Here is a 72,089-nt window from a genome sequence, read left to right as displayed (position 1 = left end):
CTCCTGTAACCTTTTCTTCTACTCCTTCCCCTACAACTGCATTCCAGTCGCCCATCACTATTAGATTTTCGTCCCCCTTTACATACTGCATTACCCTTTCAATATCCTCATACACTTTCTCTATCTGTTCATCTTCAGCTTGCGACGTCAGCATGTATACCTGAACTATCGTTGTCGGTGTTGGTCTGCTGTCGATTCTGATTAGAACAACCCAGTCACTAAACTGTTCGCAGTAACACACCCTCTGCCCTACCTTCCTATTCATAACGAATCCTACACCTGTTATACAATTTTCTGCAGCTGTTGATATTACCGGATACTCATCTGACCAGAAATCCTTGTCTTCCTTCCACTTCACTTCACTGACCCCTACTATATCTAGATTGAGCCTTTGCATTTTCCTCTTCAGATTTTCTAGTTTCCCTACCACGTTCAAGCTTCTGACATTCCACGCCCCGACTCATAGAACGTTATCCTTTCGTTGATTATTCAATCTTTTTCTTATGGTAACCTCCCCCTTGGCAGTCCCCTCCTGGAGATCCGAATGGGGATTCCGGAATCTTTTGCCAATGGAGAGATCATCATGACACTTCTTCAATTACAGGCCACATGTCCTGTGGATACACGTTACGTGTCTTTAATGCAGTGGTTTCCATTGCCTTCTGCACCCTCATGTAGTTGATCATTGCTGATTCTTCCGCCTTTAGGAGCAATTTCCCACCCCCAGAACAAGAGAGTGCCCTGAACCTCTATCCGCTCCTCCGCCGTCTTTGACAAGGCCGTTGGAAGAATGAGGCTGACTTCTTATGCCGGAAGTCTTCGGCCGCCAATGCTGATTATTTATCAAAATTTCGGCAGTGGCGGGGATCGAACCCGGGACTGAAGACGTTTTTGATTATGAATCAAAGACACTACCCCTAGACCACGGGGTACCTATAGCGATGTTAGGACGGACATAGATAGTGGTGCAGGTGATGGTAAGGCCAGGGAAGAAGAGACTAAGGATCAGGTGTTCGGTGGAGTCGGGAAGGAGAGGTTGGAGCCAAACTGGGATCTGGCGGTGGTGACCAATGGCAACTCCACCACGCGCTATCAGGAAGGGATTGTCGGAGCGGTGAAGGAGGTAGGGCGAAGTGTGGAGGGTGTAGTGGGGCTGAAGAAAGGTTTCATTGAGGAGGAAGGCATCCAGGCGGTGGGTGACAAGGGTGTGCATGAAAAGGTTCTTGTTGGCGGGAAGGGAACGGATGTTGTTGAACAGGATATGGTGCTGTCACGCCATGACAGGGATTTAGACATGGGTATCAAGATGGGAAAAGGTGAAATGGGCCTGGTTGTGGGAGTAGGTGGCATACATTTTTAGGTGGAAAACGGAATGGGCAGCAAGGGATATCTGTTGGAGGGTGTGAGGGTGGTGTTAAGGGTGGACATTTTGCAGAACAATGGTGAGGAACCTGATGATGTCCTCAGCGGTGGGGGGGGACGAAGGGAATTGTCAGGAGGGGTGGGGGCGTCCAGAGGGCGGACAGGGACAGTGAGTTCAGGAGTGGTTGGAGGGGGTCGGGCTTTACATTTTTGGGAGTAGGTGGGATGCAGGAGATTGCAGGTATTACAGGAGGGAGGGGCCTGAAGGTTAGGGCACTGCCGGAGAAAGTGCACTTGCTTATAGTGCGGGCAGGTGGGGGCCTCCAGCACTCAGCGGTTGTTTGTGCATTGTAGCGCAGACACCTCTGGCAGCGGAGGGATTGAGGAGGGGAACAGGAGGTGTCGACGTTGTATCTCTGGTTCAAGAGGAGGGCACCCTCCTTCAGGAGGTGGTCAATGGAGGGGGCATCCTCTGAGAAAACTCGCATAAGGCGGGTGGGGCCGGCAGAGTTAAAAATGCCGTGGACCACCCCCACCCCCAGCGAGGGATGCGCCTTGAGCTCCGCCAACACCTCCTCCTCCGTGACCGTCGGACTAAGCTGAGTGATCATGGCGGTGAGGGTCAGCGGGTGACACGGGGGATGGGGTCGGCGGGTAGGAGATGGGGAAGGAGCGGAGGTGAGGGAGGCATTGGGGCCATACCGGGTGATGGGGATGCGGGAGAGGATGTCAGTATGGAGGGTGGGGCTGGGAGAGGAGATGAGAACTGAGTCTCTTCTGGGAGTGAGGAGGGAGATGGGGGCTCCAGGAAAGTGTTGGTGGAGAAGGAGGGAGAGGTTCCGGCCCTGAGGAGGGAAGGATCGGGACGAGAGAGGAGGTATTTGTAGGAAGAGGGAGGGGAGGAGGAGGAGGAGGCGGACGAGGCGGAGGGAGCAGGGCCAGGCGGGGAGACATTCATGCCATCCTGGGTGGGGGGGAGGAAGGGGCAAGGCCTTGTTGGGGGCGGAGAAGGTGGTGGTGCCACTGGGGCATATAAGGGCAGCGGAAGGGTGAGTGGTGACATGAGGGACGGGAGGTACTGGGAGGTGGTGGGAAGTGGCAGGTCACGGCGTGGATGCAGTAGTCGGCGCCGGAGATGGCGATGGTGAAGGTGACGGCGACGGCGATGGCGGTGATGCTGAAGGCGATGGGGAGAGCAGGGCATGGGCAGTGGCCCGTCAGGCCACCACGCTAGCTGGAGCTGCAGTGACAGGCTGGGGGAGTGGGGGAAAGAATGAGAGGTGGAGGAGCGGGAGGAAGAAGCTGGGGAGGTAGCAACAAAGAGCGAGGGCGAAGGGAGAGTTAGAAGACTAGAAATGGAAAAACGGGGGGCGAGTGGGCACACCATGTAAGGGTGGTAGCGAACAACCTAAGAGAACTGCTCAGATTGTCACCCAGGTCATTTATATAGATCAGGAACAGCAGAGGTCCCAGGACGCTTCCCTGGGGAACACCTGATATCACTTCAGTTTTACTCAATGTTTTGCCGTCTATTACTACAAACTGCGACCTTCCTGACAGGAAATCACGAATCCAGTCGCACAACTGAGACGATACCCATGGGCCCACAGCTTGATTACAAGTCGCTTGTGAGGAACGGTGTCAAAAGCTTTCCGGAAATCTAGAGATACGGAATCAACTTGAGATCCCCTGTCGATAGCGGCCATTACTTTGTGTGAATAAAGAGCTAGCTGCGTTGCGCAAGAACGATGTTTTCTGAAACCATGCTGATTACGTATCAATAGATCGTTCCCTTCGAGGTGATTCATAATGTTTGAATACAGTATATGCTCCAAAACCCTACTGCAAACCGATGTCAATGATATAGGTCTGTAGTTAGATGGATTACTCCTACTACCCTTCTTAAACACTGGTGCAACCTGCGCAATTTTCCAGTCTGTAGGTTCAGATCTATCGGTGAGGGAGTGGTTGTATATGAGTGCTAAGTAGGGAGCTATTGTATCAGCGTAATCTGAGAGGAACCTAATCGGTATACAATCTGGACCTGAAGACGTGCCTGTATCAAGCCCTTTTTTGCACTCTTTCGATGTCCTCCATCAATCCCATCTGGTAAGGATCCCACACCACGCAGTAATATTCTAACAGACTCGAATCGAAGGGCGGTACTCATTGCGAGGTACCGCTGGAGATGATTCTTGCTTTATCTGTCTTTTCAGGAGGAACCCTATAAAGTTTCTCTCTCTCTCCTTCACTGGAGAAAGTGTGGCCAAAGGCTGACCAAATTCCGCAACAGCCCCTATATCCAACGAACAACGTAAACACCTTGTCTGCCTTCAAATGTTCGGGAGCTGCCGACAGTAGTGAGCTGTGCAGATGATAGAACGGTCATACTTCCCATGAAACGTGTCGAACTGTCATCTGTCGGAGACACCAAGCAACATTGCATCCCGGGGCTTTGCTATAAGCAATTCGATTTCAATTTGCAATTAGACGCTTTTCAGGAAGATGTTGGGAGTGACAAACATCATCTTTGCACTAACAATCACCTTTTTCTAGTCTGTTGCTATAAAAAGATATATTTCCTAATAATTTAGGAGGAGCATACTTCATATCTAGCATTTATTGTGGTTTGGTGTTCTTCATGTGTGTGTCACTTTCTTTATATGTTATATCTTCCTTCGCCAGAGTTTTCCTGGTGCCCCCATCTCCCTCCTCACTCCTTGCCGTGATTCGGTGCTCATCTCCTCCCCCAGCCCTACCCTCCACACAGACCTCCTTTCCCGCATCCCTGTCACCCGCTTTGGCCCTAATGCCTCCCTCACCCCTGCTCCTTCCCCGCCTCTCTCCCGCCAACCCCAACCCCCACGTCGCCCGCCGACCCTCACTGCCATCATCACTTCGCTTAGTCCGACAATCACGGAGGAGGAGGTGTTGGCAGAGCTTCAGGCATATCCTCATCTGGAGGTGTGTGCGGTTCGTCGCATACACAACACTGCTGGCCCCACCCGCCTTATGCGGGTCTTTTCCGAGCATGCCCCATCCATACACCGTCTCCTGAAGGAGGGTGCCTTCCTTTTTAACCAACGTTATAAAGTTGACCCCTCCCGTTCCCCTCCTCAATCCCTCCGCTGCCAAAGGTGATTGCGGTATAATGCACACCCGACATCTGAGTGCCGCGAGGCCGCCACCTGCCAGCACTGTAGGCAAGCCCACTTTTTACGGCAGTGCCCCAATCTCCAGTCCCCCCCCCCTCCTGTAATACCTGTAACCTCCCTCATCCTACCTACTACCAGAAATGTAAGGCCCGACCCCCTCCTACCACTCCTGAACTCACCGTTCCTGTCCGCCCTCTGGACGCCCCCACCCCTCCCGGCAATTCCCTTCGCCCAGCGCCTACCGCTGAGGACATCATCAGATTCATCACCATCGTCCTTCAGAATGTTCATCCCTTTCAGCGCCCGCACACCCTCCAACAGATGTTCCTCGCCGCCCGTTCCATTTTCCAACTCAAAATGTACGCCACCTACTCCAACAACCAGGCCCATTTCACTTTCTCTCGTCTTGACACCCTCGTTTAAATCCCTGTCATGGAGCGACAGCACTGTATCCTTTTCAACAACATTCACTCCCTTCCCGCCAACAAGAACCTCTTCCTGCACACCCTTGCCACCCACTGCGTGGATGCCTTCCTCCTCAATGAAACCTTCCTCCAACCTCACCACACCATCCACACTTCGCCCTACCTCCTCCACCGCTCCGATAATCCCCTCCCGATTGCGCGTGGCGGAGTTGCCATTGGTCACCACTGCCAGATCCCCGTTCGGCTCCAACCTCTCCTTCCTGACCCCAACGCACAGTCTCCTCTTCCCCGGCCTTACCGTTACCTGCGCCACCATCTATGACTGCCCTAACGCCCCTATTCCCTGCGACTTTCTCTCCTACATTGACTGTACCTTCTCCTCCTATGTGATCGACGCTGACCTCAACATCCATAGTCGTTCCGCCGCCCAGTTACGGCGGTGGAATCGGTTCCTCTCCTCCCTTCAAGGCGGCCTCATCCCCATCCCCCAGCACATCCGTCCCGAATCCAACTCCACTCCTGATGTTATCCTTTCCTCCCCCAACTTCCTTGGCCGCATAACGGTGGATGTCCTGGAGCCTATTGGTAGCGACCATCTCCCTGGCCTCCTCACCATTTCAGATGGTCGTTGCCCCCGCCCTGACCCTCCCCCTAAGTACAGCCATGACTATTCCCGTGCCAACTGGAATGCCTACCGGGATACCCTTTCCACCCAGGTCGATAGCCACTCCTTCACCTACCACCACCCTGACGATGTAACCCATGCCGCCTCCTTTCTCCAGCAGCCCTGTCTGAGGCTGTGGACGCCCACATCCCTTCTGTCGCCGTCCACCCCCACCGTCCTACCTTACCCCCAGAGGCCGTCCTCCTCCTCTGTGAACCCTGTCGTCTCTACCGTGCCTTCCTCCGTACGCATGACCCGGACACACTACGATGCCACCGGCAACTGCAGCGACACATTCGTAATTTGCTCCTGGCTAAGAAACGCTGGGACTGGCAACAGACATGCACCCATTTAAATGCTACCCTACCTATCAACTCGTCCAAGTTCTAGTCAGCCTTCCGTCACCTTACCGGAACTAAACCCTCCCCCTACTATCCTCTTCTCCATGATGATCACCCCTTCCCTGACTCCCTTAGTAAGGCCTCTTACCTCTCCAATGTCTTTTCCATCCTCGATGATCCCCAGTTTGATTACTCCCTCTTACCGGATGTCCGCGATCGAACTGTCACTTCTGACCCTCCCCTCGCTCCTGGTTTCCAGTACTTGGACAACATTGCACACATGGAACTCAATGCCCCTATCACTACACAGGATCTCATTGCTACACTCCACACGAAACGCAACACCGCTCCTGGTCACGATCGTGTCACCTATCGCCACCTTCGTGAAGCTCCTGTCTCTTTCCTCTCCACCCTGGCCAGGCTCTACAATGTAGTCCTGTCCACCGGTTACTACCCCGACCTGTCGAAAACCTCCCGTATCCTAATGTTCCTTAAACCTGGTAAACGGCAGTCCGCCGTCTCCTCCTACCATCCCATCAGCCTTACCTCGGTCTTCAGCAAGGTCCTGGAATCCATCCTCACTCACTTCATCCACCAGCATCTCCGCCAGCACCGCCTCCTTCCCGTTACCCAGTGTGGCTTTCGGCCGTCCTTCTCTTCTGACGATATTCTCCTTCACCTCACTCATCTCCTTTCCGATCAGCTTAATTCCCGTCGCTCCATAATCTTCCTCTCCCTGGACCTCGAACGAGCTTATGACCGCGTTTGGCATTCCGGTCTCCTCTTCAAGCTCCAAACCTTCGCCCTTCCCATTAACTACGTCCGTCTGATCGGCTCCTTTCTCTCCCACCGTCCTTCCTACATCACCACCCATAACACCAACTCCTACACCTTTTTCCCCTCCGCCGGTGTGCCCCAAGGCTCCGTCTTCTCACCCTTTCTGTACCTTTTGTAAACGGCGGACATGCCGCCGCCGTCACCCCCCGTCCACCTCCTCCAGTTTGCCGATGACACCGCCTTCCTTGCCCTTGCCCCCACCCTGCAGTGCTCCCAACACCTTCTCCAATCCCATCTTGACCGGTTCACCGCTTGGTGCAACCAAGGGTTGCTCAAGGTCAATCCCTCCAAAACCCAGGCGATCATTGTTGGCAAAATCACCCCTTCCTTCCGCCTCCTTGATTTCTATCTCACCATCTATGGCCGTCCTATCGCCCTCACTCCCACCCTTATGTACCTTGGCGTCACACTCGACTGTCGCCTCTCCTGGACTCCCCATCTCCGGACAATCCAAGCCAAGCCACGCTCCCGACTCCGTCTCCTCAAGCTCCTTTCCTGCCGTACGTGGGGTCTGGACCCCTCCACCAACCTCCACCCCTATAAATCCCTCATCCGCCCTATCCTTTGTTACGCCCATCCGGCCCCTACCTTTTATAAATCCCTCCAAATCCTTGAACGCCATGCTCTCCACCTTGCCTATCGCTTCCGTCTCCCCTCCGCCACGCGGATCCTGTATGATCTCCCACCTCCTCCTCTTCCTTGAAAGGATACGGATCCTGTACACCTCCCGCAAACTCGATCCTCCTCATCCGCTTGTCTCACCCATCCTCTCCCACCCCTGACCACTGCCGCGCCTGTATTCCCACGTCCCACCCGGTCTCCATCTCTCCACCCTCCTTACCCTCTCCCAAGGTGGCTTCCTCCAGCTCCCCCTCCCTGATGATGTCCTCCTCTCCTCCATCTACCCCTCCTATCAACTTTGATCCTCCCCCCCACTTCCTGTGTCCTTTCCTTTAGGCACCCTCCATCCCTTCTCTTCCCTTTCCTTCTCTTTCCTTTTCCCCCATCCCCTCACTCTTCCCCTCTTCCCCTGGGCTTCCCCTCCCCCTTCCTCCCTTCCCCCTATCTCCCCTGCCCTTGGCAACTCCCACCCCCTCTCCTCCTCTCTTGGCAGGTCCCCGGACTCACACATGCTCAGTGAACATTCGCGCGCCGGAGATCGTTGCCATCAGTGTCTCGTGTGTGTGCCTTTGTTTGTGTTTAGTGTTCTTTCGCCGTCACACCACCACTGTTCACGTGTACCGTCGCCATCATGCATGTTATGTGCACCGTGTCAACTAGTGTTCGTGATGTTTCTCGTCCAGCGTGAACGGCTCCGTGTTTTTTGGTTTTTTAGTATCTACATTTTTTGCCCTCCATTTTGATTGTATTCTCTGTGCCACCTATATGTCTTACTTCTTGTACAAGTCAAGGCTGAAGAGCGGCGTACTCTGCTGCTGATAGCCCGCCTTGTGTAAGGTGATCAAAATCACAATAAAGAAAAAAAAAATTATATGTTATACAGCCACATGAAAAAATTTACATTACTAATTTTCGGAAGGTTCGAGTTAAATAATCCGATCCGATAACTTGTGAGCCATAAGTAGATGTATGTTGATAACACATGTCAGATCATAGTTAGACTTTATTAACTGATTATGCTACAATCGCGACAACAGTCATACATTCGTGCATGTCCTGCCCACATTAATCCGTTTCCGTAACAACTGTGATTATGCCTGCCATTACAGACAAACCAATGTAAGTATTTTCCTGTCTCTCAGACTCTATGCCCATTGCTGTCAAAACAACCCTCAACATTTGAATAGTTTTCGCATTGACATAATTATCAAAATCCGTAATTCAGGTTTTCGCAAATATCCCTTTGGGACAATTCCGAAGTTCAGTGCTGAAAACCCTGTTGAGTTTACAGGAAAACGGCCCAGGCTCGTCTTCTCTTTATTTACTTTCCTGGCCACTCAGTTTCACCTTCAGCTTCTGTAAACATAAAAACTCATTCTTACTAATATGACATTTATTTATATGTTGCTTGTAAGTTTTTTTATTCTTGCTGTATTTGAGTCTGAAGTTTAATTTCAAACTTAGTATTTTAGCATCTTTTATTTTCTTATTCTTGTGTTCTTCAGTTCAAAGACTGGTTTGATGCAGGTCTCCAAGCTATTTTATCCTGGGTCAGCCTCTTCATCTTCAAATAACTGCTGACCTACACTCTGAATCTGCCTAATGTATTAATCTCTTGGTCGCCGTCTACTATTTTTACACTCCACACTTCCTTCCAATACTATATTGGTGATCCCTTGACATCTCAGAAGCTGCCCAATCAACCGATTCCTTCTATTTAGTTTGTGAAAGAAATTTCTTGTCTCCCCCATTCTGTTCAGTACCTCCTCATTTGTTACGTGATCTACCAATCTAATCTTCAGCATTCCTCTGCACCACCACATATCAAAAGTTTCTATTCTCTTCTTGTCTAAACAGTTTGTTGTCCATGTATCACTTCCATACATGACTATACTCTAGACAAATGCCTTCAGAAAAGCTTTCTTCCTATTACCAGTCTACATTTTATATCCTCTCTACTTTAGCCATTATCAGTTATTTTACTGCACAAATAGCAAAACTCAGCAGCTACTTTAAGTGTTTCGTTTCCTAATCTAATCCCCTCTGCATCATCTAATTTAATACGACTGTATCCCAATATCCTTGTCATACTTTTGTTAATGTTCATCTTATATCTTGCTTTCAAGAGACTGTCCATTCTGTTCAGGTGCTGTCGCAAGTCCTTTGTTGTCTCTTACAGGATTACACCGTCATTGACAAACGTCAAAGTTCTTATTTCTTCTGCCTGGACTTTAATTTGTACTCCTAATTTTTCTTTGGTTGCCTTTACTGCTTGCTCAATGTCCAGACTGAATAACATCGGCGATAGGCTACAAACTTGCGTCACTCCTTTCTCAACCATAGCTTCCCTTTCATGCCTTTCGTCTCTTATAACTGCCTTATAGTTTATGCAGAAGTTGTAAATAGCCTTTCATTCCCTGTCTTTCACCCTTAGTTTTAGTTTCAAAGAGAATATTCCAGTCAACATTATCAAAAGCTTTCTGTATGTCTACAAACGCTACAAACATAGGTTTGCCTTTCCTTAATCTATCTTCAAGTATAACTCGTAGGGTCAGTATTGCTTCACATGTTCCTACATTTCTCCGAAATCCAAACCTGACGTTGGATTCAGTTTCACCATATCTCAATGAAATCGACGAGCTCGCCTTATCAGAGTCAGGACGTCTCTTTTAAAGTAATTGAGGTCAACCGTTCTTTAGTAATTGATTCCAGAAAGAGTTCACACACTGCTTATCTTTCAAATTCATTTGATAAAGTGTGATCACAAATCTTGTCTGTTGCTTCCCGTTTTGTTTTGGGGCAGCACCGAGGCTGAGGTCCTTAGGAGGTGTAAGGGTGGACACACCGCACTAGGCCTACTGCATGTAGTGTAGGATAGCGACGCTAGATAGCACCAGCTGCCGAGGGCGACGAGCAGCGCGGCGTTCATAGTATGGATTCCCACCAATAGATGACAGGTGCGGGTTGCTGAATGTGCGTAGAAAAGCAGGCAAGCAAGGAAGCAGGTTCTGAGCAGAAACAGTATTGCGTCTGTGCCGAGGGGAAACGAGTGCGTGTTAAAACACGTTGGTGCAACTTAGTACACGTTTATGTATGTGACACTCTTCCCTTGAAATATACTATTTGGAGTTCATTCTATTGTATAGCCGTTGTAGCTCAATATTCAAGCTCCTTTTATTTTGTTTATTTATTTATTTTCGAGTTCCGTGGATCCTTGACGCGAATGTATCGCTAGGTTGTAGAACTTTTCAGGTAATTACAGTAATAGCCACATGTAGATGACCATGAGGCAACCAATTTAACATATATAAGCAGATACATGACAAAGGATATCCACATGTCAAATAATTACACACAAAAATTCAGATGACAACGCAATAATAGTATAGTAATGACATAGATGATTGCATAAATAATAGTGCAGTAATGATATAGATGATTACATAAACAAATTTAAAGTAATTCATCTAAAAAATATTTTGCCAACAAGTGATACACTAATCTACTTAATCAGTTCTATTAGAAATGCATGAAATTAAACAGAAATTCAAGAAGTATTACACATTATCAAAGAATTCCTGTAAAGAATAGAAATAATTATCCAAAAGATAAAGTTTTAGGTCTGTTTTGAACTTAGTAAGATCCCCAATGACTGATTTGATATGGACAGGAAGTTTATTGGACACTTTTATACTTGAATAATGAACTCCTTTCTGTACCATGCTGAGATTTTTTAATTCATTGTGAAGATCAATTTTTCTTCTTGTATTGTGATCATGGTACACACTATTCATTTTGTAAATTGGATAATTTTTGTTCACGAAGCACATTAGTGACAAGATGTATTGACAAGGCATGGTGAAGATCCCCAACTGTTTGAATAAATTTCTATAAGAAGATCTAGGATGCACTCTACTTATAATCCTGTAACTCTCTTCTGTGCAACAAAGACTTTATTTGCTTGTGGTTTATTTCCCCAGAATATTATGCCATATGTCATAAGTGAATGGATATAACCAACATATGCAGTTTTGATTGTTTCCATGTCACAAACAGATGCAAATGAGCGAATGGCAAATGCTGCTGAATTCAGCCTTTTACATAGGTCAATGATGTAGACAGACCAGTTTAGTTTGTTATCAATATGTAAACCCAGACATTTGGAAGATACAACCTTTACTATTTCTTTGTCTCCACATTTTATTTCAACATTTTCCAATTTTTTGCTTACTGTTTGAAACTGAATGAAATGAGTATTATTAACATTGAGGGACAGACCATTTGCAGTGAACCAGTCTAGAACTTCTTCGAATATAGTGATCACAGTATTCTCTAGACTGCAGTTGGGTACCTTGTCAATCATAATGGTTGAGTCATCTGCAAATAGGGTGAAGTGTGCTTCTTGGGTCACACACCATGGGAGGTCTTTACAAAGATTAAGAAAAGTAAGGAACCACGCACAGAGCCCTGCGGAACACATTTTAATGTACCACAATCAGAGCTGACAGACACCCCTTTGCACAATTGTTTAATAGCACCTTTTGATTTCTGTCATCTAGATACGACTCAAACCACTTCCCTACTTTATCATTTAAGCCATAATGCTCAGTCTTTCTTAGTAGAATCTTGTGATCTACACTGTCAAATGCTTTTGACAGATCAAAAAAGAGTCCAGCTGGTGACATTTTCTTGTTTATTGATTCAAGGAGTTGGTTGACAAATGAGAAAACGGCTTGTTCAGTTGAAACACCCTTTTGGAATCCAAAATGATTTTTACTGAGGATGTTCTATTTATTAAGGTGAGCCATGATTCTATTGTATGTAAGTTTCTCAAGGATTTTTGAAAGACTTGTTCACAATGAAATTTGGTGGTAGTTAGAAACCTCTGCTTTATCACCCTTTTTGAAGAGTCGTTTAACAACTGCAAATTTTAGTCTATTAGAGACAGTACCTTGATTTAGAGATTCATTAAATATGTGAAACAGAACTTTAAGAATATATTTGTGGCAATGTTTCAGTACTTTGATAGATATACAGGGTGTCTGAAAAATCTTTCCCTGATTACATAAATTGATAACTCAGGCTAGAAGTAAGATACAACTATGAAACTGGTGTCTAATTCTTTACAAACTATCAAAGTTTTTTTCACACATCAGTAAACTCCCACATGAGCACCCTTGGTAGCACTTAGCACATATAGGCGATATTCAGTTTCCATGCACACTTTAGCCAACATCACTGGAGAGATCAATTCAATGACTGTGGTTATCCGTTGCTGCAGGATTTCAAGATCTGGTACACGTGTTCGGTAGACCTCGTCCTTGACATAACCCCTTAAAAAGAAGTGTAATGGGGTTATGTCAGGAGAGCATGGAGGCAAAACCGTTGGCCCATCACGACCAATCCATTGCCCAGGAAAGGTCATATCGAGATAGGCACGGATGTCCAAACCTCAATGAGAGCTGCGGAACAGCATACAGTTGCAACATGTCCAGATACACTGCAGATGTGACGGTAGCCTCAGTGAAGACGAATGGCCCGATAATTCGATCGTGCAATAGCGCGCATCAAACATTCACCTTTGGACTGCTCTGGTGCACTCCATGACCTCGCCATGGGGTTGTGAACCCCAAATGCTACTCCACTGACAAGAAAGGTCGCTTCTTCAGAAAAGGCAATTCGTCTGAGATAACCATCACCGTCCTCAATACGATGTAGCATTTCGACCGCAAAGACATATTGATGTGTACTGTCACTGGGCAACAAGGTCTGAACGATTTGCACTTTGTATGCACAAAACAATAAACGTTTGTGTCAAATGTCATGGAGAGAGCTTTTTGGCATCTGTAATTCACGTGGGGCCCTGCGCACCAATTTCTTCGGACTTAATAGAAAAGACTGCCTTACAGCTTCCACCCTGTCTGCTGAGGTTCTTGGTTGACCAGACCTCGGAAGGTCAGCAACTGATCCTGTGTTCGTGTACTTCTCATACCAGGCCTTAATGCTCTTGACATCAGGTGGATTCCTTCCAAATGTTGTCTGGAAGTGTCTCTGCACTGTGGTTGGTGATCGTGTCTCATGGTACCACAGGACACACTGTGCCTCCTCCTGATTGGTTAACATGGCTTCTTGGGCACTGCACCTCATCCACTACTTACGTACTGCGAAGCTGAAACAGAAAAAAAACTTCGATAGTTGTAAACAATTCGACACAAGTTTCATATTTGTATCTTACTTCTAGCCTGAGTTGTCAATTTATGTAATCAGGGAAAGACTTTTCGGACACCCTGTATTGTCCACACCAGTGGAATTTTTGTTTTTCATTTGGCATATCACCTTCTCAATCTCATCTGCTGTGATGTAGGGTACATACATTGGGCCAGTTTTTCTCTGCACTGCTTTTTGTAGAAGGTTCACGGCTTCATCCATAGACCCTTTACATCCAATTTGATCTGCTGCTCTCAGAAAATGATTGTTGAAGATATTGGCAACTATTTGCCCCTCATCTACCATGCTTCCATTATAGCACACTTGGATACTGTCTGTATCATCTGAAAATTTTCCTGTCTCCATTTTTACCACCTTCCACATTGTTTTTATTTTATGATTTTATCTGTCAATTTCGGATTTGATAAACATACCCTCGGATTTTTTAATAACATTCTTTAGGATGTTACAGTACAATCCGTAGTGTTCCCTATCCTGAGGTTTATCAGAATTTCTTAGTGAAACATAAAGCAGTCTTTTTTTTTACATTAAGTTTTTATTCCGTTAGTGGGCCACTGTATCCTACAATCATTCCAGTTTGTGCTTTTGAAATCTTCTTGGGAAATATAGCTTCAAAAAGGGTAAAAATTTCATTTAGGAAAAGGTTGAATTTATCATTTACATTTTTAGCCGGATATACTGCCTCCCAGTCTAACTCCTCCAAATGCCTACTGAAGGTTTCCAGATTCTCACTGTTGATTGACCTGTATGGCCTACTGATAGAACTGCTCTTGTTAGCAAGGCTTACATCATTTATTTCCAACAACTGCCTATCATGGTCAGAGAGACCATTTAAGATTTTTGTTACAAATACATTTTCGATTCTATTATTATCTACTAAAATATTGTCAATCAGACTTGTACAGTTCTTTGTTACCTTAGTGGGAAAGTCACCAACTGCCCTCAGATTGAAAGAACTTATTACATTCTAAAAACTCTGTTCTATCATTGTTATAGGTAAGAAAATGTACATTAAAATCACCAGGCATTACTATTTCTTTGGTTTTTGAATACAAGTAAGTTAAAAGTGATTCTACTTGCTTGAGAAATACACTGACCTTTCCTGAGGGAGCTCTGTAAACAGCAATAACATCGTGTATTTCCAACAGCTGCCTATCATGGTCAGAGAGACCATTTAAGATTTTTGTTACAAATACATTTTCGATTCTATTATTATCTACAAAAATATTGTCAATCAGACTTGAACAGTTCTTTGTTAACTTAGTGGGAAAGTCAACAACTGCCCTCAGTTTGAAAGAATTCATTATATTCTTAAACTCTGTTCTGTCACTGTTTTAGGTAAGAAAATGTACATTAAAATCACCAAGCATTATTATTTCTTTGGTTTTTGAATACATGTAAGTTAAAAATGATTCTACTTGCTTGAGGAATACACTGACCTTTCCTGAGGGAGCTCTGTAAACAGCAGTAACGTAAATAGGCATTATGTTGACAAGGACTTCAATGCAACAAGCCTCAAAATGTTGGTCAACACAGTATTTTTTTTTACATCTACAGAGTTTCAGGGAGAGCATAGGGGAAAAATTGGCAGGAGTGGGGGAAAGAAATACAGAAGAAGAAGAATGGGTAGCTCTGAGGGATGAAGTAGTAAGGCAGCAGAGGATCAAGTAGGTAAAAAGACAAGGGCTAGTAGAAATCCTTGGGTAACAGAAGAAATATTGAATTTAATTGATGAAAGGAGAAAATATAAAAATGCAGTAAATGAAGCATGCAAAAAGGAATACAAACGTCTCAAAAATAAGATCGTCAGGAAGTGCAAAATGGCTAAGCAGGGATGGGTAGAGGACAAATGTAAGGATGTAGAGGCTTATCTCACTAGGGGTAAGATAGATACTGCCTGCAGGAAAATTAGAAAGACCTTTGGAGAAAAGAGAGCCACTTGTATGAATATCAAGAGCTCAGACGGAAAGCCAGTTCTAAGCAAAGAAGAGAAGCAGAAAGGTGGAAGGAGTATTTAGAGGGTCTATACAAGGGTGATGTACTTGAGGACAATATTATGGAAGTGGAAGAGGATGTAGATGAAGATGAAATGGGAGACACGATACTGCGTGAAGAGCTTGACAGAGCACTGAAAGACCTGAGTCGAAACAAGGGCCCCGGAGTAGACTACATTCCATTAGAACTACTGACGGCCTTGGGAGAGCTAGTTCCGACAACTCTACCATCTGGTGAGCAAGGCGTGTGGGACAGGCGAAATACCCTCTAACTTCAAGAAGAATATAATAATTCCAATCCCAAAGAAAGCAGGTGTTGACACACGTGAAAATTACCGAACTATCAGTTTAATAAGCCACAGCTGCAAAATTCTAACACGAATTCTTTAGAGACGAATGGAAAAACTGGTAGAAGCCGACCTCAGGGAAGATCAGTTTGGATTCCGTAAAAATGTTGGAACATGTGAGGCAGCACTGACCCTACGACTTATCTTTATTTTCTAAGATAAGTCGTAGGGTCAGTATTGCGTCACGTGTTCCTCTATGTTTCTAGCATTTGTAGACTTAGAGAAAGCCTTTGACAATGTTGACTGGAATACTCTCTTTCAAATTCTAAAGGTGGCAGGGGTAAATTACAGGGAGCGAAAGGCTATTTACAATTTGTACAGAAACCAGATAGCAGTTATAAGAGTCGAAGGCATGAAAGGGAAGCAGTGATTGGGAAGGGAGAGAGACAGGGTTGTATGCTATCCCCGATGTTATTCAATCTGTATATTGAGCAAGCAGGAAAGGAAACAAATGAAAAAATTGGAGTAGGAATTAAAATCCATGGAGAAGAAATAAAAAGTTTGAGGTTAAAAAAATGGCTCTGAGCACTCTGGGACTTAACAGCTTAGGCCATCAACAAAAGCAAAACGAGGATAATGGAATGTAGTCGAATTAAGTTGGGTGATGCTGAGGGAATTAGATTAGGAAATGAGACACTTAAAGTAGTAAAGGAGTTTTGCTATTTGGGGAGCAAAATAACTGATGATGGTCGAAGTAGAGAGGATATAAAATGTAGACTGGCAATGGCAAGGAAAGGGTTTCTGAAGAAGAGGGATTTGTTAACATCAGGTATAGATTTAAGTGTCAGGAAGTCGTTTCTGAAAGTATTTGTATGGAGTGTAGCTATGTATGGAAGTGAAACATGGACGATAAATAGTTTGGACAAGAAGAGAATAGAAGTGTGGCGGCAGCACCGTCCAGCGCACGAAGGGATGAACTACGGCACTGCCGACACAAGTATGGGCATCTGTACCGTTACGCAGAATTTCGGCAACGGTGCGTCGCACACCGGATCGCACGGGAACAAAGCAGGCGGGCAGTGCGAGCTAGTCGACGCGACGCGACACACGTCTCCCAGTTCTTCCGCCGCGGACCACGTGCGTCGAGTCAACGTGACTCCGCCGTAAATGCGTACGCGCGGTCGTAAACGCAGTCGCCGTTAAAGTGTCTTTCGCTCCTTCGCGGACGTTACGGCGCCTCCGGTCGCGCCAGGAGCAGAACATTCAGTGACGCGGCCTTTTGTCTCGCTCGGGCCACGCGGTCGCGCCACGGCTCGTCACTGGAGTGTATAGCCTCCGGGATCGGTGACCGGGCCGTGCCGCCAGTGCAACGCGCCTGTATGGACGGACATTAGCGAGGAACGTTATTTGTCATTTATTGTAACGGTAGGAAAAATAAATGTGTCCTGTCCCGAAACCGCCTTAGTCGTTTTCGTCATCAAGCCTCTCCCTTGAGCATAGTGCGTGGGCGCGGCGATAAAGCCGGTTTGTGGCCCAGCTTGACAAGAAGAAGGGACCGGTTGATACGACATGTTCTGAGGCATCAAGGGATCACAAATTTAGCATTGGAGGGCAGCGTGGAGGGTAAAAATCGTAGACGGAGGCCAAGAGATGAATAGACTAAGCAGATTCAGAAGGATGTAGGTTGCAGTAAGTACTGGGAGATTAAGAAATTTGCACAGGATAGAGTAGCATGGAGAGCTGCATCAAACCAGTCTCAGGACTGAAGACCACAACAACAACAACATTATTTCTAACATACATTATCACTCCTCCTCTGTCCATTTTACTTCTAATATAAAAAGTTTGCTAAGGTATAGTTGTCTAGTTGCAGGATTTCAATCCTTTCCTTCATATGATGTTCAGTAAAACATAAAATATGGGCATTGTTAATTGCATCACTGTCATAAATGCAAACAGACAACTGGTTCAGTTTGTTCCTTAAACCCATTATATTTTGATGAAATGAGGAAAGTTTGTCACTTCCTAAACTCTTTGATTCAATGGCACTTCTTTGTTGTGAACTGCAAGTAGAGATTATAGGAGGTCTACCTGAAGGTATCTGCCTTAGTCTTGGAACTGAGGCCGGGTACCAAAGATCTTGCAGAGTTGTATGTTTCCTGGTTCTTGTGCTTCTTCTGTTTGCTTTTGTTACTGCTGATGATGATGAAGCTGCTGAAAAGTCTTTCACTGTTAAAAGGTCCTGATGAAAGGTCCTGAGCCACTGATGAAATATCAACAGCAGATGAAACTTTCGATTCTGCTGCCGACGAACATAGGGGGACAGTTGCTGTTTCTGGTGCTAGTGAGGTTGGTCCCATACAAGGAACTGTTTGGTTCATTTTCTCTCTGTTTTCAACAATTTCGTTTACCATTTTACATATAAAGTTCTTTCCTTCATAAGTCAGATGCATCCCGTGCCGGGTATGCTGGCATCTGTCCAATTTGCCTATATCAAGGACGCTGCAGTTTTCGCGAACAAAGAACACATTTCTTTTATTTTCATGATAGTTTTTCGTATTTCTTTGTTGAGACACGAGTGATACGTCAAGTCATATCCGTGTGGTAAAGTCGAGACAATAGTATTGCGTTGTTCATTGCGTTCTAGGAATTTCTTTACCTCCGTTAGGCAGTTATCAGCTTCATTTTTTGCGACATCGTTTGAACCCACAATACACACCACAAAGTCATTTTTTCTTAGTAATTTGTCATGCAGATTGACGCCAATAATATTTTTTGTTCTTGCTCCAGGCTTAACAATACTTGTTGCGTAGCATTTCCTGTGTTCTTCGAAAAGTTTTGTCACGTTTTTGTCGTGGCTGTCGGTTAAAAATAATACACTACTTTCATAAACGCGTTGTTTTACATTTTTGTTGATAGTGTTCATCTCATTCGTTTCATTTTTACGTGCAATGGATGGCCTACACACTTTTTCGCTGTCACTGTTTCCCCTAATGCTGGACTTTGACTTTGTTTCAACTTTCTGTCGACACTCTTGGTTAAAAAGTCCATTTTTACTTTCCGGTATTAATTCAGTTCCTTCATAACAGAAAGAACATGAAATTTGTTTTCAACTGCCAATTGATCGGTGTTTTCACTCGCTGGTGATTTTTTAATGACCGGATCTCTGTTTTTATACGATATTTTCGACCACTCGTTTGAGTTTTTAGGCGCAAAAGAATTACTCTTTTGTTTGGCTAACGGCACACACATTTCCTTTCTAAGTTGCGACATCTCACTACTAAGCGAGCTGTTGATTAACTGCAGACTAGAGATACGCTCATTTAGCTTAACTATTTCGTTCCTACAACTAGCACACACTTTACTTTTACCATCATTATTTTCGTTTTTCGCTGGAACACTTCCGCCATATTGGTCACTGTTTTCTGTGGGAGAGCATTTTAATTGAGCAAGAGTCTTTCCGTATTTGACCGTGTATATGGCACTTTGCGAGGTTTAGTTGTTGGTGTAATATGATGATCAGTGTAAAATAACCACAGAAAGTCTCCAGAAGGAAAAATGGCGGACGGAGCTTCGATACCGGCGGCATCAGTAATTCGGCGAGTGAATTCGATAAGAGCCAATCATAATGCTCGATTCATTCACATCCTTTTGTGCTGGGATATAGGAGCCTCTACATAGCGGTGAGAACATTAGCGCATGTTGAGAGCAGGAGGGGTATCACGTTAAGAGCGCTGGGAAGGGTGCATTCGATGTTATTTTCGTAAACAGGTTCTGTTAGGGCAAGAATTTCCGTGCATACAAGCTGAGACATCAAGAAAGCGAGCGTTAACTATTTCTGGGACACTACACAATTCCCAAGATGTCGACTTGGCTGTTATTTTTTACAAAGCCATGTGACGTAAGAATAACATTGAGAACGTTTTAGATGGTGGGTCGCCACGCGATCGTTTCGCGGCGGCGAGGTGTCAGTGGTGCTGGGGTGGGTACACACGGCTGGATGCAGCTCGTATCTCCCGTTAAGGGGAAAGCAGCCTGTTCTATTCTGTCATCAGCGGAAATGACCAGTTCTGTCCAGAGGTGTCTCGTGGACGTGAGAGCGCTTTGGAATTCTGTGACGTCGGTATAACAGAGATGGTATACTCGAAAATAGAGGCAACTTACACCTACTACCGGGCGCGGCTCGTGGCTGCGACTGTGCATGACCACGAGAAATTTCTTAGGTGTCAAGTATGAATGCAATGCTGCCATCTCATGTGTGCGGTACCCTAACGGGCATCTGTGTGTGGTCTGACAGCTGACAGCTGTGTGACTTTGCTGGGGCGGCCTGTAGCCTCCTGTGCAGTCTAGTGAACAGGGGGTGGTGGATGGTGTTTGTGCGCGTTCATTGCATTATTTTGCGAGTAGGTCTAGGCTGTGCTATGCGTTATTTGGACAGTTTACGATTTCATGTCTGCACATCACTGCACTGCATTATTTAGGAGCAGTTTGAAGATATGTACTGAAACTATTTCGGTGAATTAGGAGTTGTTTGCATGTCTGGAGAGCGTTATTTAGAAGTAGTTTACAGGTCTGCAGACTGTGTATTGTAACCCCAGCATACGTTTTGTGCCAGTGTGATAAATATACTCCAGCCCTAAATAAATTGTTCCAAAATAAATAAAGTACACTCCTTCCTTACTCTTCCCAGCAGCCCAGCGCAGGCTGAGTCATCTTCGCGCCATTTTCCCCTCAAGACCACCATCTGGGATAACATCACAGGAGGGATGACAGTACCCTCTGGTGGCAGTATTGTGTACTAAGTCAGTTGGAGTATAGATCTCGTGGTGGAATCATTACCTGCAAAAAAAGAAAAAAAACTTATGTCCATCACAGGCAGTGTCGTTTTCCCACCATTTCCCCCCAACATCTTGGATTACGTCACTGAACAGATGACAGTGCACTCTGGTGGTGATACTGTGTACTACGTCTAGACCTCATGGTGAACACACTGTTTGCCACCATCTTGGATAACGGTACTTGCTTCATCAGCTGACGTTATGGCTGCAATCTTGGATGACAGCGCCCTCTGCTGGTGGTTGTGTGTACTAGGTCAGTTGGTGTGTGGACCTCATGGCGGACACAGTGGATGGTGGTGCTGTCTCTAATTGTTGAAATAAAGACTGGTGCATGATTTGGATAGCTGACGATTAGCAAGCATGTTTGCAGAGTCTTTTAGATGGATTATTATTTTGTCATTTTAGGACTTGCTTGGCTCTCTGGACGTAAATGCATTGCATTATTTACGTGTGGTTTGCGTGTCTGTAGGCTGTGCACTGCATTATTTTGACAGTTTACAGGTAGCAGACACGTGTATAGAGCATTATACATGAGTTATTTAGGAGTAGTTTGCAGGTCTGTATGCTGTGTGGCATGTCAGAGCGTGTCTTCTGTATCACCGTGATAAATATACTCCGTCCCTAAATAAATTGTTACAAAATAAATAAAGTACACCCCTTCCTCTCTCCACCAGCCCAGTGCAGGCTGATTCCTTTTTCCACAAATCCATAGGAGGATGTGGCGGTCAGGTGAAATAAGTTAGTGGAGGTGAGCTTTGTTTCCAGCAATTTTCTCAGTTTGGTAGAGAAACGCCAAGTGACCTTTCTTTACCATCAAAATTCAATCTTGGTGCCAGTTCCTAGGACGAGGTTGTGGTCAGGTGACTTAGGTTACTGGATGTAGTCCAAGTGTCCTTTCTTTGGCGCCATTTTCTTAACTTAGTATAGATATGTGAATTGACCTTTCTTTACCTCCAAAATTCAAACTTGGCACTAGTTCCTAGGAGAAGGTGGCAGTTGGGTGACTGAGGTTAGTCCAAGTGTAGTTTCTTTCGTGCCATTTTCTTAACGTAGTGCAGATATGCAAACTGATTTTTTTTACCCCCAAAATTCAAACTTGTCGCCAGTTCATGGGATGAAGTGGCAGTTGGGTGACTTAGGTTAGTGTGGGTAGCCAAAGTGACCTATCTTCCCGCCATTTTCTTAGGTTACTAGAGATAACTATGATGCAGTATCCTGTTGGAATTCGAACTTCCCGCCATTTTCTGGGGGAGGGGAGGGGCTAAGGTTAGTGGATGTAGCCCAATTGACCTTCGTCCCGCCAAAATTCAAAATTCCCGTGAAAATCCGCTATCTTGAATGATGTCATGGCCACAGTCTTGGATGACATCATGCACTGTTGAAAGGTCTACACACCTCCATCTGGGATGACGTCATCGCCACCATCTTTGATACATCTGGCAATGATGCAGAGTCACCCAGAACATAAATTGCTCCAATACTCATGGTCTATTGACACACAGTCAACGTGGGTTTAGAAAACATCATTCTTGTGAAACACAAATAGCTCTTTATTCACATGAAGAGTTCAGTGCTATTGACAAGCGATTTCAGATCGTTTCCGAATTTCTGGGTTTCCGGAAGGCTTTTGACACTGTACCACATAAGTGCTTGTAGTGAAATTGCGTGCTTATGGAATATCGTCTCAGTTATGTGACTGGATTTGTGATTTCCTCTCAGAGAAGTCACAGTTCATAGTAATTGGCGGAAAGTCTTCGAGTAAAACAGAAGTGATTTCTGGCGCTCCCCAAGGTAGTATTATAGCCCCTTTGCTGTTCCTTATCTACATAGACGAGTTGGGAGATAATCTGAGCAGCTTTCTTAGGTTGTTAACGGATGATGTTGTCGTTTATCGACTAATAAAGTCATCAGAAGATCAAAAGAAATTGCAAAATGATTTAGAAAAGATATCTGAATGGTGCGAAAATTGGCAGTTGACCCTAATTAATGAAAAGTGTTAGGTCATTCACATGAGTGCTAAGAGGAGTTCGTTGAACTCCAGTTACACGATAAATCAATCAAATCTAAAGGCTGTAAATTCAACTAAATACCTAGGACTTAACAATTATGAACAACTTAAATTGGAAGGAACACACAGAAAATGTTATGGGGAAGGGTAACCAAAGACTACGTTTTATTGGCAGGACACTTAGAAAATGTAACAGACCTACTAAGGAGACTGCCTACACTACATTTGTCCATTCTCTTTTCGAATACTTTTGCATGGTGTGGGATCCTTACCAGATAGGACTGACGAAGTACATTGAAAAAGTTCAAAGAAGGGCAGCACGTTTTCTATAATCGCGAAATATGGGAGAGAGTGTTACAGAAACGATACAGGATTTGGGCTGGACATCATTAAGAGACTGTTGTTTTTTGCTGCGATGGAATCTTCTCACAAAATTCCAATCAGCAACTTGCTCCTCCAAATGCGAAAGTATTTTGTTGACACCGACCTACATAGGGAGAAACGATCAGCACGATAAAATAAGGGAAATCAGAGCTCGTACGGGAAGATATATGTGTTCGCTCTTTCCACACACTATACGAGATTGGAATAATAGAGAATTGTGAAGGTGGTTCGATGAACCCTCTGCCAGGCACTTAAATGTAATTTGCAGAGTATCCATGTAGATGTAGATTGAGATGTAGATTCAATTTTCGTGAAGAGATGGGGCCTGTTACCTGTACCAGCACTGGTAAACGCCACGAGAGTCTTTTGTGCATCAACATAATTACAACCTTTCAACAGTGTCGTTAGGATTATTTTTCTGCAAGATGACACTCCTCTGCACATTGCACAGCCAGTGACGCAGCTGTTGCAGAGGAATTGCAGAATCTAAAATTACCAGTCGTCATTTGCCCACAGCCTAGCCATACAGATCACATGATTTTTATCTGTATGACTTCTGGCTGTACGATTATCTGAAAGATGTCGTGTCCAGTGCTCCAGCTGTGAATGTAGCTGAATCGAAGGCATACATTGCACAATGCATTCTGAACATTACTTCCAAGACACTTCAACTTAAACTTCAACTTCTGGCAGAAAGCAGTGAAGAGCATGTCATATATGTCTTGCGGCAGGGTCACGCCAGTTAGAAGGTGGAGTGTTTTTGCTTCTTATGCAGTTTTTGGGCCTTTGGACAATTAAAAACCAAAGTCATTTTGCTTTTAATGCGGTTTTGGCCCCTAGAGCAATTCAAAACCAATTTCATTTAGCTATTCACGCGGTTTTCGCCTCATGACAGTTAAAAACCGATTTTTCCCAACCGTTGCGGTACGACCTTGTGTAGTGGATGGGCTTACCTAACTAACATCTGTTGACTGCTGAACTTGAGCAGTCACGCACATGGTTCAGAATGGTTGGGTTAACGTGCAAGACAAACCACAACCATAGTCTTAGGTTTCATGTCATTCATAATCGACCCCATTTGTGTTAAGACGCTTACAGGGCCAACTGTAGAAAAACTCTCGTTACCCCTCTTTGTTCATGACGTTTTCCTTGTCTCAATAACATGCTGTTCAGATTTGACGTCATTCTGAGCAGATCTCCGACATCGCTGTGTCGAAAATAAGATCCTGCAAGAACAGGACCAATTACGACTGAAGAGAACCGTCCAGCGTGACAGAAGTGCAACCCTCCCGCAAATTGCTGCAGATTTCAATGCTGGGATATCAACAAGTGTCAGCGTGAGAACCATTCAACGAAACATCATCGATACGGGCTTTCGGAGCCGATGGCCCTCTAATGTGTCCTTGATGATGCACGGCACAAAGATTTACGCCTCGCATGGGCCCGTCAACACCGACATTGGACTGTTGATGACTGGAAAGACGTTACCTGGTCGGTCGAGTTTCAAATGGTATAGAGAGGATGGAAGTCTGCCTGTATGGAGACAACTTCATGAATGCATGGATCTGGCATGTAAACAGGGGACTGGTCAAGCCGATAGAGGATGTGTAATGGTATGGGGCTTAGGCAGTTGCAGTGATATGGGAGCCCTGTTACGCCTATATTTGACTCCGACAGGTGACATGTATGTAAGCAACCTGTCTGATCATCTGCCTCCATTCATGTCCATTGTGCATTCCGACGAATTTGGGCAACTCCAGCAGGACAATGCGACACCACACACGTCCAGAATTGCTCCAGAGTGGCTCCAGGAACACTCTTCTGGGTGTAAACACTTCCACTGGCCACCAAACCCCCCCAGACAGAACACTGTTGAGCATATCTATGATGCCTTGCAACGTGCTGTTTAGAAGAGTTCTCCACTTCCTCGTAATCTTGCGGATTTATTGACAGCCCTGCAGGATTCATTGTGTCAATTTCCTCCAGCACTACTTCAGACATTAGTCGAGTCTGCGCCACATCGTGTTGTGGCAATTCTGCGAGCTTGCGGGAGCCCTACACGATATTGCACAGGTGTGACAGTTCCTTTGGCTCTTCAGTGTATAATGACTCATTTCATGAGCTAAGTGCCCTCTGATTCTCAGCTCCCCTCGCTGTTCCATTTCTCAAAGGTACCCATTCCTCTCATATTTTATTCGCTTCCTGTGTTTCAGTGGATTATTTCCTTTCAATTTTTTGAGGTCTCATATCGTTAATTTCCTACTTCACAATTTCTTTAGTTTTAGTCTGTAGTTTATTAACAACAAACTAAGTTAAGGCCACATGCGCCCCTGGAACTGGACTGCCCAGTCATATCAATTTTGTCAGCTTTCAAAAGCCTGAATGAGCACCTTTCGCAGTCGAGACCGCTGTGAAATGCGCAGGAAGCGAGTCAGTAAGGTTCTGGAAGTTAGCGACGGCTATGTGGAGCCACGCCCACCCCACTCCCATGGCCAGCTGCGCTACATTTTTCCGCTGAGGATCCAAGGTGGTCCCACAGAGTCTCAATTGGGTTTAAACCGCGGAGTTTGGTGGCCAGGGGACTGGGGTAAACCCACGCTGGTGCTCTCTGAACAAAGCATGTACACTGCGATCTGTGTGACATATTTCATTGTCCTGCTGGTAGATGCCATCGTGCCAGGGAAAAACGAACTGTATGTAGAGTTGGTCGTAGTCCCCAAGAATAGCTGCACACTTGTGTTGTCCATTGTGCCTTCCATAATGACTATATCTCCCAGGGAGTGCCACAGAAACCTTCTCCAGACCGCGAGTCACCCTCGGCCAGCCTCGTCGCTTCGGCCTAGCTATTCTGGAAATGCGTCCACCTTTGTTCTGAAAGCCCTTTTAGATGTCAGATAAATCGTTCCGTTTCCTCATTACGACACCTGGCTGAAAACGACTTACAAGTTCGTGGCGCCTTCCATCGGTAATGCTGCATTTCAAAATGGTGTTGGCCCACCCTTAGCCTTGATCATAGCTTCCACTCTCGCAGGCATACGTTCAATCTGGTGCTGGAAGGAGCGCTCCAATGAGAAGAGGTATCGATGTCGGTCGGTGAGGCCGGACACGATGTCGGCGTTCCAAAACATCCCAAAGGTCTTCTATAGGATTCAGGTCAGGACTCTGTGCAGGCCATTCCATTACAAGGATATTTTGTCGTGTAACCACTCCGCCACAGGCCGTGCAATATGAACAGGTGCTCGATGTTATTGAAAGATGCAATCGCCATCCCTGAATTGCTCTTCAACAATGGGAAGCAAGAAGGTGCTTAAAAGATCAGTGTAGGCCTGTGCTGTGATAGAGCCATGCAAAACAACAAGGGGTGCAAGCCCCCTCCATGAAAAACATGACCACACCATAAGACCACCACCTCCGAGTTTTACTGTTTGCACTACACACGCTAGCAGATGACGTTCACCAAGCATTCGCCATACCCACACGCTGCCATCGGATCGCCACATTATGTACCTTGCTCCACTGCTCAATCGTCCAAAGTTTACGCTCCTTACACCGAGCGAGGCGTCGTTTGGCATTTACCGCCGTGACGTGGTTTATGAGCAGCCGCTCGACTATGAAATCCAAGTTTTCTCACCTCCCGCCTGTCATTGGACTTGCAGTGGATCCTGATGTAGTTTGCAATTCCTGTGTGTTGGTCAGGATAGATGTCTGCCTATTACACATTACAACCCTCGTCAACAGTCGGCGGTCTCTTGTCAGTCAACAGACGAGGTCGGCCTGTACGCTTTTGTGCTATACGCGTCCGTTCACGTTTCCACTTCACTATCACATCGGAAACAGTGGACCTAGGGATGTTTATGAGTCTGGAAATCTCGCGGACAGACGTATGACACAAGTGACACCCAATCACCTGACCACGTTCGAAGTCCGTGAGTTCCGCAGATCGGCCATTCTGCTCTCTGACGATGTCTAATGACTACTAATGTCGCTGATATGGAGTACCTGGCAGTAGGTGCCAGCACAATGAACCTAATATGAAGAACGTACGTTTTTAGGGGTGTCCTGATGCTTTCGATCAGATAGTGTATGTACACTGCACTTCTACTGCTGCCATCTACCGTCTGTGTGAGTGCTTATTGCACGTTGACGACGAACATAGGCTATGAACACACTATTGTGACTGGACCACTTATTTTGCAGTTGAAAATCTTGTATCAAATCCGTCGTAGCATCACGGAATTATCTAAAATCTCCTAGTGCAGGCGGGTGTCTTCCACGTGTACAACCTTGCACTGTTCTTGAAACAAGTGTTAGGGATGACTAAATTCAAAAGTCTACTATGCGACTTTACTTTTCATTGTAGCACCCAAGTGAGATACATAATTTTACTTAACGTGCCCAACTTTCAGTTCTCGACAACGAGAATCTTCATGGCACACTACTATGCCATTTCATAAAAGGAGCAGTCAAATGAAAATGTGACGAATGGAAAAAAGTAAGTACACTGTTTACTGTTTCACAAGCAATTGATATAACTGTTAATACATTTATCCCACTGTGGGACAAGATGGTCAATGCGTTCATGGAAAATGTTTGCAATTGCCTTCAGACGCATGATTGAACCAGACAAGCACCTCTTCATCTGAATCCAATCAGTGTGGACAAATGACTTTATTCAGGGCTCCAAAAATAAGGCAATCACACGGGGAGAGATCAGGACTGTTTTGAGGATGTGTGAGGGTTTCCCAGAAAAACTTCTGCAATGTAGTCGAAATAACCTTGGCAGATTGTAGGAGGGCATTATCCTGCAACTGAATGGTGCCATCCACAACATTCCTAGGTGTTTGGAGTCAATGGCACACTTCAATTTTTGCAAAGCGTCCACGTACACTGTGCGTTAACTGTGATGCCATGTTCCAGAAAGTCAATGAACAGCAGAGAAAAAGGTAATCATATCTTTCAGACATGTGGCCTTCACGGCTTTGGGTTTTTTCATCAGGGGATAATTCAAGTGCTTCCAACGTTGGGTCTTACGTTTGTTCTCTAGCTCAGAATGATGACACCATGTTTCATCTCTCATTACAATAAGGGACAGGTAACAATAGTCTCCACCATGACATTGCGGCAGGCGCTGCAGTGTTGTCGAGATTCTGTTCAACTTCTGCTACTCCATCTGTCTGTGGAAATCCCACTGTGCACAGGTTCTCCCATGGTGGTGTGAGCAGCACCATGACTAATCCCCAACAGGAGCCAAATGGTTTCTACCATCCGGTGTTGGTTATTACTGATGGCAGTGTCCACCACACCAATGGGAAGTAATGACACAATGAGGCTGTCCTGGCCGAATTCTGTCTTCCAGTGATACACAACCTTCTCGAAATCGTTTATTCCACACACACTCACATGTAATGATAATGATGATGATGGTGATGATGATGATGATGATGATGATGATGGTGATGATGATGATGTTGGTTTGTGGGGCACTAAACATTGAAGTCATTAGCACCCATACAAGTTCCCAATCCTTCAAGTTCCAATCTCACTGCTTCCCAAATGATGATGAGATGATGAGGACAACACAAACACCCAGTCCCCAGGCGGAGAAAATCCCCAATCCGGCCAGGAATCGAACCCAGAACCCTGTGATCCAGAGGTAGTAACACTTGCCACTAGACCACGAGCTCAAGACAAACTCTCATGTACATGATGTACTGCGCTCGCCAGGCACAGCAGACATTTCGGCATGAATTTCATTTCCTGAGACACCTTTGACAGTGTGTCACTGCACTGCACATTACTGTGCCTCTTTCACAGTCTTCGTAGTGAATGCAGGCGCACACACGAGTCGCCCAACTGACGTAGAGCATGTCTGATGAACAGATGGTACAGTGGTGAATGTTCGCGCTGTTCCTGATTTCCAACTATGATACACACACCTACCTGCATTACCAACGTCAACGCCACGCCCATTATACAATCTGTCTTGTTTTAGTTTTATTTTCCCTTATACTTATCACAGAAGTGTCCTAGCTACACTGTATAGTCAAATGGTCGTAACAACAGCGTATAACAACTAAAGTGCACCATATGCTTCCGTAAATATATTGGAAAATTCAAGTTCATTTGAAACTGTTTTAGCTAATAATATACACTGTACTTCTACCCAATATGTAGAACAGACCTACAATAGATCAAGAGTACACATAACGCAATTTAAGGACAACAATATTTCAGTCATTTTTCCCACAATTTCAGTTGACTGAGTTACACTGCTCATCGCACTAGACCAGGGATCGGATTTGTAGCGCGTACAGAGTTCACTGAACTCACGAATAGGAAGCTTAAGCCAGCCCATTGTTCCCTGTGTTAGAATCCACAGGTTTCACATGATCGTATCATTCCAGTTGCTTCCTTTCTATCCACTGTAGCATTATTCGTTTGTGTGTTCATTTCCTTAACCTGGCCAATATTGCAGTTTTCCAACACCTTCTCGGACATGTAACTTCCACTGTGAGGGGGTCTTTCTGTTCTTTGTCAACGCCCATACGTCTGCACCATATGACACAGTCACTACTTTGTAACTTCGGAGACATTGTGACTTCCTACCTTTCATATTTTCACAGTAATTGTCAACATTATGACAATATTATACATGCAAGGCTATTTCAGATTTTGGGTATAGCTGTATCGAAATATGAAGTATAAAAAAGCTACATTGATGCCCTTTTTCTAAAATGCATCTAAAGTCAGAGACACTGTAGGATTATCATCAATAAGGGAATCGACGAATTAAATAACTTAACAGTAAGACCTATTTCGTTTGTAAGACATGCACTATAGTTATTTAATTGATTTACAAGACAAAGGCAATACAATTTTACACCTGTATTTTCGTGACTTGTACAACCACCTCACCTGTGTAATTCTTTCTGATGAGTGTCAAGTTACATCAACATTGTGAAACCTATGTTGCTACTCATGTTCAAAGTTGGCAATCAGTTTTCTGCCCCAAATTCAACCACAATTATTTTGATTGTTTCAATTTATGTGAAGTAAAATGACGTTACTACAAAGATAGAATTTTTCTTACTTTTTTGTATGTGCCTTCGTTAGCTTCTAACTTCAGTACTGCATTTAGGTACAGGTTTCTGTTCTAATTAAAACGTATGGTTGGCGTTGTCAAAAACCAAGCAGTCTACAATGAGCCACCTGTAAATTTAACAGCTAATTTTACTCAGTTTGGAACAGTTTATATTACATTGCCACCATATCACAGCGTCGTTGCTACTTATATTCTGCTGTAACAACCTATTTGACGAATGAGACGGCTGAGCGCATTGTTTTCGTATTTATTTTCGCAAATTTGCATAGTCATTTCATAAAAAGTTAGAAACACTATCGGTTTTTGTTATTTTGCCATGGAACTGAATGTAGAACTCGTGTTAAATGTTCAATTTTATGATCCAATTGCCAACACAAATACGTCACGCTCCGCCATCAGTTGTAGAGTTCATGAGAGCCATAGTTCAGGAGACTGGCAATGGGGCAGTGAGGGCGCTGTCATCAGTGGCGCCTGTCCAGCCAGAGTTGCTGTTGCTGTGCGGTGGACCCTGCAGGCGCTCTGCCCATACGACACCTGGCTGAGGGCAGTGCACTCAAGACCGGCAGAAGGGAAATGTGGAAAGCGAGAACATTTGCTGCAGCATCCTGCGATATCAGAGTGAAGATCAATGTTACCTGACTGCCGGGAGGGCGTATCACAAGAGCAGCTTTACTGCTGTGTGGGACTCATAAGATTTGAGTTCGCACTTACACTACTGGCCATTAAAATTGCTACACCGTGAAGATGACGTGCTACAGACGTGAAAGTTAACCGACAGGAAGAAGATTCTGTGATATGCAAATGAATAGGTTTTCAGAGTGTTCACACAAGGTTGGCGCCGGTGGCGACACCTACAACGTGCTGACATGAGAAAAGTTTCCAACCGATTTCTCATACACAAACAGCAGTTGACCGGCGTTGCCTGGTGATACGTTGTTGTGATGCCTCTTGTAAGGAGGAGAAATGCGTACCATCACGTTTCCGACTTTGATAAAACTCGGATTGTAGCCTATCGCGATTGTGGTTTATCATATCGCAACATTGCTTCTTGTGTTGGTCTAGATCCAATGGCTGTTAGCAGGATATGCAATCAGTGGGTTCAGGAGGATAATACGGAACGCCGTGCCGGATCCCAATGGCCTTGTATCACTAGCAGTCGAGATTACAGGCATCTTATCCGCATGGCTGTAACGGATCGTGCAGCCATGTCTCGATCCCTGAATCAACAGACGGGGACGTTTGCAAGACAACAACCATCTGCACGAACAGTTCAACGACCTTTGGAGCAGCATGGACTATCAGCTTGGAGACCACGGCTGCGGTTACCCTTGACACTGCATCAGAGTCAGGAGTTCCTGCGATGGTGTACTCAACGACGAACCTGGGTGCACAAATGGCAAAACGTCGTTTTCTCAGATGAATCCAGGTTCTGTTTACAGCATCATGATGGTCGCATCCGTGTTTGGCGACATCGTGGTGAACGCACATTGGAAGTGTGTATTCCTCGTCGCCATACTGGCGTATCACCCTATGTGATGGTATGGGGTGCCATTGGTTACACGTCTCGATCACCTCTTGTTCACGTTGACGGCAATTTGAACAGTGGACATTACATTTCAGATGTGTTACGACCCGTGGCTCTAACCTTCATTCGATCCCTGCGAAAACCTACATTTCAGCAGGATAATGCATGACTGCATGTTGCAGGACCTATACGGGCCTTTCTGGATACAGAAAATGTTCGACTGCTGCCCTGGCCAGCATATTCCCCAGATCTCTCACCAACTGAAAACGTCTGGTCAATGGTGGCGAAGCAACCGGCTTGTCACAATACGCCAGTCACTACTCTTGATGAACTGTGGTATCGTGTTGAAGCTGCGTGGGCAGCTGTACCTGTACACACCATCCAAGCTCGTTTTGGCTCAATGCCCAGGCGTATCAGGGCTGTTATTACGGCCAGAGGTGGTTGTTCTGGATACTGATTTCTCAGGATCTATGCACCCAAATTGTGTGAGAATGTAGTCACGTCAGTTCTAGTATAATATATTTGTCCAATGAATACCCGTTTATCATCTGCATTTCTTCTTGGTGTAGCAATTTTAATGGCCAGTAGTGTACCTTCTCCTGAGTTGAATGTGAACTGATTATATGATTCCAGAGGATAAGCACGTATTGTGGTGTGTATGTTGCTACGAATGTCATGCTGTATTTAAAGACGGAAGCCATTGCACCATCTTGCTACAGATGCACAAGTAAGTTCAGTCTGAGATCAAAGCTGAAAACTCTAACTGCAGAGCTCGTATCAAGTAAGCCAGGGGACGATGAAGCTTACAGTTGTTTGACATCATCATATACGCCAGTATGAAATACTTTTCAATAATCAAATATTGTAGAGTGCTGTGTTTGTGAGCTATTAAGTGTGTATTTATCTGTTCTTGTTGGCTTCTGCAAAGAGCAGCGTAGAGATTTTTCTTCAGAGAGAGATTACCTCCTGTTACTTAAATTAGTTCACACAGTATTGCTACTGTGTTATTAGAGCATTTACACTCACAACTTAAAGATGGTTACAAATGAGTGGCTGTAGGAACAACTTTTTTCATTCTTTATTTAAAAACATAAACAGATTTAGAGAGACTATTTCAGTACTATTACACAAAAGTTTGTAGGTCGGCCTGCCTCATGATAACAAATCTATCAGCTGCTGGTTGTTTTTCTGCTGGGCTTTGTCCAGGGGGGTGAACCCATCGTCATCCATAACATCCCCATCAGCTCCTGCGTCGAGCAGCATAGTCGCCGCCTCGATGTGGCCACGCCACACAGCATCGTGCAGCGGCGTTCTCCCCCACTTATCCCTCGCGTTGGTATCAGCAGATGACTCCAGCAGTATCCGCACCAGAGCCACATCACCATTGTATGCAGCCAAGTGCAGAGGTGTGTTCTGGTTGCCGTCCCTGTCGTTCACCTCCGCACCAGCATCCAGTAGACACCTCACGGCCTCCATATGTTCCTCCTGCGCTGCCCAGTGTAGGGCAGTCATCCTGTGTTCGCCTCTGTCTCTCACCCCCACATCCGCCCCTGCAGCTAGCAGTGCCCTCAGCTCCTCTACGGCCCCCTGCTCAGCTGCCTGGATCAGCCTTCTGTTTTTCCCTTGTTGAGAAAGGCTCCTGCATATAACAGATAAATTCTTACAGTTTACTGTAAACAAACACACCTTATGTGGGAAACTATCAAACAAGCAAACAGAACAGTTCTGAATGTACATTTGTCCAGGAAAAAACCTACTATATTTCCCACTTCTGTTATACAGATGAGTGAAACTCTGTGTATGTCAAGGTATAGAAGTAGTGCTGTAGCCCCTTGTCAAAATCTTCATTCTCTCTCCATTAAAAATTCCTTTATTCAGTCTTTCAAGAAATTGAGTTGTCACATTTTCACCCATTATTTGCTGGAAGTCTGTTCTGTTGATCTCAAGTGAAACAGATGCTTCACAGAGATAATACTGTTTCTGTGTGCAGCAGTCTTTCCTTAAACTACCGTAGGTGACACGCAAAATGAATTCCATCTCCAAATATTTAATGAGATTTTCCGGACAAGGAGCCAAAAAGGTTCAGTCCAGTTATCAGCACATTTAGTCACACACACATGCCAAATAGCGAAAGTTTCGCAGAAAATGATTTTGTTGAAAGAAGCACTTTAAGTGGACTGATACTCACCCACACTTATACTGTGTGTATGTGTGTCGCTTTTGTTAGTGTGACTTGTACAAGAACACATCTGGATATGCACACTGCCACTCTGAAGTACCTGATAGTGTACACTAATATTCATACAAACACACACACACACACACACACACACACACAAGCACATGCACACTTCTTACTAAATTCTTGTTGCTGTCCCATGTCTTCTGGCTACTGCAAAAGTTACAATCCACGAAAGTAAATTAATCTTTCATGCATTTTGCTAGACTACCATTAGAAACGTACTTGTAAACAAACATTGTCTTAGTGGAAATACTGATTAAATCACACACTGATGTAAGTACTGGAAAATGTGCTGTGTCACTTGTATCTGACTATCTCATTGCAATCACCATGGCATAAAATATTTACTCATACCTGTGCATCATATGTGCTAATACCTGCAATATGCCAATTTCTCTAAAAACCTTAAATAAATAAAAACAATCTAGTTTTCTCAGTCTGCCAAGGGAGGTATTACAGATGTTCAACTTAATGTTCATCTTTCAACAACTCAGATTCATTTCTAATTATTTGCACAGGAAGATGCTAAGGCTTCTTTTTCTTCTTCTTCTTCTTCTTTCGATTTCGGCCATCTTTGGACCACGTCCAACAATTCACTTGCCCGGCTTTTTGATCTTTTTTCTCTCTTCCCAATATTTCCTCATCATTTTCGAATGGTTCCTCCTCCGCTCTTCCGACCATTTCCTGTTATTATTCTTTAGTTTCGTTTCTTCTGGAAAACACTTAATTTCGTTCACTATTTGTCTAAACTTTTTCCTGTCCCTGATTGACTCACGGGTGACATTAAAATAGGCCAAATCCTTTTTCACCATCTGTATCCATTTATTGTTGGTTTTTTCGTTCCTGTTACTATGTTCAAACACTTTTCTTGTTAGTCTGTTTCCATCCATCCTCGACAGGTGACCATAAAACGTTAGTCTGCGTTTACGCATTGCATCACTCACTTTCTCAATAGTTTTGTATATTTCCTTATTACTCTTTAGCTTGTACTCTTCTCCAATCTTTCTCGGTCCTAATATTTTTCTCAAAATTTTCCTTTCTTTCCTTTCCATCTTTTCTATTTCCCCCTTTTTGTTAAGAGTTAGGCACTCCGATGCATACAGGCATTCTGGGCTAATGACAGTTTTATAATGTCTTAATTTAGCTTGAATCGAAATGTTTTTTTTGTTATATATGTCTTTGGTTTTTTGAAAAGCAAATTCCATTTTCCTTGCTCTCGCCTGGTTTGCACTCTTGTCTAAACCATTCACTTGAATTATTTCACCTAATTACTTAAATTTTTCTACTCTCTTAATATTGCCGTATTTAGTAATAAGATTTTTCTTGTTATTTCTATGATTAGACATATACACGGTTTTTTCAAATGAAATCTGCAGTCCAGCTCTGGCCGAAACTTCTTGTAGTTTCTCCAAGTAATTCTGAGCTATTTCTTTGTTTTCTGTAATTATTGCCAGATCGTCTGCAAAAGCTAAACAGTCCACTTCTATTTTTTCTTTTTTTGTTCCAATTCTGATGTCATTCTTGGTGCCTTTGAGTTCTTCTTTCCATATTCTCAATATCTTTTCCAGTACGCAGTTGAAGAGGATTGGGGATAAACCATCACCTTGTCTAACACCTGTTTTAATTTCGAACTTCCTTGAAATTTCACCCATAAATTTAACTTTGGCCTTACTGTTTGTTAGCGTCTGTTTGATAATTTGAATTGTTTTCTTATCGACCCCAAATTCTTCCAATACTTTCAGTAATGTTTCTCTATCTACCGAGTCGTATGCTTTTTTGAAATCTACAAATACTATTGCAAATCTCTGGCCTCTTGAGATTCTGTAACGAATTAGTGTTTTCAGGTTAAATATTTGTTCAACACAGGATCTACCTTGTCTAAAACCTGCTTGATATTCACCTATTTTTTTATCCAGAACTGGCTCCACGATTTGAAGTAATTTCCTTGACAAAATTTTGTATCCTACTGGTAGTAGCGAGATCCCTCTATAATTATTAACATTCATCTTATCCCCCTTTTTGTGTAGTGGGTGTATCAGGGCACACTGCCAGTCTTCAGGAATTCTTTCTTCGTCCCAGATCTTCTTAAACATATGTTCCAAAACTTGTGGGAGGTTGGTATCCATTATTTTTAGGATTTCTGGTACTATGGAGTCTTCACCTGGGGCTTTATTGTTTTTTAGACTGTGTATTATGTGTTTTATTTCTTTAGCGTCTGGAGGTTTTGACTCGGTATTAGTATTTCGGTGGTTTTCAAAACTCATTTTATCTTTGGGGGGTTCACAATTTAGTAGATTCTCGAAATATTTTGCTAATATTTCACAATTAGTCTTGTTTGTCAAACCTAGCTTGTTCTCTTCCTTAAACTACCGTAGGTAGTGCAAATGAAAAATTAATGACCTCAGATGCACTTCATTTCTTAAAGAGAAATCTTAGGTTTCTAACTTTTTATATGACGTGTCGCCTAATCTTAGATCGAATAATAAGATAGATGTGCATTTTGAATGTCTTTACCGTACTTGACACTTGGAAGTTCTTTTGAAAGTGTCTCACTAGGGACAGCCCTGGTGGAGCTGGTACATCTTTGCAGGCATTTAATCTGCTAACTGGTTCAGACACACACACTTCCTGACATGGAAGACTAACAATGGTGATCTTTCATTTTGAAACACACAGATGACAGATGTGAAAGTCAGGTTAAAACTTTCTAGGACTGTTTGTCAATCAATCCCTGACATGTGGAATCCAAGATTTTGGGAGAAGCAACCATGTTGCTTCATGTACAGACATATGTACATGTTTCTATCTTCAAACCTTTTGTGATAGTAATGAGTAGTCAACTAGTTAGGAACAGTGACAGTCTAAGAAATTCATCTTACCAAATAACCTCACCACTGAAGTGCAATTTCTGAGCGCTGTTGTCTGATCGGCAGCCAGTTCTCTCCACACCAATCCCATGTGGAAGAGACCTCCCACTTCTTTCTAGTACTTGTACTGGATGGTAGATCTACTGCAAGTCTACATCACATATGCCGATACATTTGTATAAGTGCTTCTGTGCCTCAGTGTTTTTGGCTATTAAGAAGAGAGGTGGAGGTTTACTTGGTAAAGGCCTGGGGACATTGGAAGATTCCAACTGGATAATATCGTGGCCAAAAAGTGATCTTGAAATCGGTTATTGAATTATGAGGGGTATTCATGGGCAGATGCAGACTGAGATTACAATTCAGCTGTAATGTACACCAAAGTTGAAGAGAAGCTTCAAGAAGAACCAGTGTGTAAACAAGTTGAATACTGAAGTATTGAGGAATACAAGGTTGCATTCGAAGATCGGTGAACAGTACTGAACATCTCCAAAAAGGGCAACCACAAAAGTTTGTCACTCAAACGACTTCAAGGAAAGGATCCCCGTAGAATTTTTGGTAAACAAAGAGAAATATAAACTCATTGAGGAAATAAAAAAATAGAAAAATATTCAGTAGAAGATAGGAATACAGCAATGTAAACCACTCTGGAGTGAAATAAATAGCTAGTAGAAGGAAAGATAAAGCACAATGGCTGCAGGAAGAATTAGAAGAAATCGAAAAAGAAATGACTGTAGGAAGGACAGCTTTAGCACATAGAAAAGAACAAACAACATTCGATAAAATAAAGAACAAACATTAAGGTGTGGCACCTTATATCGCTCCTGTCTAGAGCCTGTGTATAAGGAGAATGAGTCACGCATGTACGGTGACAGATGGTCTGAAGCGGGTCCAGTTGAGCATATACTCTGATTTTCATCCACCAGAGGACAGCAGCGCACAGAGGCATTCAAGAAACAGGTCAAGAGAATGTTTTCTAAAATGTTCTGTTTATTTCTTGAAGGTTTTTTTTTGTTCATTATGTTGGTACAGCTTTGTATATGCTTTTAGTAGTGTGAATGGTGCGTGAATGTGGTCTAAAGTAAATATGTAAATCATTGCTCTACTGTACGAACTGACGTGACAAATTTTTAAGGCAGTGCGAATGCAGACGACGAGGAATTTTGTATCATAATATGTTAAGTCCGAGTTGCAGTACGGTAGGTTTCCGCTTGGCTTTCCTACCAGTGATCTGCTGTAAAGAGTCCACAGGTAAGTGCAGGACAAAAGTAACCGCACTGCCCCAAGGTGTCAAGATGAAGAGTTCAAAAGGAGTTGCGTAGTTAAACTCAGAGGAGAGAAGGGATGAAAATCTCTGTGAGGAGGGAAACTGTCAGATGATTTAAGGGAGGAATAAATGGAAGTCGAATCAGAAAATATAATTATTCAGTACCAGACTCAGTGTTTAATAAATGTTTGGAGGCAGTGTGCACAAACAAGGAATGCGATTAGATAACAATCCTTCAGAATTTCTGTAATCATTTAGGGAAAGTTGCATGCAAATAACTATTCTAGTAGATCTACAGAATCTATGAGACTAGAAATATACCAACAAACTTTCAGAAAAAAATATCAACCAGACACTCCAGAATCGAACAAGGGCCAATAGCTGAAAGTACCTTCACACAAAGAGCTTAACATATCCAAGCTACTGACTGGAGTAACATACAGATGAATGGAAAACTGCATTGAAGATCTGTTAGACGACAGAATGTTTGAATCTAGGAAAAATAAAGGCTCCAGAGAAGCAGTTCTAACCCGTAATTGATAATGGAAGCAAGATATAAGACGCAATGATTCAAATAAAAATACATTCTTAGTATAACACATTTTTAAATAGAACTAAAATGGATAGAATAATTTCTCCTAGCCTGATTCAAAATCCTAACCTCATCCAGACAGCCCTGAGAGTTTTTGCTTGTGAATTTTTAATTGTTATGAAAATATTTGTATCATTTATAAAGAAAAAGTAGGACCTATGTGATAGGTGATTAGGAGGTGTACTATTGATGCATCAGTTATGTACTGCATGCATCCCACAATATTTGTTATGGATCTTACAAGTATTCACATCAATTAAGAATGCACAAGCAAAGATTTTAAGGATTATCTGTGTGAGGCTAGTAATCGGTATTTGGATAAAAGAATCTATTTTATAATTTTCTTTCAGTCTGGTTGAAAAATGCGTTTTCTACTGTTGTGTGAGAAATTCCTCAATGGATTTTAGACATTTTGGTGAGATTATAAAAATTTGCTGGCTCAGATGAAAATAAAATCACTGAACTGTTCACTATAACTCACTATTTGCTCCTCTAATTCATTTTTAACTTCCTCTTAAGATACAATTTTTTACAACATTACTCATCTGACCATATATCCTTATCATTTCATCTCGCCTCTCTGACTACCATTGAACCTATATTGAGCATTTACATTTTCTTTTTGTTTTGGTAGCTTCCTCACCATGTAACTGCACGATGAGTGTATATATAGGAGAGGGAACTCACTGTATGCGAGAGACAGCATCGCCATCAAGTGAAGGAGCCGTTGTTGTTGCCATTGCTGTTTCCATTGCTGTTGCTGTTGCCGTTGCTGTTGCTGTTGCCGGCACAGCTGCAGCAGGAATCTGACTGCTGTGGGACTGGCGGGTGGCGCTGGCGGTGGTGGTGGTGGTGGTGGTGGTGGTGGTGGTGGTGGACCTCACTTGTGTAGCGGTTGGTGTGCTGCACACAAAAAGTGAGGTGCACAGTGTGAGCACGTGTGACCATGTGGGAACCATGTGGTGGCTTATTGTAGCCAGTACAGCTGAAGCACTGTCCACACACAGGCAATAGGCAGAACATACACCAACAACAAGGGTAGTGCTTCAGTTAATACAAATGACTTAGCACTGAAGTACCGCTTCTCTTGAGTTCGCCACAGCAGTAATTCACTACACCAAGCATAAGATGGTTTAAAATTAAGCACAAACAAAAGGTACATACAGTGACTGACAGTTATGCTAAATTTAATCACAGAATTATTATACAGGTCAGTGCAAGTTCCCTCAACAAGAACAACTGCAGACGAATTAGAAGTGTACTATGTTGGATGTGACAGTAATTAAAAATTTCACTATTGTCATACTATCATCATGATGCAGTGTTCAAAGTGTGTATTAAAAATTGGGGTTGTGAAGGCACAGACGTTAAATCGTGGACAGTTGGTTTTTAACTGACTGGAGAAAAAAATTCAAAGTAGTAAACAGTGCAGGAATGCGAAAATCAAGATATCGTGATAGAAACAACCTATGGTAGTGGGAAATTGACCTAGCATTAAAAATTTTATCGCAGAAACTGAAATTTTATCCAGTACATAGAGTTTTCACAAATTTAGATATTTTAAAATGGTTCAAATGGCTCTCACCACTATGGGGCTTAACTGTTGAGGTCATCAGTCCCCTAGAACTTAATACTACCTAAACCTAACCAACCTAAGGACACCACACACAACCATGCCCGAGGTAGGATTCGAACCTGCGACCGTATCGGTCGCGCGGTCCCAGACTGGATATTTTAAAACATTTGCTCTCACTCTCTAAGTCATGAAGTGCTTAAAATCAGCAGTGACATTTACCAGTGAGTAGAAAAATGGCTCTGAGCACTATGGGACTCAACTTCTGAGGTCATCAGTCCCCTATAACTTAGAACTACTTAAACCTAACTAACCTAAGGACATCACACACATCCATGCCCGAGGCAGGATTCGAACCTGCGACCGTAGCAGCCGCGCTGTTCCGGACTGAGCGCCTAGAACCACTCGGCCACCGCGGCCGGCCCAGTGAGCAGAACTCACAGTGAGCTGAATGATAACACTGGAGGGATCATCTGTATGTGTTAGTTTGTGTGTGTGTGTGTGTGTGTGTGTGTGTGTGTGTGTGTGTGTGTGTGTGTGTGTGTGTGTGAGTGTGTGTGTGTGTAGTTGACAGAAGTTTTTGTGCAATGTACTGAAGATTGAAAATATTTGTGTAACAACACAGGTAGTAATGGAAAAAAACAACTGTTTCAAGAGCTCTCCATACCACAGCTTACAGAGGGTGTGCTCTTATATCGAAGTGATCTGTGTATCAGACGATAAATGTTTGTTGAAGATATGGTCCTTTCCTGATTCCACAATTGTATTCATGACAGTGTGTGCGTGTGTGTGTGTGTGTGTGTGTGTGTGTGTGTGTGTGTGTGTGTGTGTGTGTGTGATGAGGAATGCTACGATTTATAGTATATGAAGCCTGTCATTCACATGTAGATGTGAATACTAAACTCAATGAGAAATTTACCAATAGGAGCCAGAAAACTAAAAATAGCATGGATATAAGGATGGGTTGAGTCATGGGGTCATGAAACTCTCCCCTTACAGCATTTTATTAACCACAAATGTAAAAAATTATTATATTTATATTAAAATATTTTTATATGTTTCACTTTTATGATCATTAAAATCCACAGCATCTGTGGCGCATTAAATGTGGATGTGATGGTAAGTTGCATTTTTGGGCACACATTAAATGTGGGTGTAATGGTAAGTTGCATTTCGAGGGTGGCACATTAAATGTAGGTGTGAAAGTTACTTGTTTTTTTTTGGGAGAGGAGCACATTTGATGTAGTTGCGATGGTGCGCTACATTTTGGGCAGAGGGAGAAATCAGTAAGAGAGCATGGAAACCCCAAAACTGAGCTTTAGATACTCACCAATGACTAATGTCAAAATGTGTGTGAAGTGTTAGGCTGTGAGTGATGGGACAAGAATCTCATGTACATCATTAACAGGAACTGAAAATGCACAGCCAGATGTGACTATCCTTGTAATAACAAACTCTTCAAAATTGTGGGTGTTTGTAATTTGAAACTGCATGCAGAACAAGTTTGGCTTAATGCTGACAAATATATTTATGTATAATGTATTAAGAAAACAATTTCTTTACAATAAAAATACAGAGCAATAGTAATATGTTTCTTGCTTCAAACATGTATTTACGTTTTAATCTACACTGAACAATAGAGATCAAACGACTACTGTGCAGGCTATAAGTTGATTAGACGTAATCGAGGAAGTACTAGCAATGTAACCTCCACGTCAAGGTTTCCAGTAGGTCAAATAGGACATAATGTATTGCATAATATTGAGTGTTACTGGTTAGTAGACTTTTAGGTGGCATATATAACTGGAAGATGGTGTGGAGTAAAGGAAAGCTGGATGTCAACGATTCTTCAGTGTCCAAGTTGAGATGGAACAGCAGCAACAACAGATGGGGTAGAGAAGATCATCGGCTGAGACCTGGTAGTAGAGCCATAGAGCAACCAAGAGAACCAGACAGGAACCTGACACCAGTTGACTGAGGATGCAGTAAAGTGTGTTGACCACTACAGCCCTTTTCTGTGGAATGCACCCACATACTGTGTGTGCTCTGGATTATGGCTGAACAGAAAGGGGAAGAAACCGAGAAGGGTAGACTCAGCATAGTGTGCGATTGGCCGCAGCTGCCATGAGGAGTGGTTTGCGGTACCATGAGGTGGTCACAGAGTGTCTGTGTGAGGAGTAGGCAGCCACCCATTGGAGCACAAATGCTGCTTTCACTTTTCTTTCTGCACATCGAAATACAAGCTCTGACTGGAAAACTAATCACTCTTTCGTTTGATGTGCCTTATAAGTAAGTTCCAAAATAACAAAAACTTGTGTTGGGCAGGTTATTGGGATATTGCATATACAGGGTGAACCTACACCGCAGGTAATTCGGAATCTGAAAATGCTACTGATGTGCGGTTTTCACAGGATAAATCGTTAGTCAAAGGTTTCGTACTGTTAGCCAATCAAAAGATTGTAATGATATTCAGTAAGCGCATTTTTGTGTGAACATATACTTTTATTAAATGGAACAATCCCTATCGACATTGACAAATTAAAGGTAGGGTAAATTAGAATGTCAGTGGTGTTTGTTGCAGGATTCTAGAGTGAGTCGTTTACGAGATATCGTTCTGTGAAACGTATGCACAGACTCTAGCTTGTGCCATTCAACCTGCCTAGTTGCTGGGTGCGTTGTTGTTATGCTTGCTTGCAGCATGCTTGTGTGTTCCTTGAGTACAAAGGGTGTTCAAAAAGTTTTGCACTGTCGTCTCTAGTTTTTTTAAATTTTTTTCAGGAGGAGAATGAAATTTACTATACCGCATGCTGTAGTCACACAGTCAATGGAGCATTTTTCCAGACAATTAAATAACTAGCGTTTGCTTAACACAATTAATGACTGCAAATAAGGTTGGATTACTTAAAGGTCAAAACAGTTCATGATGCTATGTGAAACTTAACTCTTACACGATTTCTGGGTAATACACGGTGTACATAAAGTCCGGGAATACTTCAATTATTGAAACTTGCTGGCAGATTGAAACTGTGTGCCGGACCAAGACTCGAACTCGGGACCTTTGCCTTTCGCGGGCAAGTGCTGAGCTACCCAAGCACGATTCACGCCCCGTCCTCACAGCTTTACTTCTGCCAGTAACTCGTCTCCTACCTTCCAAACTTTACAGAAGCTCTCCTGCGAACCTTCCAGAACTAGCACTCCTGAAAGCCACGCTGTGGCTAAGCCATGTCTCCGCAGTAAACTTTCTTCCAGGAGTGCTAGTTCTGCAAGGTTCGCAGGCGAGCTTCAGCAAAGTTTGGAAGGTAGGAGACGAGGTACTGGCGGAAGTAAAGCTGTGAGGACGGGGCGTGAGTCGTGCTTGGGTAGCTTACCTGGTAGGGCACTTGCCCGCGAAAGGCAAAGGTCCCGAGTTCGAGTCTTGGTCCGACACACAGTTTTAATCTGCCAGGAAGTTTCATATCAGCTCACACTCCACTGCAGAGTGAAAATGTCATTCTGGAAACTTCAATTATTTATTGCACAAGAACCAAACACTGTACAGATATCATACATATGTCATTTTGAAAAAAAAAAACCTGAAAGTTTTTTTTGCTGTATACCGCCACAGCGTAGTTTTGTAATTTGCTGATAGTCAGCGCTAGACGCAAACATGGCGAGTTCAGGGGCGGAATGAGCTTTCTGTGTGTTGGAGTTCGACAAAAGCAAGTGTGCTACAGCTGTTCAACAGATGTTTACAACCAAGTTCTGTAAGAAGCCACCAACAAGGAAGGCTATTTACCACTGGCGCAACAAATTCGTTACGATGGGTTGCTTGTGTGCGGCAAAGAGAAGCGGACATCCCAATGTGAGTGAAGTGAATATGGACCGTGTACGAGAGACATTCGTAAGCTCTGAGCACTATGGCACTTAACTTCTGAGGTTATCAGTCCCCTAGAACTTAGAACTACTTAAACCTAACTAACCTAAGGACATCACACACATCCATGCCCGAGGCAGGAGTCGAACCTGCGACCGTAGCGGTCGCGGGGTTCCAGACTGTAGCTCCTAGAACCGCTCTGCCACAGCGGCCGGCCATTAGTAAGGAGTACAAAGATATCGGTGTGTCGTGCATCCTGTGAACTCGAAACGTCTCCAATGCCAGTGTGGAAAGTCCTGCGACAGCAGCTGTCTATGAAAACATTCAAACTGGAGCAGGTGCAGAAGCTCAATGACGACAACGAAGACAAGCCTTTTGAGTTTTGTTCGCAGGGGACAGCTGTTTCATGAAATGGCCTCCCCGATCACCAGATCTCACTCCGTGTGACTTTTTTCTGTGGGGACACATTACAGATCTGGTGTATGTACCCGCCTCTACCACGTGATGTAGCAGAGCTCCAGGAGAGAATACGGGAAGTGACTGCCACAGTCGACGATCCCATTCTGGGATGGCTATGGCAAGAATTCGATTACCGTATTGACGTCTGCCGGCTCACTCATGGTTCGCATATCAAAAGTTTGTAAAAAAAACTTTCAGAGTTTCTCTTCAAAATACAATACGTAGGACATCTGTACAATGTTTAGTTCTTGTGCAATAAATAATAATTGAAAGTGTTCCCGGACTTTATGTACACCCAGTTTATCTGCTAATAAACACAGTTAAATTTAGAGGTTCGATGAACCTGTTATGAGGAGGCAGTTAAAGAACCATGAGCTACCAGGAAACGAATGCCTGTAATGGTGCATTTTACAGCAGGGGCACATCTAAGGAAACTCAGTGGCGAGCATTGTAGGCTTGGAAATACACACATACACAAGAAACAAAGATGAGTGGTTTGTCTTCAGCTTACCTGGTTTCTGCCGGTGGATCAGAGAGCAGCCGGCTCACTTCAATCAGATCTTTAGGCTGACGAAGCATCGCATCAGCCCATCCCTGGGTGGCCATCACCTGGTGGGTGTGTCTCTTGATGAAGGTGAGTGCAGCCTGCCTGAGGCTGCTACAAGAGTGCCTCACAGCGAGAACCGCTGTCGCTGCTGCGGTTTCCAGAGCCAACTCTGCGGCCACCTGTTTCTCGCACTCTGCCTTAAGCCCCGACAATGCGTACTTATCTGCTGTGGCCAGCAGCTGGGGGGCTATGCTGGGCAGCTGGGGGACCCGCAGGGTGTACAGGTATGAGACCAGCTGGCGCAGCACCGGGCCCTCCACATCCGCGATGGCCACCTCTCCGCTGCTGGCCTCCAGCGTGTCGTGCTGGAACATGGCAGCGAACACGGGGCTCCTGTCCACCAGGACTGCCCGGTGGGCCGCCAGCCGTGTGTCGCCTGCCACCAGCATCACGATGGCGCCGTCCCCAGCGTCCAGAAGGGCTCCCAGGTCCGTGGCCATCGTCTCCTCAACCTTCTTAACTGTTTGCATTGTGGATGATTCTGAAACATAGCGTCACTTAGCAGCCTTTTGTCTAGATTAGAGTCGATATGTTGTCGTTCTAATATATCTGTAGTGAGTAGATCCCCCCGGACGTAGAATATGAATCTGTAGTGAATAGATCCCCCCGGATGTAGAATATGTCGGGAAACAAGAATACACTATAAACATTTACAAAGAGAAACAGATATGCTAAATTATCTTCCATGGATTCCAAGTGAAAAAGTTTAGACAGAGAAAAATATTTACAACACTTATCAACAATGACTACATTACTGGACTGAATTGTACATGATACATTGTTTGATATTATCAGTACATCTACACAACAGTCGTTTCTGCTAACAAAATTCATTACTGAAGTGGAAGGAATTGCCCATCAATAAATTCTTCATGCTCTTCATAAACTGAACTCCATTTGTAGTTAAACGTTTCATGACTGCTAGCAATTTATTGAAAATGTGTGTTCCTGAATGATGGACACCTTTCTGGACTCAAGTTTTAACATTAAAATTTTGTGAAGTTTATTCTTATTTCCAGTACTGATTCCATGAACTGAACTGTCCATTGAAAAAGAGATATATTTTTAATGAGAAATTTCACTACGAAATAAATATATGGATAAGCAGTAGTTAGTATACCTAATTCTGTAAACAGGTCTCCTGCAGAATTTTTTGAATTCATGTCTCAAATAATTTTCATTACACGTTTTTGAACTCACAGAAAGTTAGGCTGACTGGATGAATTATGCTGAAGAATAATCCCATATGACATTACGGAATGAAAGTGTGCATAGTATGCTAGATTTATCATTTTGATATCCATTATGTCTTACAACATTTGCAGTGCATACAGAGATTTGTTTTGGCACATCAGCAATTCTGTGATATGCTCCACCTAGCTGAACTTATTCTCTTGCTGAAATCCAAAGAATTTAAAACCGTCAACTTCTTCTATCTGCTCCATGTCATATTTTAGGCATATGCTGGTGGAGAACCTTTATAAACTCTAAACTGAATAGTTTTTGTGCTATTTATTACAATGTTTATAACACCTGAATACAAAACTAACTTGGCATCTCATAATGTCATTGACAAAAGGTCACTGATGTACACAAGAAAAATTATGAGCCCTAAGATGGAACCTTGTGGGATTGTACTTATAATTGGTACACAGATGAATGAAGCCTGAAACGTTAATACATGTCCCTTCTGTATTGAAACCCTTTGTGTCCTTTCAGACATAAAGAATATTGTGAACAATTTGCAGCATTTACTCTTACATCATAATATTCTAATTTACTCAAAAGGATTTATTTATGTGCTGTGTGGTATGTAAACACATTATCAAATAAAATAAAAACAATAATACATTTAATTTACACAGTCAAATGCTTTTAAGAGATTGCAAAATATATTAGTAGCTTGTAATTTATTGTATAATGAAATACGTAAATCCTTTCTTTGTGTATAAACAGCCTTCCCAATATCGAAACCATTTATAGAAATCCAAACTGTGACATGACAATATATTATTTGTTGTCAGATGGTTAAGAAGCTGATTGTATACTACCTTTTCTAAAATTTTGATCAATGGGAAAAGTGAAAATGGACATAAACATAACAGTATTTCTTTATCTCCTTTATTAAACAATGGTTTAACTTCACCATCTTTCAACAATTCAGGCAATGTTCCACTGATAAATGACTGGCTACACAGATAACTTAATATGTTACCAAACTCAGAAGCGCGCTCTTTAATTAACTTTGCTGCTACTTTATGAAAACCACTTGACCTTTTTGATTTTGAATATTTATTGGTTGACATCACTTCTACAGGTATTATATGTTAGCGAAGTTATTTGTAATGAATGGTCCGAGATGTTTCATGGCAGCATCACCAACTTTTCAGTGACAGTTATGAAATGCTTGATACAAATTTTGAAACATTGCACACATCTGTTACCAGTGTATCATTTACTTTTAATACTATCTGTCCCTCTTCATCTCAAATTCTCTACCTGTCTCTCCTGTTGCTAAATTCCGTATTCTGTTCATTTTGCCTGATGTGATTCTTTGGTTCTCGTTATGCATTTGCTTTGACACCCACAGCACCACTTTTAATATTTTGCAGTGCATTTTGCTATAAGCTACAGTATCAAAACCAGACTTGTGTCTGAGTGACAGATACAGTTTCCTATTTGTCTTCCAAGATACCTTTATTCCTTGAGTAATCCACAGTGTATTTGTAGACTCTGGTCTAATCTGGGTTAGTTTTGGCAAAAGCAGCTCTCAAAAACGGTAAGTATATTATTAATCATTGTTTCTATTTTCCATTAATGCTGTGAGCCAGTATACACAACTACAGTTCATATCTGTGAGCAGTTTGCTAAAATGATCAATTTGTGGCTTGCTGGCTACACTCTTAAGCTCTGATTTAATAAGTTTTATATCCTTCTTATTATTAAAATTTAACAAAAGAAATTGCATGATCTGGTGTATGAGGTCATTGACTAACAGTTGTAACATAATTTTCTTCATTAGCTCTTTGTACAAAGATATTAACGGTTTGTAACATAATTTTCTTCATTAGCTATTTGTACAAAGATATTATCACTGGCTGTTTTCGAGCAATTAGCTACGCTAGTTGGGAAATTTGCAGTAGGAATTAAGCTTAATGCTAATGTTGCTGACTGTAATGAATTTTTACTAGAGAAATTTTTGAGAACATGTATGCCAAAATCATCAATTGTCACTATTTCTTTTTGTCGTTAAATAGGGCAATAGACCTTCAAGGTGATTTGTGGCTTGTATCATAACAAATGGTGTAAATGCCCACAGTTGAGAGTACACAACACTAGATGCAAACAAGTCTGGTAAACGTGGGGTCTAAAACGTCTATCAGAAGAACATCTTCGATACTGTGAAACAAGTCTCTTATATTGAAGCTCTTTGCTTTCCATATTTTGGAGATGGTAGTAAGGACCAAAACAAGATAAAAATGTTGAGTAAACATAGGTTCTAAAGTGTGTACTATAAGAACTATAAACACCTGTTCATCTTCGCTATAGTGAAACACATCTCTTCTAATATATTGCGTAGGCTTCCATGGCCAGAGTCAGTCGACATAAAAGTTTTCTGGAAAAAAAAATTGTACCACGTCGTATTGTATAAAGGCAGTAGTTTTATAGACTATGATGCGGTACCATACCCAGAAAACTTTTATGTCAACATCTCTTCTACTGAACAAGTGCACATAGCTTAATACCTATACTCATTTTACAGCCTGTTTTGGTCCATAATATCTCCACCCAAAATATGGAAAACAAAGAGCTTGCAGAAGAAGAGCTCTGTTTCACAGTGTCGAAGAAGAAATGCACATAGCTCTTCTGGTATGCATTTTAGAGCCTTTGTCTGCTGGATTGCTTGCATCTAATATCATGTACTTTCAACAATATTCGGTTACACCATTAATTATGGTACACCCTCTATAAACAGACTAAAGTTACCTGTAGGTGCTTGGTATACATTTACTACCATTACTACAATTACTACATTTACTACAATGACAGAAAAAAATTCCTGCACCAAGAAACAAGTAATGTAAATGATGAAATTTTTGGGGTACATTTGACTAGGTAACGTGGTTAACGTTACATAATTACTGGTTCATGTAAGTGTGACAGAAGTCAATACAAATGTGATATCCTATTTCATAATAACCAGTGTAACTGCCAGAATGTTGAATGTAAGTGTGCAAACGGACATGCATTGTGTCGTACAGGTGCCGGATGTGAGTTTGGGATAGAGGTCCATGCCTGTTGCACTTGGTTGGTTAATACAAGGATGGCTAATGGTGGTTGTGCTTGATGCTTAAGTTCTAGTACAATGATGTTCCATAGGATGAGATCGATTGGAGACAGATATGGTGATCGAGTAGGCCAATGCAACATGTCGACCATCTGTAGAGCATGTAGGGCTACAACAGGGATACATGGACGAGCGTTATCCTGTTGGAAAACATACCCTGAAATGCTGTTCATTAATGACAGCTGAACAGCTCGAATCTGGCGTACAAATTTGCGGTGAGAGTTCATGGGGTGACCGCGAGGGTGCTCCTACTGTCATACCAAATCGCCCTCCAGTACAGTGTATCTAGGCTGCAGGCACAGGGTCGTTGGGTCGCTCACCTGACCTCCTTCTGACCACACATAGCCATCAACGGGACCGAGGCAGAACCATATTTCATCAGAAAACGCCTCTGACCTCCACCCTGCCTTCCAGTGTGCTCTCGTTTGATACGTTTGAAGCTACGAACGCTGGTGGTTTGGGGTCAGTGGAATACCGCTTTAGGGAATCTGCCTCGGAGATTGTCATTGAAGTAACCGATTTGTAACAGTTGTGTCACTGTGGTTCCAACTACTGCACTGGTTGCTGCTGCAGATGGAGTACGATGCGCCACATCCATACACCGGACGCGCCTGCCTTCCCTCTCGGTAGTGTCACGTGGCAGTCTGGAGTCCGGTCTTCTTGTGACTGTATCTTCCTGTGACCACTGCTGCGAACACTCACGTACAGTCACTACATTCCTGCCAAGTTTTTTTGCAGTATCACGAAAGGAACATACAGCTTCTCGTAGCACCACTACACGACATCGTTCAAACTCAGTGTGCTGTTGATAATGGCAACTTTGTCGCCTTAAAGGCATGTGGTGTTGTTGTTGTCTTCAGTCCTGAGACTGGTTTGATGCAGCTCTCCATGCTACTCTATCCTGTGCAAGCTTCTTCATCTCCCAGTACTTACTGCAACCTACATCCTTCTGAATCTGCTTAGTGTATTCATCTCTTCGTCTCCCTCTACGATTTTTACCCTCCACGCTGCCCTCCAATGCTAAATTTGTGATCCCTTGATGCCTCAGAACACGTCCTACCAACCGGTCCCTTCTTCTTGTCAAGTTGTGCCACAAACTCCTCTTCTCCCCAATTCTATTCAATACCTCCTCATTAGTTATGTGATCTACCCATCTAATCCTCAGCATTCTTCTGTAGCACCACATTTCGAAAGCTTCTATTCTCTTCTTGTCCAAACTATTTATCCATGTTTCACTTCGATACATGGATACACTCCATACAAATACTTTCAGAAACGACTTCCTGACACTTAAATCTATACTTGATGTTAACAAATTTCTCTTCTTCAGGAACGCTTTCCTTGCCATTGCCAGTCTACATTTTATATCCTCTCTACTTCGACCATCATCAGTTATTTTTCTCCCCAAATAGCAAAACTCCTTTACTACTTTAAGTGTCTAATTTCCTAATCTAATTCCCTCAGCATCACCTGACTTAATTCGACTACATTCCATTATCCTCGTTTTGCTTTTCTTGATGTTCATCTTATTTCCCTCTTTCAAGACACTGTCCATTCCGTTCAACTGCTCTTCCAAGTCCTTTGCTATCTCTGACCGAATTACAATGTCATCGGCGAACCTCAACGTTTTTATTTCTTCTCCATGGACTTTAATACCTACTCCGAATTTTTCTTTTATTTCCTTTACTGCTTGCTCAATACAAAGATTGAATAACATCGGGGAGAGGCTAAAAACCTGTCTCACTCCCTTCCCAACCACTGCTTCCCTTTCATGCCCCTTGACTCTTATATCCGCCATCTGGTTTCTGTACAAATTGTAAATAACCTTTCGCTCCCTGTATTTTACCCCTGCCACCTTTAGAACTTGAAAGAGAGTATTCCAGTCAACATTGTCAAAAGCTTCCTCTAAGTCCACAAATGCTAGAAATGTAGGTTTTCCTTTCCTTAATATTCCTTCTAAGATAAGTCGTAAGGTCAGTATTGCCTCACGTGCATTCCTGATTAAAATCAACGCACCACCTGCAATCTCAAAGATAACTAACTCACACGATCGTTACAGCGCATATTTAAAGCTAACTAGATTTCCATTCTCATACTGGCGCCACTAGAGCCACTCCCATGCGACTGGTGCCAAATTTCAATAGACATCATCTTTTAGATGTAGAAACACGCCTACCAACTTTAGTTTATCCCGCAAAACTCGTTCTTGGTAGTGGGATTTTTGTTCCGCCGGTGTATTATGAAGGATTTATTATGAAATTCAACATCGGCCGCATATGCTTCCACATGCTTTTCTAAGCAAACTTTTTGATACGAGAATTACTGGTGAGTGTGGCAGTTCCTTCTTTTCTCCATTTATGGCCTACAAAAGTGAGATGCTAACCTGAGTCCTGTAACACATCACACGTCTATAAGAGTGTGTCGTGATGTTCAGACAGGCGCATTATATCAACCGGGTTTCATAATCATAATTCAACAATGCGGGTAAGTGGTTGTTCACAGTTCACCTTCGATACTTCTATGAGGCACAGGGATATCTGGGTCAGCTTCAACGCAACAATATCCTTCCCATGTCAACTTAATGCGACAGGAGAATAGACACAAATCTGTAATAATACCGTTTTAAAGAATTTCCTTTCGGTTTCAGCATATTTCGTTTGCATAGGAAGCCTCAGAAGGGACGGAGACCTCACTTCTTCTGATTTCGTAGAACACTGCAGTGTTACTTGACCAGGAAATAATTCGAAATGAAGATGTACCACAGTACTAAAGAGGTCGAAAGTAACTATAGCAGGATTTTATTCAACGAGTTATTCTGTTGATTTCTCCAGTTATTTAAGGAGACAAAGATATTTTATGAACGGAATCTGATTTATTCTGCTTTTAACCATTAGTCTTGCATGTAACCATTGAGGAGTTGGTTTACACAGAAGATCAGTCATCTCCTGCATAAGGCTGAGATGCGTTCCAGGGAAACGTTACCTTAGGGTAGCAGGCATACTCAGGCTGCAGCTCATGTACAACGCGTCTGAAATATTACAACAGGACAACACCTGACAATGCTTCGGGGATATGTCTGAGCATCATAGAGAACCTGCTTGTCCTTCAGCTGAGTTATATACTATCAAATTAAATTTGTATATCAGTATCTACTATTGTTTAATCCTTAATGCTAAACTCTAGAGTTTTCCGAATCTATTAAAAACTATGGTAAAAATTGAGATAATGACTATAAAATTTGAGTTTTTTCTAAACATTATGTTTAAAATGTAACACCTCATATATATATTTGTGTGTGTGTGTGTGTGTGTGTGTGTGTGTCAGAAAGGTCACAGTTCGTAGTAATTGATGGAAAGTCATCGATTAAAACAGAAGTGATTTATAGCGATCCCCAAGGTAGCTTCATAGACCCTTTGCTGTTCCTTATCTATATAAACAATTTGGGAGACAATCTGAGCTGCCATCTTGGGTTGTTTCCAGATGATGCTGTCGTTTATCGACTAGTAAAATCGTTGGAAGATCAAAACAAATTGCAAAATGATTTATGAAAGATGTGGTGTGGTGTGAAAATTGGCAATTGACTCTAAATAACGAAAACTATGAGGTCATCCGCATGAGTGCTAAAAGGAATAGTCAAACTTTGGTTACATGATAAATCAGTCAAATCTAAAGGTCGTAAATTCAACTAAATACCTAGGAGTTACAATTACAAACAATTTAAATTGGAAGGAACCCATAGAAAATGTTGTGGGGAAGGCTAACCAAAGACTGCGTTTTATTGGTTCAAATGGTTCAAATGGCTCTGAGCACTATGGGACTTAACATCTATGGTCATCAGTCCCCTAGAACTTAGAACTACTTAAACCTAACTAACCTAAGGACATCACACAACACCCAGCCATCACGAGGCAGAGAAAACCCCTGACCTCGCCGGGAATCGAACCCGGGAACCCGGGCGTGGGAAGCGAGAACGCTACCTCACGACCACGAGCTGCGGGCCGTTTTATTGGCAGCACACTTAGGAAACGTAACAGATCTACTATGGAGACTGCCTGTGCTACGCTTGTCCGTCCTCTTTTAGAATACTGCTGCGTAGTGTGGGATCCTTGCCAGATAGGACTGACGGAGTACATCAAAAAAGTTCAAAGAAGGGCAGCACGTTTTGAATTATCGCGAAATAGGGGAGAGAGTGTCACAGAAATGATACAGGATTTGGGATGGACATCATTAAAAGAAAGGCATATTTCGTTCCGGAGGAATCTTCTCATGAAATTCCAGTTACCAACTTTCTCCTCCGAATGTGAAAATATTTTGTTGACACCAACCTACTTAGGGAGGAGCAACGATCACGACGATAAAATGAGGGAAGCCAGAGCTTGTACGGAAAGATACAGGCGTTCAATCTTTCTGCACACTGTACGAGATTGGAATAATAGAGAAATGTGAAGATGGTTCGATGAACCCTCTGCCGCGTGGCAGTGTCCCTCTTGATAAGTATGGAGGTGTGATTACACATGTCAATCACATCGCGATTACGGGCAGCATGGGGTTCACGCCTGAGCCTCAGGACGTACGCTAGCAGCGCATGTCGGGTGTTTCAAGCGTCAACTTCGCGTCTCAATATCTCGGGATGTAATGGGAATATTGCGATGCAATCAACGTCATTGTGTATGTGCTTTGTCATGCTATGGATTGCTGAAGAAAAAAATCTTCCAAAACCTTCACGTACCGTTCTGTAGTCGCCGTGCCATCAAAGAATGATTATTTCCGTGACTGGACATTGCACACGAGGCAGTTCCTCGTTGAGGATGAAGAGACTTCTTCATCGCAAAATATGGATCCTCAGTCCCCCAAATGCGTCAATTTCGTTTATTGACGAACCCATCCAAGTGAAACTGGGCATCGTCGCTAAACTAAACCATACAGCGCATACTAATTCCCATCATGGCCCGCGGCCAACTGTACAGTTTGAACGACCTAAGAAAAACTGTTCAGAAGTAATGACGATTTTATTTCATATAGTTCAATAATTGTCTCCCTGTAAGAGGGCTGCTCATATTCACTCCTGCATCGTTTATATGCACTGATCTGCCATACGATTATGACCACCTACCTAATAGCCGGTATGTCCATCTTTGGCACGGTCGACAGCGGCGATGCTTCGTGGCGCGGAAGCAATGAGGTCTTGGCACGTCGCTCGAGGGAGTTGGCACCACGCCTGCCCACACAAGTCATCCAATTAAAAAAACATAAGTTTGTGTTAAAAAACACATATGCTTTCGTTTTAGAATGTTTCCAAATATGCACATTCATGGGGCCCAGCCCTACATTGATACCGGTGAAAGTCGTTTTCCAATAGCTGTTATTGTTCCAGAGATATTTTGGGTGGACAAGATAGCTGGGACACCATATATATATATATATATATATATATATATATATGTGTGTGTGTGTGTGTGTGTGTGTGTGTGTGTGTGTGTGTGTGTGTGTGTGTGAGGGAGAGAGAGAGTCGTAGAGTCGTCAGTCGCAGTCTCCTCTGACGTTTCTGCAGGTATTTGCAGTTTCTTTTTTTTTTCGTATTGTGTAGCTGGAGCTATACGAAAGAAGTGCTGCTCATCACGTCATCACGTCTTTCATGCGTCACCCAGTGTCAACGCAGAGCGTCGGTTTGTTTCCCGTTACGAGCAAAATAATTTTTGAAGCGGAATTTTACGTGGCCATTCGATAGAGCGGTTCCTGACTGATCTAGTGCGATATCCATCGACATGTACGAGTGACAGGGACAGTAAAACGTGGACGATAACCGCTACCCCAGCGGCGATATCACCGACCTAGCTTGCTTTGACTGCTATCTCGATGCAGCGGCGCTGCGAAGTGGGCCCTGTACAATGACTGCAGAGTAGACGGCAGCGGGCGCTGCGAGGGTTATTAGGTGAGGAACTAAGGAAAAGCAAGGTCAGCATCTTATGAAAACGCACATTCTCGGTATAAAATAAACGTGTAATGACTTGTTCCAAAACCTGTAGATTTCCCGTTTCACCAATTACGTCCTTTCATCGGAACAGTCTGTAGTTAGTGGAATAACAAGGCTAAAATGACTCCGAGCACTGGTCATCTGTCCCCTAGAACCTAGTGTGGTGTCACCGCCAGACACCACACTTGCTAGGTGGTAGCCTTTAAATCGACCGCGGTCCGTTAGTATACGTCGGACCCGCGTGTCGCCACTATCAGTGATTGCAGACCGAGCCCCGCCACACGGCAGGTCTAGTCTAGAGAGACTCCCTAGCACTCGCCCCAGTTGGACAGCCGACTTTGCTAGCGATGGTTCACTGACAAAATACGTTCTCATTTGCCGAGACTATAGTTTAGCATAGCCTTCAGCTACGTCCTTTGCTACAACCTCGCAAGGCGCCGTATTCACTTACTATATGTCTTCTGAACAGATAATATTGTGAATCATGTACCGTCGAGAGCGACGTTCATCATTAATGGATTAAAGTTAAGTATCAAACTAATTACGTCCGTTTTCTGAATTCTAATTCATTGTCATGTTCCAGACCTCACGTCAGTATAGTCCTTCCCTCCTCACGCCAGCCTGCGTGAACTAAAACGCGTGCCTTTCGGCCTCCTCTAGTAACACGGTGTTGGCTCTTCTGCCAACACAACACCTAGAACTACTTAATCCTAACTTAACCTAAGGACATCACACGCAGCCATGCCCGAGGTAGAATTCGAACCTGCGAAAGCAGTAGCACGGTTCCAGACTGAAACGTCTAGAACTGCTCGGCCACGAATAACAAGGTAGATAAAGAAGTATTGCATAATAACCATACAGCAAAATACTGTTTCTGTGCTATCACGCGCCAAAATCTCACGCCGATATCTGAAACCGTTTATGATACACGAGGAATGTTGTAGATATTTCACTTTAGCTTCATTGCTGGCGCAGTGCGGTCGTAAACCAATTTTCTCGACACGGGTGAGAGATTCAGACTTCCACCCAAGTCTAAAGAAAAATTCAATATCTTAGCTAAGTTTTAGCAACATATTATGTAATATGCACCAAACGCAAAATCATAGCGACCTCTGTTTATCGTTGCCAACTTTTGAAATCCGAGCAGTGTCATACTAGCACGCAAATATCACAATAACTATGATCGTCAACGAAACGATGGGCACATCGTAATGAACCTGACGTACAAAGATACAAGTGAAGCAAAAATGAATTTTTTTTACTGAATAGTTTCCGTAAAATCGTTCAAGAAAGATTGCAGGGCACGCGCGTCGATTCTGTCATCGCCGACAGAACAAATGAATGAACTCCCCCAACGTTTTGGACAAAAGCTGGACACTTGGGATCGGCCACGCCAACTATAGACTTGACTGTCAAGGCGAAGGCCTCAGGCGCGGCCAACCGACTCGGCTCAAATTAGGCAGGTCGCTTGTGTACAATCCAAAACCAAGGACTCTAAGATACCCTACTGGCCATTAAAATTGCCAAACCAAGAAGAAATGCAGATGATAAATAGGTATTCATTGGACAAATACATTACACTAGAACTGACATGTGATTACATTTTCACGCAATTTGGGTGCATAGAACCTGAGCAGTCAGTACCCAGAACAACCACCTCTGGCCGTAATAACGGCCTTGATACGTCTGGGCATTGAGTCAAACAGAGCTTCGACGGTGTGTAGAAGTACAGCTGCCCATGCAGCTTCAACACGATACCACAGTTCATCAAGAGTAGTGACTGTCGAATTGTGACAAGCCAGTTGCTCGGCCAACATTGACCAGACGTTTTCAATTCGTGAGAGATTTGGAGAATGCGCTGGCCGGGGCAGCAGCCGAGTCGGCCGAAGTGGCCGAGCGGTTCTAGGCGCTACAGTCTGGAACCGCGCGACCGCTACGGTCGCAGGTTCGAATCCTGCCTCGGGCATGGATGTGTGTGATCTCCTTAAGTTAGTTAGGTTTAAGTGGTTCTAAGTTGTAGGGGACTGATGACCACAGCAGTTAAGTCCCATAGTGCTCAGAGCCATTTGAGCCATTTGCAGAAGTCGGTCATTTTCTGTATCCAGAAAGGCCCGCAAAGGACCTGCAACATGCGGTCGTGCATTATCTTGCTGAAATGTAGGGTTTCGCAGTGATCGAATGAAGGGTAGAGCCACGGGTCGTAACACATCTGAAACGTAACGTCCACTGTTCAAAGTGGAGTCAATGCGAACAAGAGTTGACCGAGAAGAGTAAAGAATGGCACCCCATGCCATCACGCCAGGTGATACGCCAGTATGGCGATGACGAATACATGCTTCCAATGTGCGTTCATTGCGATGTCGCCAAACACGGATGCGACGACCATCGTTAACAGAACCTGGATTCTTCCGAAAAAATTACGTTTTGCCATTCGTGCACCCAGGTTCGTCGATGAGTACACCGTCACAGACACTCCTGTCTGTGATGCAGCGTCAAGGGTAACCGCAGCCACGGTCTCCGAGCTGATAGTCCGTGCTGCTGCAAACGCCGTCGAACTGTTCGTGCAGATGGTTGTTGTCTTGCAAACGTCCCCACCTGTTCACTCAGTGATCGAGACGTGGCTGCACGATCCGTTACAGCTGTGTGGATAAGATGTCTGTCATCTCGACTGCTAGCGACACAAGGCCTTTGGGATCCAGCACGGCGTTCTGTATTACCCTCCTGAATCCACCGATTACATATTCTGCTAACAGTCATTGGATCTCGACCAACGCGACCAGCAATATCGCGATATGATAAACCGCAATCGCGATAGGTTACAATCCGACCTTTAGCAAAGTCGGAAACGTGATGGTACGCATTTCTCCTCCTTACACGAGGCATCACAACAACGTTTCACCAGGCAACGCCGGTCAGCTGCTGATTGTGTATGAGAAATCGATTGGAAACTTTCCTCATGTGAGCACGTTGTAGGTGTCGCCACCGGCGCCAACCTTGTGTGAAAGCTCTGAAAAGCTTATCATTTGCATATCACAGCATCTCCTTCCTGTCGGTTAAATTTCGCGTCTGTAGCACGTCATGTTCGTGGTATAGCAATTTTGGCTCAACGCCCTCAAGTTTTTGAGAAAACCACCCCTAAACGTTACGTCCAGCAACTGACCTAAAATTGGCGGGATAGGAAGACAATTGTAACTAGAGTATTTTTCATCATGAGGTGTAGGGACCACAAATGCATACTTTCCCAGAAATCGAAGAAAGAAACTTTTACAGCTCCCGCTTGTGCACCCGCATGGTAAACGCTCTTGGCCGAGAGCAGCAACGCAAATAGTCCGGCTCCGTTGTTGGACGGCGGAAGGGATCTGGTATTTTGTTCCTAAAATTTTTGCTTTTTTTTTACGCATTTCGCCCTCTTACGTCGAATCCCGCCCTCGCCTCTACCCGGACGCTGTTTATTACCCGAGGACGAAACACAACGCCGTCACGTGGATCAGAGGTCACGTGATTCATTGTTTATTTGGACGTGGTGTCACAGAACTCGTGGGTTTTTGGAACTATTTAAACGATCGTCATTGTGCTATTGTGAAGAACCCTAAGTGCGGTCAATACTTTTCGAACTTCTTGCGGAGCATCGTCCACGATCCGCGCCGTAGTTCGATTATTTATCTCAGGAGATAAAATCATTCAAATGGCTCTGAGCACTATGGGACTTAACTTCTGAGGTCATCAGTCCCCTAGAACTTAGAACTACTTAAACCTAACTAATCTAAGGACATCACACACATCCATGCCCGAGGCAGGATTCGAACCTGCAACCGTAGCGGTTGCGCGGTTCCAGACTGAAGCGCCTAGAACCGCTCGGCCACAACGGCCGGTCGCAGGAGATTAATTTGATACGTACGCACAAGGATATGAACAGATAAGAAGCTACACGACATTACAAGAAAACATGCCACGAAAAAGCGGCAGCAGCGTCCATGGAGTATCGACGCTGTATGTGCGTGTTACAGAAGTGTAGCTTTGTGTTTATTTTTCTTTCAAAGACAAGGTGGATTTATTTTTTGTCAATATAAGTGAATATTCTCCTATGGCCATTTACCCCTTCCATATGTTCCTGTATGGCGATGGAGACATAGTGGCCAGGCCTTGTACCTGCCCACATCGCAACGCAACAGCCAAAGTAAATGGCTGGGAAGCGGAGAAGCTGGGCTCGAATCTCGAGGAAACCTAGCGGATGTTATTCTTCTCGCTTGTATCTTTCCATATCTCAATTGCTATTTTAGGTTGTACACAAGCGACCTGCCAGATCTGAGCCGAATCGGTTGACCGTGTCTGAGGCCTTCCCCTTGTGAGCCTGAACTTGGGAGAGGAATTACCAGGAAACAGTGCAAAGCAGCGCCCGCCCATTACCCGGAGAAACTGGGAGACTAAAGCCGTCGGCACACGGACCGTGCATCAGAACGTTGAGCGTTAAGCGTGCCGAGTTTCCGACGTCATAGCGTGGAATAGCACGTTCGGGAGTCTTTCCGAACGTGCAGAGCAATATCTAACAAGGGAACCTCCCCATCGCAACCCCCTCAGATTTAGTTATAAGTTGGCACAGTGGATAGGCCTTGAAAAACTGAACACAGATCAATCGCGAAAACAGGAAGAAGTTGTGTGGAACTATGAAAAAAATAAGCAAAATATACAAACTGAGAAGTCCATACGCAAGATAGGCAACATCAAGGGTACTGTGAGCTCAGGAGCGCCGTGGTCCCGTGGTTAGCGCGAGCAGCTGTGGAACGAGAGGATTTTGGTTCAAGTTTTCCCTCGAGTGAAAAGTTTAATTTTTTATTTTCAGACAATTATTATTTGTCCGTCCGTCCGTGACAAACTCTTATGTTTTCATCCCTTTTTTGGGAGTGATGATCACATCCACAAGAAAACCTAAATCGGGCAAGGTAGAAGAATCTTTTTACCCATTCACTGAGTGTACAAGTTAGGTGGGTCGACAACATATTCCTGTCACGTGACGCACATGCCGTCATCAGTGTCGTATAGAATATATCAGTCGTGTTTTCCTGTGGAGGAATAGGTTGACCTATGACCTTGCGATCAAATGTTTTCGGTTCCCATTGGAGAGGCACGTCCTTTCGTCTATTAATCGCACGGTTTTGCGGTGCAGTCGCAAAACACAGACACTAAACTTATTACAGTGAACAGAGATGTCAATGAACGAACGGACAGATCATAACTTTGCGAAAATAAACAAAGTAAACTTTTCACTCGAGGGGAGACTTGAACAAAGGACCTCTCGTTTCTCAACTCCTCACGCTAACCACGGGACCACGGCGCTTCGCAACTCTCACTGCCCTTGATGTTGTCTCTCTTGCACATGGACTTATTTTTTTCATAGTTCCACACAACTTCTTCCTGTTTTCTCGATTGATCTGTGTTCAGTTTCTCAAGGCCTATCCACTGTGCCAAGTTATAATCTGAGGGGGTGCGATGGGGAGGTTCCCTTGCAAGATGTCAGATATTCTGAGCGTGCGTCTGAGCGTTGACCAATGAGACGGCACAACGCCACCTACGTCACAGGCGCGGCGTCTCTCTTCAGTACAGAGTTGTGAGGCGCCATATTGGCATTCATTTCAAGCCTATATGTATATATGCCGTTCATGAGCACCAGCAAATTGAAAATCACTGGAAAACCCGTTGTTAACTGTGTGATTCGTTCCTATAAAATAATGAGAAACATCATATTCGTGGGAAAAGAATTATTGTAACTTGCGTATTATGAGAGTAGGCTATTTGAAGGCAGCGACACACTGAAGATCCACCCAAAACGTATTGTTTTTGGTGCAATTTGTTATAATTAAATTTCAATTACTAACATATCTAAGGTTTTCAGCAAGACGTATCATAACATGTTGTTGTGATGTTGGTTTAGCATAATGAGTGGAGTCACTGAGCTCTGAAGAGTTTTATGGTGGGGCAGTGGTTCGCGTCTTGAGCCTGCCAACTTTTTTTTTCCATTCGCGTTTTTATTAGGTTCTGATACTTTATTATTAGTTTAATATAAGCATATACAATAATATTTGATGTTATATAAATGTAAGTTCACCTTTTTTTGAGGGGTGACTTTGTTCGATTGGCTTAATCTACAGGACAGCTTGCGCTACTTGTATACAGCTATTTTGCTCCTTTTTCTTTTAAGCTTCCTAATTCACATGTTGCAAAGATTCTGCCACTGGGTAGGAACAGTGATCAAGTAAGACTGACATTGGGATTTTACTAAAATGTGGGAATGATGAAATGTTTATCTTACTTGGAGAAGTGTTCCAAATTTGTATCGCACTGTTTGTAATGGAACTTTTATAATCCTGTGTCCTTATTGACTGGACATGGTACTTTCCTTCTCGTGGACGATGGAGGAAATGTGCGTTTTAATAGAGCTAACGTGGGAATTTTACTCGCGCCCGTTGAGTAAACAGTGTGATTTACGAACTAGGAACATCCCTCAACTGCCGCTGGAGTGCGTTGCGATTGCGTATAGCCAACACCGACTCAAAGGAAGGCCTCGGCGCTTGTTCGTGACGTCACGTCAGCTAGGCCGAGGCCCACGAGAAAGACAGGCCGCGGCGCCTACGTCACGAAGGTAGTCCTGCGCTCGCTAGCTCACTCAAATGAGCAGACAAACTACGTTTCTACGCCTGTTAATTCGTAACTAGGCGTGTCCATACAAACGAAAACTGAATCTTCTACTGGCATCCGCTATTATGGAATCTCACTGTTATTAGTCCTATACGATGGGTAGTCCATGGGCCTACTTATAATTTGTTACGGCTGTACTGACGCAAAAAAAAAAAAATATCATGCTAAAATGATTATCAGTTGCATAAGGCACCACTTCCAGCATGTAATGAGTACTGTTAAGCAGAAGAGACTAAATGCTATAAAATCATTATACCATTCATACCGAGTATTGATCTTAAATTAAATTTTGTTGTAGTGCTGTTGATCAGTAAGACTTCATAATAGCAGATTTCAGTGGAAGAAGCAATTCTCGTTAGTACTTACACGCCCAGCTGCGAGTTAACAGGTTTAGAAACGCATATTGTCTGCTGAGCTGAGCGAGCGAGCGAGTTCAGGACTACCTTCGTGACGTACGCGCCGCGGCCTGTCTTTCTCGTGGGCCTCGAGCTAGGCACGGCGAACGCCAGGTCTGTTGCAGGCATACTCATAATGGTGGTGTCTCCCTCTCTGACACAGGAAAATGTGAAACTATTGCCAGTAGTTGACCAACACACATTGTTCTGAGAGATTTCTGCAATCAATTAATTGTGCAATTCATTACATTTCTTAACAAATAGTGCCCTCCTGAACTTAAATTTCCACCTGTTTTAAGAATTGACATACAAAAACAACTTCATGGTCCAGCAACAACAGAATTCGTGCTTCTTTTCCTTATTTGTAAATCTGAGGAAGTTACGTTTGTACTGGGTTGCTTTTACGAGAAACTGTGAACATATTGGTGCTCTTCTTTAGGTATCTTGGTTGACTGTCGGGTGAGGAGTACTGAATGTTAATGAAATATCTCGCGATTGTACACGTTGGGGGAGGAGGTGGGGGACAGAAGAAGAGGCAAAAGAGAGATACTTGTTTTATCAAATAAAATTTTTCTATCTTATAAAGTTTCTCCTTTCAGTTGCAAGAGGGGAATATTTATCTTTTCTAACGTGCATGTTAAAAAAAGTTTAAAATCAGCAGTATTTTCGATGTATGAAGCTATTTTGTTTCCTGTTTAAAATTCATTTCGTTGAAAATGTCTGTAGTCTAATGACTGGCAACACTTGGACATTTACACATGTAAATTAGTTAACATTTGCAGTGACGATGTCAAACAAAAATAAATAAATAAATATAAGAAACGAGTTAATTGTAAGGGGGTTGGGGTAAGTTTCGGTAGCAAAATGGATCAAGTAAATATAGTTACTTGAACGTAAAACTTCCGAAGCTTGCAATGGGGCAAAGCGTCTTCTCATATTGATCTACGTTTGTTTCGACAGGATTCAGTAATACAGAATCTTCATTTGTAGCTTTACGATAGTAAGAAAGTCTTTCATCTAAATAAAAGTGCAGAATCCAAAACAATACCAAACAGTTTGTCCAAAAACAAGAGATTTATAGTGATAAGCACGCCCAGGCGTTTCTGCTTGCAACAGACCTGGCGTTCGCCGTGCCTAGCTGACGTGACGTCACCAACAAGCGCCGAGGCCTTCCTTTGAGTCGGTGTTGGTATACCACGTTGGTGCCCACGTACCGCATGCACAAGTCGCATCGTTCCTGAGCGTTGAGCAGCACGTTGAACGTAGCACACTCGACGTTTACGTTCGACAGCACGGTCCTTGTGGCGACAGCTTAAGCAGAGGAAGCAGACCTTGCAGCGCCCCTACTCACCTTGCAGTCGTGGCGGAGTTCCGTCAGGTGGTGAGTTGAGTCGCGGGCGGCTCACACGGCGTACAGACAGCCACGGCGCGGCTCCCCGCCCCTCTTATAAACACCTGCAGGCGGTCGCTGCGGCCGCGTGACGTCACCTCGCGTGATCGGGAGCAGGTGGCGCCTGTCAGCTTATCGCCCTCGTCACCACGAATCTTTTTCCGTCAAGTGTGCGAGCCGGAGCTCTCGAGTAAGCCACTCGAGTAGGCTTGTGTAATCTTCTTATCCACTCCCACGTGGACATTGAAGAGGAGGTGGAGAAATCGAAGGAATGGCCTACCTCAGGGAAGCGTTCTCGCCCCAGCTCTGTATAATATATATACAAATGACCAACCAGTGCCAAACATCACGCGCCACTCCCAACACCTTCTCCAATCCCATCTTGACCGGTTCACCGCTTGGTGTAATCTGTGGTTGCTTAAGTACAATCCTCCCAAAACCCAGGCGATCATTGTAGGCAAAACCACCCCTTCCTTCCGCCTCCTCGACTTCTATGTCACCATCTATGGCCGTCCTATCGCCCTCACCCCCACCCTCATGTACCTTAGTGTCACGCTTGACCGTTGCGTCTCCTGGATCCCCCATCTCCGGACAATCCAAGCTGAGGCACACTCCCTTAAATCCCTCATCCGCCCTATCCTCTGTTACGCCCATCTGGCCTGGATCTCCGCCCCTCCTACCTTTTATAAATCCCTTCAAATCCTCGAACGCCATGCTCTTCGCCTCGCCTATCGCATCCGTCTCCCCTCCCCCACATGGATCCTGTACGACCTTATTCCGTTCCCCCACCTCCTCCTTTTCCTCGAACGGATACAGATCCTCTACACCTCCCGTAAACCCGATCCCCCTCACCCGCTCGTCTCTCACATCCTCTCCCACCCCTGCCCACTGCCACGCCTGTATTTCCAAGTCCCACCTGCTCTCCATCTCTCCTTACCCCCTCCATGATGATGCCCTCATCCCTCCATCTACCCCTCCTACCAACTTTGATACTCCCCTCCCACTTCCTGTGTTTGTTCCTATGGGCACCCTGTCTCCCTTCTCTCCCCCTTCCCTCCCTCCACCCTTTCTCCCCCCTCCTCCCCCGGGCTTCCCCTACCCCCATACCTTCATTTCTCCCACCATCTCCTCTGCCATTGGCATCTCTGCTCTCCCCTCTCCCTCCCCCACCACCTTCTTCCCCTCCTGGCAGGTCCCTAGACTCGCACACGTTCAGTGGACATTCGCGCGCCAGAGATCATCGTGTGTGTGCCGTCGTGTTTGTGATTTAGTGTTTTCCGACGCCACGCTCCTTCGTTCACTTGTCTCGTCTAAATCATCATTGTTTGTGCACAGTGCCGACAGTTTTCCTTGTTTATTCGTCGAGTGTGAATGGCTTCATGTTTTTAATTATTGTATCTACAGTTTTTTAACCACCAGACTGTTACTTTTCTATCTTCATTTTCTCTTTTATTGTACTGCTTGTGGCTGAAGAGCGGAGTACAATTTTCCGCTGCCAGCCCACCTTGTATGAGGTGCAAAATAACAATAAAGAAAAAAAAACATCACTCGCCAATTTATGTATACCGATGACACTGCAGTTGCAGCCCAAGGTAACAATTTTATGGATGTAGAGGAAAAATTAACCAGTACCTTGGAAGCTGTCTCCCAGTATTATGAGGCAAACCACCTAAGGCCGAACCATTCCAAGACGCAGGTCTGTGCATTCCATTTAAAGAACAGGGAGGCAAATCGTGAATTAAATGTAATATGGAGACGTGAACTTCTCGAGCATTGTAAAACGCCCGAATATCTTGGTCTCACGTTGGAACGCACACTGACCTATAAACATCATTGTAATGCCACAAGGGAAAAAGTCTCAACTAGAAACAACATCATCAGGAGACTAACCAGCGGATCCCGAGGTGCAAACCCAAAAGTCCTGTGTGTCAGCCGCGGAATACGTCGCTCCAGTATGGTCTGCAACAACACACATGAGGAAAGTTGATGTCGCAGTGAATGAAATAGCACGGATTGTTACCGGATGCTTGAGGCCGACACCAGTGCACAAGATGTACTTAATCATGGGGATCGCACCGCCCAACATACGATGTGACATCACTGCCGAAGCCGAAAAACCCAAACAAGAAAAGGACATGCGTCACCCTTTATATGGACACCAGCCTGTTGACCGACGGCTTTGTTCGAGGAAGAGTTTCCAGTCACGTACCCGAGCCCTGGAAGGGTCGGCTGCAGAGAATCGTTTGAAAAGGTGGGAAACCGACCTGAGAAACCCCCATAAAGATGTAAAAGAAGAACTGGCGCCTGGTGGAGACCTACCATACACTGTCTGGAGAACCCTAGACCGTATGAGGGTAGAAGCGCCAAAGTGCAAGACAAACCTGCAGCAATGGGGTTTCCTAAAAGAGAATGAGAACACTCTCTGTCTGTGTGGTACTGCCCAGGATCCTCAACACCTGCTTATCTGTCCATATTTAGACCAGCCCTGCACAATGAATGACTTACGGGAGGCAAATGACAAGGCCATATTGGCTGCTGATTTTTGGAAGTTTGAAGTCTAGTTCCGGACACGGAAAGTAAGTAAGTACGCGGACATCAGATTTCCAGGAATGCCAAATGTCAGAATATATTCTAATAATTTTTTCATTATGTAGGGCCACAGTCATAATATATTTGTTTAAAGTCAGTACCGCCATTAGACTGTTTTTTTTATTTGCAACGTTACATTTACACGATCATGATTTCGGCTTTAAAGTGCCATTATCAAGTGTTTTAACGTTATACAGTGCCTAAGACAGCAGGTCAGCAACTGGAATCAGTTAATTCCATAAATTATCTGGGAGTAGGCATTAGGAGTGATTTAAAATGGGATGACCATATAAAATTAATAAAAAAATGGTTCAAATGGCTATGAGCACTATGGGACTTAACGTCTGAGGTCATCAGTCCCCTAGAACTTAGAACTACTTAAATCTAACCAACCTAAGGACATCACACACATCCATGCCCGAGGCAGGATTCGAACCTGCGACTGTAGCGGTCACGTGGTTCCAGACTGTAGCGCCTAGAACCGCTCGGCCACTTCGGCCGGCCTAAAATTAATCGTCGGTAAAGCAGATGCCAGACTGAGATTCATTGGAAGAATATGAAGGAAATGCAATACGAAAACAAAGGAAGTAGGTTACAGTACACTTGTTCGCCTACTGCTTGAATACTGCTCACCGGTGTGGGATCCTTACCAGATAGGGTTGATAGAAGAGATGGAGAAGATCCAACGGAGAGCAGCGCACTTCGTTACGGGATCATTTAGTAACCGCGAAAGCGTTACGGAGATGATAGATAAACTCCAGCGGAAGACTCTGCAAGACAGATGCTCAGTAGCTCGGTACGGGCTTTTGTTGAAGTTTAGAGAACATCCTTTCATCGAGGAGTCAAGCAGTATATCGCTGCCTGCTACGTATATCTCGCGAAGAGACCTTGAGGATAAAATCAGAGAGATTAGAGCCCACACAGAGCCATACCGACAATCTTTCTTTCCACGAAGAATACGAGACTGGAATAGAAGGGAGGACCGATAGAGGTACTCAAGGTACCCTCCGCCACACACCGTCTGGTGGCTTGCGGAGTATGGATGTAGATGTAGATGTAGATACAATCATACTTAAAATACGACCCTTAGACAATGTGTCTAATAGTGTATTTTAAGTACGACAGTATGCCATCTTAGGCACTGTATAACATTAAAACACTTGATAATGGCACTTTAAAGCCGAAATCATGATCGTGTAAATGTAACACTGCAAATAAAAAACAGTCTAATAGCGGTACTGATTTTAAAGGGAAAAAAAAGAGAATATATTCTGCTTCTCTTTTTTCTTTAAGGAGGGTAGGACGTCAAACGGGCCGACTTGGAGCAGGAGAGGCACCACAGGACATTTTAATGTCCACTGCCTATACTTTTACAAAAAATTCGTAAAACTTCGTCAGAATGACCAGGAAGGATTCAGGATTCACACTCATAGCAGTGGAAGGTGAAAAACATAACAAAATAACTTTTTTTTACATGGCAAATTTCATCGTTTTTTCACTTGCTATTGGCTGGATTTGTTGCTATAGGTACACTTTTCTTCATAAGTAAGAGAGATTCTCCGATGGATTTTGCACAGCATGCAAACCATACTTACAGAAGTATGAAACTCTAGAATTTTCCAAATCTATTAAAAACTGTGCTAAAAATTGAGATAATTAACAATAAAATCTGAGTTTTTTGTAAACATGTAGTTTATGAAGTAATATCTCATTTGTTTTTTCATAAATTAAATAAATTCTAGAGTTTCTTACACCGTTAAGTATGGTTTGTATGCTGTGCAAAATTCATCGAAGAATCTCTCTTACTTATGAAGGAAAGTGTGCCTGTAGCAACAAATGCAGCCAATAGTAAATGAAAAAATGATGAAATTTCACATTTAAAAAAAAATTGGTATGTTTTTGAACAGTTGCTGCTATGAGTGTGAATACTGAATTATTCATTGTCGTGCTGACAAAGTTTATGAATTTACCATATTGAGATTTTCACTCTGCAGCGGAGTGTGGGCTGATATGAAACTTCCTGACAGATTAAAGTCGGCTGAAGTGGCCGTGCGGTTAAAGGCGCTGCAGTCTGGAACCGCAAGACCGCTACGGTCGCAGGTTCGAATCCTGCCTCGGGCATGGATGTTTGTGATGTCCTTAGGTTAGTTAGGTTTAACTAGTTCTAAGTTCTAGGGGACTAATGACCTCAGCAGTTGAGTCCCATAGTGCTCAGAGCCATTTGAACCATTTTGACAGATTAAAACTGTGTGCTGGACTGAGACTCGAACTGGGGACCTTTGCCTTTCGCAGGCAAGTGCTACCCAAGCACGACTCACGCCCCGTCGTCACAGCTCACATCTCATTCTGGAAACATTCCCCAGGCTGTGGCTAAGCCATGTCTCCGCAATATCCTTTCTTTCAGGAGTGCTAGTTCTGCAAGGTTCACAGGAGAGCTCCTGTAAAGTTTGGAAGGTAGGAGACGAGGTACTGGCAGAAGTAAAGCTGTGAGGACGGGGCGTGAGTCGTGGTTGGGTAGCTCAGTTGGTAGAGCACTTGCCCGCGAAAGGCAAAAGTCCCGAGTTCGAGTCGGTCCGGCACACAGTTTTAATCTGCCAGGAAGTTTTATGAATTTATTTGTAAAAGCATTGTAAAAGCATTTGTAAAAGCGTGTCCCGTGGTGCCTCTCCTGCTCCAAGTTGGCCCGTTTGACGTCCTTCCCCCTCCCCCCTTAAGCAAACACTCTTCTGACTATACTCTGTTCATCATAAGAATAAATCTGATGTAAACATTACGCTGTGTATTCTTCCGCGTTTGCTCGAATCTCACATCATTTCGTTTCACGTGGAGTGGAAGCCGAATTGTGACCAGTACAGTCAAGTACGATCGTAAGGATACGTTTTATACTGTGTTACACGCACACAGTTGTTGTTGTTGTTGTTGTGGTCTTATAATGTGCGCAACAGCTTTACTGGCGCATTAACCTTGGACAGCACTGACCAATCAGCGGAAATGGCGGATACATACGGGCGGCGCGCGCTTCACCACCACCGCTCCCCCTCCCCACCCTCGCCCCCCCCCCCCCCCCCATACTTGCTGGGCCGACAGCACTGCTATCCGCGCCACTCGGCCCGCACGCTGTCCATTCGCTTCTTTCGTCAGTCGACTCGAATGAAACGAGTTATCGAGTAGTTGTACTTTCCTATGTAGCATGCGGGTCCGCGTCATCGTATTTTACACGTTTCTGTCTGGCACATAGACAGCTAGCACAGACCTACGAGAGAAAAGTTGCGGCCATTCTAGTGATCTCGATACGTTTTTCTGTCTAGTATTTGTTCGCGAAAAGTCGCAAATATTCTTCTGTTTTCTTGTACAGAGAACCTCCGATACGTAGCGTTATAAATACGGACTATTCGCCGAATAGGAAGCTAGTTCACACTCAGCAGCAGAAATATTAAGACTGACGAATGAATACGTGACACGTCCTAGTTGCAGCAAGTGCAAATGTGAAGATTAGTCAAGAGTGAGAGTGATCAGATGATTGTCAAGTATTAATAAAAGTAATTCATAGTAATTTCATAGTAAAAATACTGTATTGTTACGAGACTCGAAACAATATTTTCACTAAGGACGTAACAATAGTTTCCCATACCCAACTCGTAATTCACTTTTGATGCGTATATCTCCGGTAATAGTTACTTTCGAGAAGATTCCTAAAAACGCTTTGTAAGTACACTACTGGCCATTAAAATTGCTACACCACGAGGATGACGTGCTACAGACGCAAAATTTAACCGACAGGAAGAAGATGCTCTGATATGCAAATGATTAGCTTTTCAGAGCATTCACACAAGGTTGGCGCCAGTGGCGACACCTACAACGTGCTGACATGAGGAAAGTTTCCAACCGATTTCTCATACACAAACAGCAGTTGACCGGCGTTGCCTGGTGAAACGTTGTTGTGATGCCTCGTGTGAGGAGCAGAATTCGTACCATCACGTTTCCGACTTTGATAAAGGTCGGATTGTAGCCTATCGCGATTGCGGTTTATCGTATCGCGACAATGCTGCTCGCGTTGGTCGAGATCCAATGACTGTTAGCAGAATATGGAACCGGCGGGTTCAGGAGGGTAATACGGAACGCCGTGCTGGATCGCAACGGCCTCGTATCACTAGCAGTCGAGATGACAGGCATCTTATCCGCACGGCTGTAACGGATCGTGCAGCCACGTCTCGATCCCTGAGTCAACAGATGGGGACGTTTGCTAGACAACAACCATCTGCACGAACAGTTCGACGAAGTTTGCAGCAGCATGGACTATCAGCTTGGAAACCGTGGCTGCGGTTACCCTTGACGCTGCATCACAGACAGGAGCGCCTGCGATGGTGTACTCGACGACGAATCTGGGTGCACGAATGGCAAAACGTCATTTTTTTCGGATGAATCCAGGTTCTGTTTACAGCATCGTGATGGTCGCATTCGTGTTTGGCGACATCGCACATTGGAAGCGTGTATTCGTCATCGCCATACTGGCGTATCACCCGGCGTGGTGGTATGGGGTGCCATTGGTTACACGTCTCGGTCACCTCTTGTTCGCATTGACGGCACTTTGAACAGTAGACGTTACATTTCAGATGTGTAACGACCCGTGGCTCTACCCTTCATTCGATACCTGCGAAAACCTACATTTCAGCAGGATAATGCACAACCGCATGTTGCAGGTCCTGTACGGGCCTTTCTGGATACAAAAAATGTTCGACTGCTGCCCTGACCAGCACATTCTCCAGATCTCTCACCAATTGAAAACGTCTGGTCAATGGTGGCCAGCCGCCCGGGATTAGCCGAGCGGTCTTGGGCGCTGCAGTCTTGAACTGTGCGGCTGGTCCCGGCGGAGGTGCGAGTCCTCCCTCGGGCATGGGTGTGTGTGTTTGTCCTTAGGATAATTTAGGTTAAGTAGTGTGTAAGCTTAGGGACTGATGACCTTAGTCCCATAAGATTTCACACACATTTGAACATTTTTGAATGGTGGCCAAGCAACTGGCTCGTCACAATACGCCAATCATTACTCTTGATGAACTGTATTATCGTGTTGAAGCTGCATGGGCAGCTATTCCCCGTACACGCCATCCAAGCTCTGTTTGACTCAATGCCCAGGCCTATCAAGGCCGTTATTACGGCCAGAGGTGATGGTTTGGGCACTGATTTCTCAGGAAGTATGCATCCAAATTGCGTGAAAATGTAATCACATGTCAGTTCTAGTATAATTAATTTGTCCAATGAATACGCGTTTATAATCTGCATTTCTTCTTGGTGTAGCAATTTTAGTGGGCAGTAGTGTAGATTGTCTGAAATCTGCTCGGTAAGGAAGTCCAGATGTTGAAATCAGGTGTGAGATTACCACTAAACCCCCATAAGGGAATTTATTTTCATAATTTATTCAAATTTCAGTAGACTTTACGTTTGTGCCTTGGTCAGGCCACGCACCATGGGCCT

At 43.9% G+C, this 72,089-nt stretch overlaps 1 protein-coding gene across 1 annotated transcript; it reads right to left on the bottom strand.

Annotated features, from left to right (window-relative positions):
- Positions 1 to 32,879: 32,879 nt before the first annotated feature.
- On the bottom strand, positions 32,880 to 64,040 carry LOC126213155 (poly [ADP-ribose] polymerase tankyrase-1-like). The gene is made up of 5 exons (XM_049940778.1): positions 63,990 to 64,040; positions 54,690 to 54,794; positions 45,133 to 45,709; positions 39,424 to 39,639; positions 32,880 to 33,410 (listed from the first exon to the last, which is right to left on the bottom strand). The coding sequence occupies exons 3-5, from the start codon at positions 45,696 to 45,698 to the stop codon at positions 32,924 to 32,926; spliced, it is 1,269 nt and encodes a 422-aa protein (XP_049796735.1). The 5' UTR covers positions 45,699 to 45,709; positions 54,690 to 54,794; positions 63,990 to 64,040; the 3' UTR covers positions 32,880 to 32,923.
- Between the last annotated feature and the right edge of the window lie 8,049 nt (positions 64,041 to 72,089).

This window comes from Schistocerca nitens, chromosome 11 (assembly GCF_023898315.1).
Source record: "Schistocerca nitens isolate TAMUIC-IGC-003100 chromosome 11, iqSchNite1.1, whole genome shotgun sequence".
Taxonomy (NCBI): domain Eukaryota; kingdom Metazoa; phylum Arthropoda; class Insecta; order Orthoptera; family Acrididae; genus Schistocerca; species Schistocerca nitens.
The sequence above is the reverse complement of the archived record's forward strand: the minus strand, read 5'-3'. Positions and strand labels throughout refer to the sequence as shown.

Excerpts from the sequence above, each read along its gene's own strand:
- LOC126213155 (XM_049940778.1), bottom strand. The coding sequence starts at position 45,698 with ATGCAAACAGTTAAGAAGGTTGAGGAGACGATGGCCACGGACCTGGGA. Across the intron at positions 39,640-45,132 it reads GATCCACCGGCAGAAACCAG|CACACCAACCGCTACACAAG; the intron begins GTAAGCTGAAGA and ends TTTTGTGTGCAG. Across the intron at positions 33,411-39,423 it reads GATGCTGTCTCTCGCATACA|GAGCCTTTCTCAACAAGGGA; the intron begins GTGAGTTCCCTC and ends TGTTATATGCAG.